This window comes from Buteo buteo, chromosome 6, assembly GCF_964188355.1.
Source record: "Buteo buteo chromosome 6, bButBut1.hap1.1, whole genome shotgun sequence".
Taxonomy (NCBI): Eukaryota; Metazoa; Chordata; class Aves; order Accipitriformes; family Accipitridae; genus Buteo; species Buteo buteo.
Genome location: NC_134176.1, coordinates 26,051,957 through 26,106,106, shown reverse-complemented (window position 1 = coordinate 26,106,106; position 54,150 = coordinate 26,051,957). Strand labels below are relative to the sequence as shown.

At 46.7% G+C, this 54,150-nt stretch overlaps 1 protein-coding gene across 1 annotated transcript; it reads left to right on the top strand.

Moving 5' to 3' along the window:
- Positions 1-1,765: 1,765 nt before the first annotated feature.
- On the top strand, positions 1,766-48,013 carry IFT43 (intraflagellar transport 43). The gene is given in 11 exon segments (XM_075030133.1): positions 1,766-2,273; positions 2,275-2,473; positions 3,033-3,122; positions 9,026-9,055; positions 18,494-18,561; positions 31,366-31,398; positions 31,915-31,961; positions 44,893-44,965; positions 46,369-46,444; positions 46,798-46,860; positions 47,669-48,013. Coding segments are annotated over 11 exon segments (978 nt in total). The 5' UTR covers positions 1,766-2,085; the 3' UTR covers positions 47,780-48,013.
- The last annotated feature ends 6,137 nt before the right edge of the window (positions 48,014-54,150 follow it).

Sequence of the window (54,150 nt, the reverse complement as noted above, 5' to 3'; positions counted from 1 at the left end):
ACATGAAATGACGGATGAAAACTCTTTCTCCCCTGTTGCCCTCCCCAAGCAGGCAAAAATGTGTCCAGGTGGGTGACCACCCCCATTCTGATGAGTGCAGGAGACCAGAGGGACTCAAGGCGGGACAGATTTTAGGTTTCATTCTTTCTGCACGTCTGCTCTTCTCTCTCATCAAGAACCTCTGAAGTCAGAAGTCAAAGTTCTGAGGCAAGGCTCAATTCCTCAAGTGCTTAAATGTTTTCTTTGCCGCACGTGGACTCCACCCTCGTTCAATCGGCCCGAGACTCCTGTCACTGGTGTGGGCAGCAAGAAGCACAACGTGTCTTGGGGGGGGGGGGGGAGCTGGGATGTGCTAGTGGGGTGGTGTCTGGGATGGGGACCCAGGGAAATGGTAAGGAGGGGTTTGGGGGGGGGGGGGGTCAGTTCCAGACGAGTGAACCCACGGGTCCTGCTGCTTCATGATCAGTCTGTCCAGGGTGGCTCCCCGTACTGTTCCTACCCTACCTCCGGTAGGAACACCCCACCAGCTACCTCTTTGGGGCCACAGCTGGCAATGCACTCCTAACCAAAGACTCCTGCCCCAGGGATGCCATCCTGCTTTAGCAGATGTTGCTCTGGATGCTATCACGCTCCCCTTAGGATGCTCTTTTCCTGATCAAGAAAGTCAGCTGCAAATGTACGCTTGTACTCGGACATCCTGCAGTAGCTACTGCAACCTGGGGGCTGCTGTCCCCTCCATCTCCTGGTATCTGCATAGCTGCACTGTTGTGGCAGCTGTTCTGAGGAATGGATGGGAGGTGGGCATGCAGGGCCATATTCCCGTGGCCCTGCTGGTGAAACGTGGGGCTAGGTGAAAACTGCCCTCTCTCCCTCATGAATACTTGAATCTGTAATTAAAAGAGAAGAACGAAGTATCTGGAAGATCATCATTTCATAGAGCCTAACCAGCCTGGCTTCAAAAAAGGAAAATCACATCTCACTTACTGAATTCCTTGAACATGTCAAGGTTTGTAAAGGGAGATAATATCTTTTATTAGACCAATTGATATAGCTGGAAAAAACAGACAAGCTTTCAGGCACAGACACACTTCTTGTATGTTTTTTTCCAGCTATATCAGTTGGCCTAATAAAAAGTTATTACCTCTGCCCACAAATCTTATTTCACTTAATCCTTAGATCATCACAGTCACAGCACAACTACTCGAAAATGTCAGCAAGGAATGGAAAAAAGGAAAATTATTTGACACAATTTATTTAGACTTCTTAAAGCTCTTCAACCAGGCCATGAGCTTCTACTAAAGCTAAGCAGGTATGCAGTGAGATCTGGTGCCTTTAGTAAAAGGTATTCCTGGAAGGCTTAAAACTTCAGGGTTACACAGTCAATTTTCATCAGGGCAAAGTGTTAACAGTGAAATTGGTTGTGTGGTACAGTTCTTAATTGTAGCAGCAGAATTAAGGTATGACAATTATTTAGGCTAATGAGGATGGGTGAAGATTGTGAGGAATGTCAGAGATACCAGAAAAATACCAGGAAACGGACAAAGCACTGGAGAACTGAATGTTTATTTAACATGTGGAGCTAAAACCAGATCTATTTACAATTAGTCTATACATCTGTCCAGCCAAGAAAGGGACCAGGGGTCGTTTTATGCAGGTCAGTGGAAATCTCTGCACAACTTACGCTTGAGAGGCATGCGTGTAACGATCATTGCGCTTTTATTCGATCCCCGGGACTGCCTCCACCGAGCGCTCTGGGGACCGGCTGCCCTGTCTGGAAAGCGGTGTTAGAGAGCTAGAGAGAATTGGGAAGAGCATCAGAAGCGATCAGGAGACTTGGCAAAACCCGCTATGAGGAGACAGATCTACAAGGCTGGGATTATCTGCCTCAGTGGGAACTTAAAAGAGTGTACAAAGTGCTGGAGAAGAGAGAGTGGCAGGCTGTTTTTAACCTGCCCCTGCTGCACGTGAAATTAAAAACTGATAAAAAGAGTACTTACATGACGTACCGCGCAGAGAAATTGCAGCACCGCTGTCACCGTTAGTCGGGCCAAGATTTTGAGATTGCTAACGGGGCCGGGTATTTATATGGCTACCAGGAGCACCCAGCGCCGTGATTCGGTGCCGGCTGTTTGCCAGCGACACCCAGCCGGTCTTTACGAAGCGTGCGGCCTGCCGGCGGCCGCCGCCGGCCCCAGGCCCAGGCCGCCGGGAGCGGGGCTGCCCCGCAGGGGCTGGGAGGGGAAGGGGCCGGGCGGGGGGGAGAGGTCGGGCGCCCCGGGGCGGCCGCAGCGACGAGAGGGACGGACTCGGCGCGGGGCAGGCCCGCGGGGCGGCGGGGGCCTCCGCGGGCGGGGGGCGGCGGCTGCCGGGGCGGCGGGGGCGGGCAGACAGCCGGAAGCAGCGGCGGCGGCGGCGGCGGATGGAGGCTGAGCCGGAGCGAGCGGAGGCGCCGCGGCGGGGGGGCGTCGCCGGGGTGAGCGGGCCCGGGCCGCGGCGCAGGCCGCTCTGCCGCCGGCGGCGCGAGCTGGCCGCTAACGGCGGCGGGGCGCGAGCGGCCGCCTCCGGGCCGGGCCCCAGTCCCTCCGCCGCCGGGGCTCCGGGGGCTTGAGCCCGCGGGCGAGCGGGACGAGCGCGGCCGCGGGGAGCCTCGGGGCTGGGCGCGGGGGCGGCAGCCCCCCACCGGACGGCGGCGGCGGGGAAACGGTGTCGTCCGTCCTCCGGAGAGGCCCGCCCGGGCTTTCCGCGGGTACCGCCGCGGGGTTAGGCTGCCGTGGGACACCGTGCAGCAGGAAGGGCTGAGCGGCCCGCCGGTGCGATCGAGGGAGCGTGACCCGCGCAGCGGCCGCGGGCTGGGAGGCGGCTGCAGGGTTAGCGCCTGCAGCTGGTAACGCTTTTGCGTTGTTAGGGGAGCGGGTCTCGCTGCAGGGCTTAGCGTGACTGCAGAGCCGTTGCTGGCGTTCCCCCCCCCCCGAAGCAGCTCCTGTCAGTAACCGCGCGCCCTCTGCTCCTTTGTGTTTCCCCCTGCGCTACAGGTACTAAAGATGGGCCGTCGCGCCCGCCAGGACTTCTTTCCAGATGAAAATCTCAGCAGGAAGAATTCCCCGTCTGCTTCTCTTGGAGAGGTGGGTGTCCTGCCAGGAGAACCTGTCTGTAATCCTGCTGGTGTCTCCAGTGGAGGATTCTTCGTTCCTTCTGAGATTCTTTCCCGCGTGGTGTGCTCTGTCCTTTGAAGTTTGCCCTTAGAGTTGGGACCCGTGTGACTGCCCTGTCCCTTTCCTGGTGTTGCTCTCTGCACGATGCGTAGTTTTCACACAGGGTCGTGTCTGGGGCAGCGGTTTCTCGCCTGTGAGGAACGGAGAATAGCATCAAACAGGCTTGGGTCCTCTCCCTCCTGTACATGCGTGTCTTCCGAGGGAATTAAAACATGAGCAGGCACATAATTTTGTGACCAGTTTCGCAACCACCTGTGGTAGTAAGACAGAATACAGGTAAGCAGATGCTTTGCTTTTGCTAGTGCCAGAGTACGGTATCTGAGATGGTCAGTATCAAGTTTGTATAGTGACACTCTTTTTCCTTTCCTCTATGCACAGGCTACAAAGGTCATGCTAGGAGCCAGCTTTGCAGCATCTGAGACTTTGTCTTGTGGGTAATAATATGCAGACTCAGTTCCCACCTGGCTTTGGAGGAAAAACTTTTGTTCAGAGCCTGTTCTGTCAGTACATCTTCAAAACGTAGAAGATGGTCTGGAACCCCTCTTTCACAGGAGACTGAGGCAACATCCTCTCATACCCGGAAAGATGAGATCTGAACCCTTTCAATTCACTTTCTTGCTTAGCGCTGCAGAATGCTCAATTTCTACCCGGTAGCTTGCTCTCTGATGTTAGCATGGCTTCTCCACAGGCATCTTCTGCTGGAAGGAGCACCTGTCATGAAATGACATACAGGTTTTGCTCCCTGACACCTTCAGATGGACAAAAGGGTCATCAGACTTCCACCTTGTTGACAGTGGTATTTATTTAAATTAGATGATACTTAGCTTTTTGCAATGCCAGTCATGGTCCCCAGCATAACATATGCTTGGCTTCTTTAAATTGCAAACCCACTTTGCCCTGCTGGCCACCCTGGCACCAACTGTGCTTCAAGCTACTGCGCTTAGAGCTCTGGGACCTTCTGTCTTGGGAGTGGCTACTCCTTGGTCATCTGTGCCATGACGAAACTTTCCTATTATACTGAGTAGATTGTGTCCCAGCTATCTGTGCCGAAATGGTTTTGTGGGGGGATATTTCCTTGGAGTCCCTGTGATGCTGTTGAAAATACACTGTTATGGCTTAGCTTACAATAACACCTCCTAGAATAGGCTTTTTTTCTGGAGAAAGTATTCTCTTTTCTCTTGGTAGGCATAACGGAGAATCATCTCCCACCTATGCATTCTTCCCTCCCTGGGTATGCTATAGGAGTTCAGTGAGGGAGTTTGCAGAAGGCGTAATTTAAGAAACCAAAATAATCATGGGCCTCATAGGTAAAGAAAGTCTTAAAGAAACCAGCTGGTGGTGTAAGTGGGTGTAATTGTTGGTTAGCCTCCAGATTAGGGTGGCTCACTGTCAGATTGTTCTCTTACTGGAACTGGCCATCCTAGTTCATGGACTGATTCCCTGGTTAGAAAGGGACCAGGGCATGAGGTAGGGGTACAGCTGACTGATTGCAACTTACTGCAGTTGTACTTGGTGTGTCTCACATTATAGCCATTACAATAGCTGGGAAGAGATCGTAAAGGCTCCAGTCCTTGGGCACCCCTGAAGAGGACTAAGAAATAGTTACAATCTTGTGTCTGAAAGCGGTGAGCTTTTCAGCAGCAGAAGGGTGAGGCCTTCCATGCCTTACAAGATTCAAATATGTTATTACTGGATCTTAACCACCAGGAAGAACCATTTGTGTCAATAGTCTCCCTTCAGACAGTTCTTTGTTGCTAAATGTTGCTGTTAACTGAAAACCTTGGAGCTACTGGAGAAGAGACAAAATCCACTGTAAATAATCCTTAGCCTTTTCCTTTGCTCCAGAATTGGAGGTTTCTCAAACATGATCATATTTGATACCAAAGTGAGCATTTAATAGAACTAATATTGTTATATTGTTTTTTCCTTCACCCAAGATTGGCAATCACCTTTTACTTTTCTGGAAGCTTGGCCTTGGCTTGCCTCCAAGTGCTGGGGTCAGCTGTTGCAATGGATGTCTCATTCAGCCATCTGGTCATCTTGAAACCTTTTCAAGGAACCTTCCCAAAAGAAAAGCAAAATAAAAAAAACCCAGTACTTTTTTCTGGAACTGGCAGTAGTGGAGGAGGCCCCATGTAATTAATTTCAGCATAGGAGGATTAATTCTTATTACTGATTTTGAAGACAAAGGGGTTTGCCTTAAACCTTTGCCATATTCACACCTTCCGATGCAGTTTCATATTCAGGATTGTGATTCTGCCCTCAGTAGTTCCTCAGAGTTTTAAAACTGTTTTAAGATTCACCTTGACTTTTTTTTTTTTTTTAATTCCATGTCGATCCACCCAGTTTCCACCCAGCTCAAATTTCTGGTATGAACATACCATTTGTGCTATTGTACTGGTCTTTTGATGACACTGAGAACCATCCAGGAGGTATTTTCCAGTCAGAGCAGCTTGCTTGAAGGAAGCGAAAAGTACCTGTCTATCCATGTTTCAATGTTTGGGCTTCTTAGAAGGAAATTCACTTTGAGGGGTGAACAACTCATTTAACATAATGGAAAAGGTCTTTGTTTTGAAGTCAATAGGCAAATCATCTGACTTGGAGCATAGATCTTATCAGATTACTGCTGATCTCTCCTTGACCTAGACCCTGTCTTCTGAAAGAGACTCCAAACAATGGTCCATCTCCTCAACTGTGTGTCTGCTCTCACAAATGTGTTGTTAAAACCTTGTTTCCTAGGGCACAACTGCAATCTCTTGTGCCTTATAGCCTAATACACTTCCCCCAAGCTCTATGAAAACAGTATGATATCTTAGTATCTTTTCAGTGCCTGTTGTGTGTATATATCTCCGTGGTGTATATGTAATTCCTCTGCCCAAATCTCTATTTGATAATTCCCATTCCTGCATGGAAGTATCTGCATTACCTTCCAATTTAGACCTCTGTCTTCTCAAAGGGCCCACTAAGGGTCACAAAGCTCACAGTCTGCCTTCTGACATGCAGAGCATTCCTGCCTTTTCAGAAGTACAAATACTAACAAACAACACTGCAGCTATGTATTATTTCATGAGGCAAGAAGGAACATGATTATTTGCTGTAACTGGTAGAGTCAGCATCCTCCTGCAACAATGGCTGTGCGTGTTCGTGGCCTTTAGAACTCCTTGGCAAATCAGCAGGCACTTCTTGGGCACCCAGGGGAATATGCCGTAAATGGGAATTCCTAGAGATAAATCTGCTTGCTGCATGCCAGAACTCTGCATTTCAAACATTCATTTTCAGAGGGGTAATGTATCCATTTTTCCGTTGGGAGGCCTTTCCCATCCCCTGGCTTGATGTGTTACTTTTTACTCATCTTGATGCTGTCAAGTTTCTGACAAAATGGGACATATTCAAGCTGGTCATGTTATTTGTATGATGGGAGGGGCAGATCATATAATGAGATCTGTTGAAGATCTTTGCTGTCCCATCCTACCAGGACTTCTGGACACTTTTATAGAATAAAAGTCAAACCTTTTTCCTGACTCTAACATCACTGCATCCAACAGCCTGAATGCTGGCTTGATGACATCCACCAAAAGAAGCTGTTTGGCCAGGTTTGGAGCTCTTCAGGAGATTGATTTGGAAAGCTGAGTGGAAAAGCTTTTTTTAAAATATATCAGCAAATTTTTCCTTTTCTGTGTCTCCTCTCAGCAAGAGTGAACTATTTGCTGTTCCATAAGAAATTGGTATGCAAAAATATTGTAATGTTATCCTGCTTCCATAGTCTGTTTTCTCTTCATCCTACAGTGACGGGGTTCCCTTAGGACCTTGTTCAAGACTTCCCTGGTTTCTATTTCTTACAGTCTCAATATGATGTTGTCAGTGTCTGTCTGGCAGCACTTTGTAGATCCTTTGAGTGGAGACTGCTTTAATAGGCAGTATGTCAGCTTAAAGGATGAGGGTTTTCCAGGCTACGTTGAGAATATCTCCACACAGGGAGGACAGGATCACTCTCGCTTTGTATCAGGGTTTGCCCCAAGATCATCTAAGTTCCATGCTGGTTCTCTTCTCCATGTTTCATCAAAGCCTGGGGAAAGGCTCTGTGCTTTCACTTCTGAAAGTATGTTCTCGTGTTGTCCTACCTGATATTTGTAAGCTTGCCTATGTAGTTGTGGTTCTTGGGTGACAGTTAAAAAGTGAGCATTTCTGTGCTGTGAAAAAAACCGTATTCAGGATAGATTAATGTAGACAGACAAAAGCTTGGGCCACCTCCACTGCATATTGGAAGGATGTTCCCACAGGTGGATTTTGCAAAGCAGCTATTTGGACCTCCCCCACCCAGCTTACAAACACTCCTGGCAGTGATTCTTCAGGCTGACATCCAGGCATCGTTTAAATAGGACTGCATTACCTAACCCAAGTGAATAAACAACTGCAAACCAATTGCTGAGAGTGAAATCCATGTGGAAGATTGCTCAAAGAAGTGGTTATTTAAATGCTTTTCTAACATGTGTTGTCCAGCTGGATTTTCTTCCATGCTACTGCAAGTCCTGTACCACTTGGGCTCCGTACATCTAGAGAAGCTTAGGTCATGGTCAGCCCCGCAGAAGCCTTTCTGCTCTCGGGTGTGGGAACAAGTGGGTCCCTGGCTGACAGATACACATTTCCAACAGATTTTACCAGTTGGGCAAATCTGCTTTTATTTATGCTGCTCACTGATACGGACACTTCTCTACCCCAGCTGCCCTAACCTGCATGTAGCCTCCCTCTGCTCGTGTCATGGTAAGACCATAAGACCAGATGACAGCACAGACACTAAGTGAACTCAGATACCAAACCACTTTAATCAGAGCTATATGCAATTTATGAATTGCATAGCTTCCCTGTTCCACAGGAGAGATGATGCAGTCCAGAAGAAAAATCAGGTGGGTTAGTGTAGTGTTTCCAGCCATCCTGTGCGTACTCCTGGTGCAGGGTCATGTGATACTCTAGATTCTCTCCCTGAGTGATTCTGAACCCTGTCATTTCTAGGATAGCGTAGAGATTACTGGGTTCCTAATTGCCTCCTTCTTGCATTTGGTTCCTAACAACTGGTTGTTGCCACTGCTGGTGCTGGAAGTCTGCTCATCAGAAAGGCTCTCAACCAGTGTGCAACTTTCACAGTGATTAACAACAGGCTGCTTTCCTTGAGTTACTCATCTACCCCATAATCAAGCTACTCCCTTATATGCTATATGGTTAGCTAAAGTTCATCTACTAAAGCTAGCACTGTTGTCAGCTATGCCTATCTTAATGCTAACTGCTACAGCTCCTGCTCCTAGCGAAGGATCTGAGGTTGACTTGAGAAACAGTAGCTCCTGAAAAAAGGGCTGCAACCTGCTACAGTATATAACTCCTAGTATGACCGGTCCAGCATAATTTCTGGTCTCTGGCATGGTTGCAGAACCTATCCATACGAATCTTTCTAGTGTCCTACACACCTGAATAATTTGTTTTTTCTCATGTTATAGGGAGAAGTAAGTATGTTCTCACTCTCATTTGTAGGTTTTTTTTTCTTTAGTATGCTTTTCAAGGTCTGATTGTTGGCATACTTTCCTGCCATTGCAGTCAAACAGACCTGCTTTATAGTATCACAGCTGATATATGCATAAATGGATGCGGATATAAAAATCTTACAATGGTGGGATCAGCTTTTTACTTTGTTCAAGTGAATAAGGTTGCAAATCATGTGCTGCAGGACAGCCATTCATGTCAATCTTCAAGCTATTTTGTGCAGGCTTCCATAGTTCTTTCTTTTAACTTCTTTCTCTCTTTTTCCTTCCTGATCCTTCTAGGATGAAGACCCTGAGGAAAAGGTTGACCATGTAAGACTAGAGGCTTTCTAGGTAGATGCTGGCTTCTCTGAAGGGGACTAGTAGGACTAACCTATTCATGTGTCTGGAGACTACCTTAAGAGGGGACTCTTGTATTGGAGAGTAGGACAAAGTTTGCCTCAGATGCAGTGCCTTTCCTGCATCCTCTGTTCCTATTCCTGAGAGGTTTTTTTATTGTCTTTGTAACAGCTGCTCTTATCAGCTGCTGCATCTTGTTCTGAGGTCACGGATGTATATGTGGCCATTGGAAAGATACTCTATTTTAATTTAAAAGTCAGGGCAGCAATTAGCTAATAGAGTACAAAACCTGACTGAGCGTAGATTTGCTGTCCAGTACGGTTAGCTTGCTCCCGTAACATGAAAACTTGTCTTCAGGAAGTCTTGCTGGTGCCCCAGAGGAGAAGGCCAGCCAGTAGTAACAAGGATGTCTGCCTTTGTATTTTCTATGAGTCTTTCCTTTTTATTGTACCAGCACTGGAATGCTAATATCTGTGGTTAATAGAATGGCATCGTGCTTCTTACCAGGCTCCTGTTATACAGAGAAAAGGAATACACATATCCTTTATCCTGCAGTATATCCTCATCCTGCAGCAAAGTTAAAATATGTCTCAGCATTCATTTGGCATTAGAAGCCAGCGTGGTGCTGTTCAGAACAACCTGAGAACTAGTACCTGTTTCTGTTAAAGTCTTTGGGCTAATTGCCTTGCAATCTTCCTAACCATGGAATTGGGGTTGCCCAATTTTCCCTGGCTAGAGTTGCTCACTGTATATGTCAGACAATTAAAGCATCCTCTCCCGTACTCTTAATTGCTTCTGCTAAAGCACCAGCCCAGTACCGGTAGCATAGTAGACTCATTTGTGAAATTTAAAGTGCAGAAGAGAAACCCGTGTCACCCATCTCATTAATTCTGGCCTCAGAAGGGTATGCTCATCACAAGGAGTTAAGACTATTCAGATTAGCTCAGTTTTCTCTTGGTAGTGCTAGAGATGATATTGTAGGAAAGATCCACTGGGTTTATTCATCAGTGATGGATGGTTCAGGACTATGCCCAGAGCACTTTTCCATTTATCAGGCAAAGAGACCTCCCACTCATGGGTATAGTTTTGGGGACTGGTTACCCAATAGAAATTTTTCCTGGTAATTGATCTAAACTTCCCCCGCCCCGCACTGGAACCAGCCCTTACAGTCATTTCACTGGAACTAATTCCACCTCCATACAGTGCCCTAAATCATTGATTCCCAAGGTCTGTCTGTGGTGGCTGGTCATGTGCCACAGGCGCCTTCTTGCTTCTGGCTGCTAAATTTCATTAAAATAACTAAACTGATGTGACTCTTCCACATGAGCAATTGTTGTTGCTTCAGGGATGTTATGCAATGGTGCCTGGCAAGGAGATTTTCCTTCATATGAAATGATCCCTGCTTTGAAACCCCTCTTGTTTGGATAATTCCTGCACCCTTTATTCAGGCTTATGCTCTTAAGCATCACAGTCACACTTTATAGTATTTTTCCATTTGTAAATGCCCGTGAAGGGTAACAAAATGGTTAACTCGGTGTTGAGAAGTCTAACTGATAGTAAGCTGCTTGTAACTTTATAATACTATATGCTTACAAACTTCTGTTAATTGTATCGTAAGTCTCTTCCAAACCAATTATTATTGGAACTTTATATTATAAAGTGCGATCCAAACCTTGTTGCAGTATATCCCTCCCTTAGTCATTGCCTGGCCAAGCTGAAATACTTGGCTTCTTGAATCATTTGTCCGAAGTTGGCTCCTTCGTCCCCCTGATGGCTCATGTAACCCTTCCCTGAACTCCCTTTGGGCTGTGCTGAGTGTTACAATCTGAACTCTTCCTGGATTTGGTCCCTTGCCTCTTGCAGCACTGAAGATACTTTGTGGCTGCCTGAATACTAGCAAACAGCCCCAGCTGGGCTGGCGATGTGAACCTACCTGCTGAAGCCCTGCCCTCCAGCCATCTGCCTGCTCTGAGACTTGTTTTGCATCCCCTGGCAAACCACTCATCTTGGATCTGAATTTTTGCCAGTTGAATCACTCATTTGGCTGCACCTTCCAAGGCTGCCTGGGACACTTAGCCAAAGGCTGTAAGGCTGATCAATGGTATTATAAAGGGTGTATCCTAATATCTCAGTTAATTTGCAGAGGCAGGATAGGCAGGAGGAGTATGAACATGGCTGTGAGCCAAGATTTTGCTGGGTTCTCCTCCTGGCTTTGCCATGGATTTGGTTTGAGGCCTTGGAGAAGTCCCTCCTCTAGTTTGCTTGAGTCCCTGTCTGAAAGGAGGGTTAGAGCTTTTTGCAGAAGAACTGTGGGGATTCCCTAAATACAGATCCACAGGGGGGTTTAGATGCCTTATCCTCATAGCAAAAGCCACAGCCTGTATTATGTGCCTGTGTTGGATGTAGACAATCTCAGGATGGGTCTGTGGATCTGTTAAGGTGGTAAAGAGTGTCTGGGGACTGCAGTGTGTCTGAAACCCTGTCCTTCCATGGAGTTCTGGCCCTATTCTGAGAGCTCTGAGAGCATGTGTCCCTGCACTAGCAATGAGTGATCCTCATCCCCATCCGTGTTTTGTAGTCTTCAGTAGTGGAGTACGGCTTTTCCTTGCCTTCGGGGACCTCCAGGGACGGAGGTGTTCATTTCAATGTTGAAGCTGCGTGCTTTATACATAAACGTAAAGATTAAACCCACCATCTCCTTTCCAACCTGGAAGATACTGATTTTATTGTCCTCTTCCTCCTCCTGAAAGATGTATCAAGTAATGTTTCCTACCTCCTTAGAGAATATTATATATGATGACAAAGCTATGAGCTGTTCTAGGTCTGAGAAGGCACTCAGTCCTTTCTCCTGAAGCTGCTCTGCTTTGCAAGTGGAACTGAAAGAATTTTTGGGCCGCAGGGAAGGACTTCTAAGTGACAGGCACAACATTTGAGCGGGAAGACATCTGTTCTAGTCCTAATGAGTCCAGCTGGGACCTTGTTCTCTAGTTGTGCTTTGGTAGACATGCCATTGGTAGTCTCAAGGTCCTTCATGGACTAAAACAGGGAGAGCATGTGATTTCTGACTCTTAGCTAGGTGGATGCTGACTTCTGTGGTTCTATGTCACTCAAAGTTTGACTGATGATGTGCTTTAAGGCAAGAATTGGAAAGAGGATTTGAGGATCTGACCTTTCCAGAGGCAGCAACCAAGTCCTTCTGTAGTTCTAGTTCCCAGTGCTTTTAAAACAATTTGGGTGGAAAAGGGGCCTATTGCTTTTTAGGATAAGACAACATGTCAGGAACAATTGTTTTCAATGAATTTTTGTTGGAAGAACAACTATAAAAAAAATTTAAGTACCTGAAATGTGAAGCCAGTTGTGGACTTAAGTTGCTACATTGCCCAGTTCAGTGGGGTGGTTTGAGTGTATTTGCATCCTAAAATATAGTTCAGAATGATGCAGAGATCCCCTGGTGAGAAGCAACCTGTAATCTACCTGGGGAGATACCAGCTTGGTTACCAGAAGTACCTAAAGCTAGACCGTTTCCAGACTTGAGCTGACTCACATGGATCTTGCCTGCAGGTGTGTCTGCACCTGTGGTGTAGACATGGCCTGGGGCTTGATATGATCAGGGCCTTTAATCAGAGCGGTATTTTCCTGACCCAGTTCTTACCCTCGCACAGTGGTTGGCACCCAGCTCCAAACTCTCATACCATTGTCTGGTCTGGTCTGGATCTGCATGGCAGCAACCCCCCCAAGTGCTCTTCCCCACATCTGCTGAAACTTTGAAATGTGCGACTGAGGAGCCCAGCACTGGCTGCGCTCAGCTTGGTCCTTACTGGGGGACCTTATATGTGTAAAAATAATCACAGTCGTTTAGGCACTGTCCAGCCACTCTAGTTCAGGGAGTTCTTGACCTAAGAATTTGTGTATAATTGTAATGCAGTCCCTTATAGCCCTTTTTGTATCTACAACTTGCACTGCAGTAAGATCTAGAGAATGTTGGTGTGTGACTGGGACAAAAAGTTCCTATCCCAAACACCTTACAGTCTGACTGCATTGTTTAGCATCCTGTTCTTGCCTGTGATCTTCAGCTTGTAGAAGAGCCCTCACCAGGGGCTAGCTGCATTTTATGTATGGCATGTTGCCAGGATTTTGCCTTCTTAGGCATGCAGTTGAGAGTGGGATGGACTGGCAGTAGATAGCTCTTGAAGTGACTGGCATCTCTGAGAACCTGGGAGGGTTCTCTGTGGTTGTTGCACACTGTGAGTGCCCTCTCCGTCTGCATGTTTGTACTGGGCTGAGCTGAATTTGTCCCTCCACGTCCCAGGGTTTCTATCATCTGTTTGGATTCTTGCATTCTGCTAATAAACACCCTTCACCAAAGGGAACCAGCATCCAAGGAAGCACTGGCTTTTTTACCTGCTTCCATTTTACAGGATTGCTTCTTTTTTTCCAGTGGTCTTCTGGTTGCTTGTAGAAATGCTGGACTCCCGGCCTGTTCCTGGGGACCGCTCAGCTGGAAGTTGGCCAGATTCTCCAGGAGGAATCTCAAAAATGCAGCTGAACTTTTGTTCCCTAATTAGGCCAACTTCCCCAGTGTGAGCCCCAGCACTGCATGGCCTGGAGCTCCCCAAGGCCTTGCGCTGCCTCTCTCCCGTGCACCCCGAGTGGCTGGCCAGCAAGGCAGTTACTTTCAGCTTTCTGAGCTTATTTACTAGCCTTTTGATGACAACTACTGAAATAGCATTTCTAGTCAGCCATGTTTCCCAGCCTTTCTAGTAGTACCCCCCCTGCTTGGCTACCTTGATGTGGATTAGGGACAATCCCATCAAAAACAGTTTTATTAAAAGCTTTTCCTTTTTCACACATTTGTTTCATGCTTTGAGTGCTCCTGGACCCACTTGAAGGCAACAAAAGAACTGTAGGAGTGGTAGAGATGGATGAGAACATGTCTGACAGTATGTAGCAGAAGGTAGTAGCAAACTGTTTGAGATGTTCATGGCTAGGAGGGCTGGAGGGGCACTTCACTATAACTGTGGGTTGTGAGAGGATTCTGCCTGGTAAACCCTTGCTCAAGGAATCAGACTGTTGTGTGCTGCTTCACTGTTTTCATGCAGGGGAGAGCAGTAACTCTTGAGACAGGTTAAGGTGCCAAATGCAATATGACAGCTTTCCTAGCAGGTGCACGTGTAAGCTGACTAGATAGCTGACCACTGTTTTAGGGAAGAAATTCTTGATAGCTGTTTAACAATATGAGCTGCTCCATTACCTGCTGTGATAGATGAGTGAGAACATTTGAAGCCCCCAAGAACTATTTCTGTCTCAATAGCACTTTCCCTAGTAAAGGAAGGTCAATGACCATGAAGAAGGACAGTTTGTGGATGAAATGGAAATCCAGTATTTTCTGCTAGGCATTTCAGATATGCAGAAGTCCTTGGAGGGGATTCATTAAAATCAGATGCACTACTTGAACCGTCTGTGGACATGATAAAGAGGGCTAGCAGAGATGGGTTGTTCTTTGCAAAAAGCCGAGGCTTGCATAGGTCTGGGAACTGACCCTTTCTGATATCACGTGTGCTCTGAGATTGGTATAGATTGTAAGTGTTATGTGGCTGCTTGGAAGCAGTGGGGCTATTTGACTTACAGCTCCTTAATTGGCAGCAGTCAAAACTAATTCATCAGGCCTGTTTGTGGAGATTTGCTTTTCCTCAGTCAGGGGAGCCTCAGGCAACTCGCTGGAGAAGAGGAAGCTTGAGACTGGCCATGCTTCTTTCTTTCTGCTCCATGGTCAGTAGTGGATAAAAGCAAGGCACCTACATACTGTATCAAATTTCACAGTGTTTGTATATTGGGCAGAACATAGATCCCACACATTTTAGGAGATGTATTAGATGACAGGAAGATTGTGTGTCCTCTGTTGCATGCTGTCAATGTCATTTGAGTCCCTGCTTCCCTGCACAGAGTGCTCGCTGTTTCAAAGGAGTTGTCATGTTGATGAAGGTAAATTAATCCATATTTCCAGACCTGCCTGAGAATCTGAGGGACCCAACATGTCCATAATATGCTTGTTTTGTGGTAGGTCCTAAAAGAAACTTTGCTGGACCCTGAGGATCCAGAGGCACACAGGGTAGTTGCTTCCATGAGAGAAGCAACATCCAACTAGCACCTTCAAAACAGCAGACATGATCTGACAAGTAGCCTGGAAATTTCTGCCTTAATGGGGAAGCCAAATTAGAATTCTACATCTGTCTGATAAGAAAGGGCCTGACTACTGATAAAGAAGAAGGTAGACTTTCTACTTCAATGCAGGAGAGATGGAATTCAGGCCAGTCATTTTTCAAAGGGAGAGATAAAATACTGATTATGGTGGTAGTATGAAAGTGTTGGTAAGAGATGTGGCCTGAGAAATACTGTAAAAGTACCATCACAAAAATGGTGAACTGAGTTTCTGAGAAACAATAAAATAAAAAGCTCAGACCATGGCAACGCTCCTTGAAAAAGTGGATTATCTGCAGAAACAAAGGTAGAGGAAATCTTCTGGAGATAAATAACTGACAAAACTTAAGTGGAAAAGCAAACCACAGCAAGCAAGTGATTAGTTAATGCAGTGAAAGAGCACCAAGAGCTGAGAGAGAACACAGTTGTCAGGAGCTGGTGGCATCTCAGTGTTTGAACACCAAACCATTTGGGTGTATATCTTAGCTTTGCATCTGGGAACATACCTAAAAATCTTGCCCAAGATATAACACATAGGTACCAACAAGTTCTGATCATTTAAAGCCCCCAGTCTTTTTCACCAAAGGTGTGTTCAGGAGCACATTTACTCCATTACAGAAGACCAATGTCCTCTGTTTCTGCTCTGCTCCCTCTGGGGTTGACGTTCTTCCCACTTTCTGTCTCAAGCTCTTGCTTGCAGCTGCAACGTCCCTACCTGTCACCATATTATGGCAATGCACGACATTGCATTCTCAATTGTAAATTATGCTGAGGTTTTAGAAATGTGAACGTATATGAAGGTAAGTTTATTTACTTGACAAAAGTGCATGTGGCATGTGACCTTGTTATGGCACTTTCCAGGCAACTAACAAAGAAAAGCTATTTATCCTTAGCTGACAGTTAACATTGACTTTCCTGTTGCTAGTGCTCCTGTAGGCAGTTCAAAAAGAATTACCTGATTTATTGCAAGAGGAATAAAAGACCTGTAGGTATATGTGAGGTGTTTGTCAGAGTCTGACACGTTCAGGGTTGCCTGGTGTGTATGATCAATGGGAAGATGTTACAACATTGGCAAGACATTGGAATCAAACCCCTAGATGCCATGGAGTTGTGCCCTGTGCAAAGACTGGGGCAGTCATTCTCATCACCCTCTGATCTGGAGTGCCACACTTGAGATATCTTTGATCTGAAGCCTAGTTTTGATGATGAGGGAATTAAATTGCAGGTCCATTGGAATGCCCTGGAGATTCATTGCCTGGAATGCCCTGGAATGCTGCATTTTCCCTCAGCCTTATGGCCCAGGTTCTTTGGTGACATTTGTGTAACTCCGTGCACCTTTGTGAGGAGCTGCGAGGCTGTGTTGGGAACACGGCCTGCTGGCTATCAGAGGGATGGTGGGAGGGGAGGAGGGTTGTTTGCATGGGAAGGATCTGTGTAGGAGGGAGTGTGTTTTTGAGGTAGGGGTGTGTGTAATGGGAATAGGGATGTTTATGTGGGCATGCACGCCCATATGTGGTGTGTTTTTCCCCTTTTTCCTGGGCTCTGGGTGTGTCCAGAACCGAATTCAAAATGCTCCTTTTTTGGCACTGTAGCCTCTTCTCTGGTTTGGCATCTTAAGAATCTGGGGGAATCATTTAAAGATCAGAAAACTCCATTCACTTGGGCCCCTGAAGGCTTCACATTCTGTGACATGGTCATTCCAGTCGACTGAGCTCTGTCCCCTGCGGATGAGCCCATATAAGGAGGCTGTTTCCTGCGTTTCACGCTCCCTGCCTGTCCCTCTGCCCTCCTGTGCTCCCTTTGCTGAAGAAAGCTGGTATTTTGGGACTGCAGCTCCTGCCTCATTCCTGCTCCCTGTTTATTTTTGGAGGATGACTATTTTTGCTCCTATCAGGGAGCTATGCAGGGTCGTGCCCCCTCCCTGCAGCAGGCAGTGGCTGCCCCTGGCAGGGTCTCTTCATTTCCCACACTCACAAACAATGTTTCTGCTTCAAGAAATAAACATGGGAGACCCCTACCATCAGGGGTTAGCTCAACCTCTTCCTCATCTGTGGCAAGAGGTAATTTGACTTTGGCTCAGGGTTGACCCTACCACACACGCAAGGTCCTCTCTGTCCAGTCAAAAATCCTCAGGAGTTGCCCAGCTTGTTCCCTTTCGTAATAAAAGCTGTGGGAGCCATCTGCCCCGCCCCCCCCCTCCGCCCCGCCATTGCTCCAGCTTAGGCTCCTTTGCAGTTACCGTTTTTCCGTGTTTTGGGACATCTTCTACCCAATCATCCTTTCTCATGATGGTCCCTTCACAGGTCCCTGTAACCCATCTTCCCTCACTGGGCAGCATCAACTGGGAACTATATAAACTGAAATTCATCCACTGGGTTCACCTTGCCCTTCTGCTTTCACCACTGCCTGTCATGCAAAACACTGAAGGCACTGTACGAGGTGCTTCAGGCAGGTGGAACCAAGCCCAAAACTGCAAAAGGCAATAGGCAATTGTCACACTGTGGGCACTCGTGACCCCATTCTTTGAAAATTCCCATCTTAAGCCCCAAGCTGAATTCATGTTCTCTCTTGCTGTGTGGCAGAGTGCCACACAAGACAATGCAAGAAAAGAGCAGGGAGAGTTTTTAAGCTCCAGATGATTTCCCCTTTAGCATTTCAGTGGTGGCAGTGGTGGGATTCATCTCAACTAGCTTTAGAGGTGTTTGGTATGGCTGGCTGTATCTGAACTTGGCATCTAACCTCTTGTTCTAGGCAGTGGACAAAAGCAGATGCTTTTTAGGAACAGTTCCTCATCTAAAACAAGATGTCTAAAATGTGCTGCCTTGTAGCCTAGGAAAGATGTAACATGATAATACCAAATGTGGGAAGCAGTAATGAATGAGTTCCCGGTGAGCCGTATTTTGCCAGGGGAAGGCATCCTTGGTGGATCAGTCTGCTACTGTTCTGTGTGTCCTGGACAAGTCAAAGGCACACAGACCTGAAACTTGTCAAGATACTGATTAGTGACACATCTTTTGCTTACAGAGACCCCTAAAAACCTGTCCTACAATATTTGTCTTCCTTTTATTTTATGAATAAACAGCATTTTAAAAATTATCTCTCCATCTCCATTTGGTAAAGTGTTACATTAGTATGTGTGGACCTGGTGTCTCAGTTGGCTTGACTCTGCTTGGACTGGAGCTGGCTGTAACATGTCTCTTCTCTTTATTAAAGGGTCCACCACCTAAACCCCCACGCCGGCAAGGAGGCTGGGCAGATGATCCTGTACTGGCACCTACCAGGTGAGTCCTCACCTCTTTCCTTATTAAGAGGGGCTTAGGCATGGATTAAGTGAACATTACTAGTTGGGCTTTGCTGTCACAGGCATTGGAACAGTTTTTCTGGATCTTGTAGATGGCCTGTGTCTCCAATGTCATTGTAATGCCTTCAAACCGCTTGAAGTATTGCTCTTGCTTGGTTCTACTGGCTAATGCTTTTTATAAATTGGCCTGGTGGGGCTCAGAACTGTGTACATGTCACTGTCTGCCAGAGGCAGTATATTTCTTACCTGGTACAGTAACTGGAAGGAGTCAAGAACATAGTAAGCATGTTAAATGCAGGAGCTGGGAGGAGGGGGATTTGACTGGTTGCGTCCTTTCCAGGACAGTGACACATGACAGTGCCCCACTGACAAGAATGCAATGAACAGTTCAGGATCTAGTGGTCTGCCTTGACAGTAAAGGTGAAATTTGTCGATATTTATGTGTGTATGGGGTTATGGTATAATGAAGATGGACGGAGATGGTCAGTGAGAAGAGATGGGAGGAAAAAACTACAAATTGTAGAGTGTAGGTTGAGAAGCCTGATGCTTATGAAGGACACCTAAGAGGAAGGAAGTACCTGGACATGGTAATAGAATGGGTATGAAAACTAAAGGACAGTTCAGACTGGGAGGAGATGACTTGATTTCAAGCTATCTGTTATTTTTCAAGCTGTAAAGTTATGCTGGTGTTACAGTTCCTAGTCACAGAGCTGAAGAGCTCAGCCATGGAGTGGTGTATATGGTATACATTAAAGCCTATAATAAGAGTGAATATGCCTGGACATATACTTTGGAGGCACTCTGATTTATGGAAAAGTTACGTATGTTCTTTCCTGGAATCCTGAGAATGGGAGAGGACATCCAGAAACCTGTTATATAGTCAGTATTTCTTGGGAGGTGAGAAGAGTGGTTTATATTCTGGGGTAGCCTTTCTGGAAAACAGTACTTTTCTGGGAAAATTATCACTTTGTTAGTCTCTGAAGAATAAATCAGCTGAAAATCTGGAGACTGGAGTAAGCAAAGGAATAAAGATCTCAGCCTGAAGTCCTTCTGTTCCTCTCCAGTTTAACTCTGATAATGGTATTATTTTTCACGGGCTGGCTGCAGCTAGAAGTTGCCATTGCAAAGATGCATCCACCTCAGGGTTGTAAAAAAATGCCACCCATGATCCTGGATCTTTGTAGGACCAAGCAGAAGCTTTACGGAAATGTGACAGCAGAGAACAAGGGTGAATTGCATTGTTTAGGAAAAATATATTATGTAATTGTTGGCTAGGTGAAGGAATGGATTGGAGGTAATACAGTTATTCAGGGCTGTGCCTAACGTGACCTGGAGGACAGTGTACAGGTTCCTAATGTAACCACTGTGCCATGTGCTAGTTTAAGATGTTTTCCATTGTTTGACATTAGCCTCATCTAATAGCTTTGGAGCAGTAGCTGTCAGTGGTGCTTCTTCAGCATCCCAATTGCATGGTTTACAGATAGAGTGGGTGTCTGGAGTAAATACTCCTATGAGGTTGGACACAATTTGGGAAGGCTGCAGACCTTTCTAACTGTGAGACTCTGCACAATGGGACATAAGTTGAAGATGTGCCCCTTGCTCAGTCATGCATATGATATCATGTTATATCTGACTATTCTTTTCATTTGTATTACAAGCTTTTATTGAATAAATTTTGTGAAGGGGAGGTTTGTTCTGACTTCCTTTAGTTACATGAGGTACAAGGATTTTGTACTAGTTCCCCCGTCTTTTCTTTCCTTCAGCTGTGTATTCTCCCCAAGCTGATCTCTCTTCTTTCCCTTAAAAAAGTCTGAGATTCTGGCCTGTAAGGCTGTCTTTGTGACATATCCCAGAGTAAAGCCTTCATGTGAAAAGTCTGAGTCATTGGCTGATGTCATACCAATGTTGCTGTAGCTTTGTTGTTTCTGTTTTCTCAGGCTCTATCTCCCCACAGCTTTTCAAACAATTTGACTCAGTTTGGAAGCCCATCAAGTTAACTTGCTCCAATTTCACTAGTGTAGATGTAGTTAGAATAACATGCTTCTATTGATATATCTGATGTAGGTATAAGCACTTTTATGCCAGTGTAACTGAGCTTACACTTGGGAGTTGTACTACTTTAAGTAATTTGTTTTTCAGAACTGACAGTATTAAAATCTGTGGTTTGTGTTTTTTTTTTTTTTCCTTAGAAAGGAAGGATGAGCAGAGTGGCTACAGTTAAATTTTCTGTGTTGTGTAAATATATTGTGGGTCAGATGGGATACTGCAGCCACTTGTGAAATGATCTTGTAGCTGTTTATGTTTTATTCTCTCCTCATTTGAGGTCTAAGCTTTTAGTTCTGTTTCTGAAAGATGCAGTCAGTTGCAACTGCACACTTGTTGCTTTTTCTGTAGGGATAATTAAACTCTTTTCTGCTGCATTTCTAGTTCAGAGTCTTAGCAGTGTGAAATGATCACTTGAAATTTTTCTTTTTGTTTCCATTTGGCACATGTTAGAATAGAATTTAATTTGCAACCTGGTTTTCTGTTTTTCTACCCTTGCTGCCCCCTCTTAGTCCCTTACCTACCCAGCTCTTGCCATACCTAGGTAAACTTGGAAATATTCTCACCATCTTGCTGATTCTTTCCATCAGACTACTGCTGTCTCAGACTGTTGCAAGATGGGAAGAGGAGGGGGGCCCTTAAGGTTTTCCAACCTGTAATTAGTTTTGAAATTAATTCACACAGATGGTGTGCAAGTACGATAAAGTATTTTCTGAGTTCCCATAGCATTTACCGGTGCCAGATATTTAAATTCCTGAGAACTATCAAAATACTGTCTTTTACTGATAAGTTTTCAAAAATCAAGCATGGAAAGATTACTTTGGACTCCCAGTACCTCTGTAGAGCAGCTGTCATTGCTAGGACTCCCATTTTGTATTTACAAAACACAAATGGATAATGGATAATGATGAGGACTGCAGGTAAGTGTCTGAGCAAACCCTCAGACTGGTCCTCTGCAATCAGCAAATAAATGGTGCAAAGTAGTGAGAGAAGAATCTTTTTTCCTTACCGATATGGGTCTCTGCACCTGAATCTGCTGTATTTATTTAAATTTGTAGTCAAGAGAGAAGAATCACTCTCTATGAGAAGAAGCAGTCCCATTGCTGCCCCAGCAACGTTCTAGCCCCAGTATTAGAGGAAAGGGGACCAGCCAAGAACTTAGGCAGCCACCTGGGGCCTAGTACCCTGCTGAGATTACATAAATAACAGTAATTACGGCTGGTTTTGCTACAGAAGCAGCTCTCTAACCACTGGATGGAGCCCAAGTGCCATTCTGAACGCTGTGCTGATGTCCTTAATGACATCAGTGTTGACACTTGTGACAAGCAAAGCAGAGGTTTATTGTCAGGTTATCTCATGCATCAGAAGGAAGAAACACAAAGCGCTTGCCAATGGGAAGAGGGAACTTACTTTTTCATACTGGTGAGGATTTGACAAAGGAGAGGTGCTTCCAGGATCCATTTAATTCCAGCTTCTGCTGATCTCATCTCTCTGACTTTCCTTACAGAACTTCATCCATTTTTTTTCCCTATTATTATCATCTTTATTTCCTTGCTTCTTGGGATACTTCCAGTTTACTTGGGTCCTTGATCCCTTTGGTCTTGCAGTCAGCCCTTTAAAATTCATACAGTTCTGGAGGCAGCAGCTAAGGTTGTTGTGGAATAAACACAGCTCATTTCAGGTGGCCCTGCAAGCAAACGCAAATGCTGTTTTCAGTAGGAAGTGCCTTCCAGTGCCTGCACATGTACCTCCTTTCTTCTACAGGCATCGTGGCAGTTTAGCAACAGGTGCTCCAGCTACAACTGAAATTTCTCCTTTCTGACTGATAGGTCATGCAGAGTTGGAATAATCAAGGCTTGTTTAGGAGAATGACCACGCTGAAGTATTTTGGAACAGAAGTGGTGGTACTGTGTCCAGGAATGCATTTAACAAGAAGGTGAATATTAAGGGCCTGTAGGAAGGAGGGGAATGCAGTTGGGGTGACCTTTAGAGCAGGGTAACCCATCCTCTGTGTAGATATCATTTAGTGCTCTGGAGGGTGGGCAATGGTGAGATTGCACCCTGGAGCTGGAGGAAAGTTATTTAAGAGATTAAGGGGTTTTATGATTCAAGGTCTCTAGAGGTAAGTAAAGTTAAAAACCTCCTGTTTCAAAAATATGGGCTTAAACTATCCTCCGTTGTATCTATACGAAATGACCCCAGAGAGTGCCTGGTTTATAGAACCTCTAGCCATCCCTGTCTTGCAAGTGGGAGTAGTAAAGTGCTCATGAGTTTCTCTATCTGACATGGTAGGGGGAAGTTGGCGTCATTGCTTCTGCCCTCTACTCCCAGTCCGGCAGTGTTGAGGTAAATCTCAGGCTGGGCTTCCCTGTGACACTGCCATGTTAGGAATGGAGCCAGGCTCCTGGCTGTGGGGAAGATGGCAGCCTCACTCTGCATCTTGCAGCCATCTGTGGATGTCCTCAATGATGTGAAGAGTATAGGCACAAAGGATCAAGGCTGCCAAGTCAGGGGGCACAACTTAGAAGGAGAAGAAAGAAAAGGAAGTCTGATTAAGTTTTGTCTTGAAGTGTCTGTTTTTGGGTTTGTCCCTGCATTGATCTGCAAGGGAATGAGGCAAGTAATGGCCCCTTGGGGACCTTCAGGACTTTCCTCTCAATGTCAGCCGTCATTTTCAATCACCCTCTCCCTCCCAGCCATTAATTTTGGCCCAGGATCATGGGGACTTGTCCATCTATCACTCCTAATTGACACTAAATGATCTGTCAGTTTATTGATGAACGGCAGGAGTGGAATTGTCACAATATATTTTACTTTCTAACAACTCCTCCTGACAATTTTACCTTGTCCATCTCACTCTCCTCACATAAATCTCCATTGGCCTCTCATTCCTTCTCTTGGGCTGATCTGGTGCCAGCCGCCTCCATGCCATCGGCACGCATCAAGGACATCAAGATGGCGGTAAGCTGCAATGTGCAGGCCCAGGGTGGGCTTTTTCCTCTCCCCCCCCCCCCTTTTTCTTTTTTCTTTCTTTTTTTTTTTTTCATAGGCTGGATGTTCCAGGAATGCTAACAGGCTCTTGTCCTCTTGTCCCTCCATGTCATTGCTGGGGTGAGCTCTCCTTGGTGTTTCTGTTTAGACTCAGTAAAAATAACTGGCAGAAAAAGGAAAGTCCCTAAGAGACAGAAGAGTCACCTGAGAATCTCTCAGTACCATGGCTGTGATGGGGGATTTTTTTCCTTTTAATCCTGCTTAGTGTGACTTGCAAGGGTTTTCTGCAAAGGGAAAATGCTAGACTTGTGCCCATTCCTGTGTCTTTGCAGTGCCCAGAGGAGCCTGGAAAAAGAGATGGCCTTTTTCCCCCCTTTTTTCTTTTTTTTTAATAATTTCCTTTTTTTTTTTTTTTTTAATTTCCCTTTTTCTTTTTTTCTTCTTTCTTTTTCCTTTTTTTTTCTAAGCTAGATTTCTGTTTATTTTTTCTGTTAGTGAAGTTTTCTTTGACTTCTTTTTCCTGAAAGATACTGGGCAATGGAAGAACTAGTAGGATTGTAGCATCTTGCTCCCCTAGAAAATGAAGCCTGCATGACAAAAATGGAACAAGAGTATGACATTTTTGGTAACAGTCCATGTAAGCTGCTGAGGTGGCAGAGTGTGCTCAGGGTGAAGTCTCTTTGATTTTTTTTGACTGAGGCCAAAGCATCTTCCTTCTTTAGTTCTCTGCATCTCCAAGGAATTTACCAGCAAATTCAGGGGATACTATTCTTGCTGTTCCAAATATTTCTAGTTTAAAAAAGCAAAACACTGTTGAAGAACACATGCAGTTTGCAACCCTCTGGTATCTATCAAACCCAAGGCTAAAAACTTGTCTGGCCTTTGTAGGTCACCTCTAAATTGGCTGTGAAGTCTAGCTTAATGCAGTTTACCTGTGGAAAGAGACCTACAACGACCTGATCCACGTGCTTGGCCCTATTTCCCCCTCCCCCAGTCCCCCTTCCCATATAACCCCTCTACTATTCTCAAGTTCTTAATCCAAGTTCTTAAAATATCTTCTTTCAGAAGCTGTTGCTCTCAGATGACAGCACAAGGTGCCGTTCAGTAATAAACACCTAGCTCTTCCTAGTATTTTTCATTTAAATGTTTTCGGTAAGGCAAATAACAAGAAAGAAGTCTTCAGCCTGGTACTTCAGAATCGCAAGTTTGTTCTCTGTTGTGGGATTTGAAAAAAACAAACAACCGTAGGTACTTTTTCTTTGCATTCTGGTTCTGACTCCTTTAGCAGTCAGTTATTCTGTGTAACCATGAGGATCAGAAGTGTGCTTTTCCCTTTAAATGGAAACTGAAATGCTCCTGTAACCTCAAGAGCCGTTTGGTGTGAGTTGGCCCTGGTGCTTGTTGGAGACCAAAAATGTGATCACTTGGATGGGAGTCCCTGTTCTCAGGGACTGAAGATGTGTGGTGAATACCTCTAGAAACTGCAGCGCTGTTTTCCCACACAGCAGGAATTCGTATTGAGTGTTGTTGTTTTTTCTGTTGCTCAGTGGCAGCTCTGAACGGCTCTGCTGGTCAGCTCTCTAGCAGTGAGCGAGTAGGGGAACCCTGGGAACATCTGTTACTGGACAATGCACTGAGTAGGCTGAGGTTCAATGACCCCCGTGAACTCTGTCAGCTTGTTCTTTCGTGCCAGTTCCTAAAGTCCCACTTGCCAGAGCTTTCCTCCTTTGTTGTTTCTGCTAAGCAAGCCCACCTATTAGGACACGAGGAGAAACAACACTTCTGCTAGAGATTGATTACTGCCTCACAAGCCTTATTTCAGCTGGAGCCAGCTAGCCGCAGTGTTGATCAGATCCCGTCCCACAGAGCATGCCTGCTCATCGCTGCATCCTTCTTCCTCCAGTGCTGTGCTCCAGGGCAGTGTGTTCAACATGTGGTCCGGGCAGCCCAGGGAGCCTGTGAGGGGCCAGAAAATGGATGGGGGACCATTACCATTTAAAACAATGTGTGTCTGCCCAAAACCCCGTTGTAGAGATATAGATAGCCATGTGCCCCAGGGCTTGGAAGTAGAGGGCTGTGAGGTGACATCCTATGATAGAAATAAAGGCTCATAGTAGTCCTCACTCTGCTGAAATCAATGGCAAAACTTGCCTTGATTTTAGGAGATGTGAAGATTGGACTCTGTGATTTAATCAAGGCAAATCTGGCTTTTCCAGGCTGCCACAGTCCAGGGAGAGGGGGTGGAAACTTAAACAACTGATCGGAGCCCCAAGGAAGGTGCAACGGGATAGCTGAGAAGACACCTTGTGGTAGTGCTTTCCAGCACGGGCTGCAGTTCTAGTTTACATACAGCTTCGATAAGTGATTTTCTCCCCGTGTGCCTCAGCAAAGAAGCAGCGACCAAGACCCACACTTGGAGAGCTGGGAGAACCGATCAGTTAGCACTTGTGCGTCAGATTGGATGTGTAACTTAGTTGTGCCTTAGGCTATTGAACAAGCTGCAACTCTTAGCTCTCCACCCACTCACTGTGGTGATGGGCATTAAAAAAATACTTGAGCAAGAGAGTACAACGTCCTTTTTAATCTTTTTTTTCCCCCTCCTCCCTCAGGCCTAGACCTGAACTACAGTCTGTGCCCTAGAGGCAAAAGGCTTCATGTCTCCCTGCGGGCTGAGCCAAGCCTTCGGCGTTGGGGTGGGTACGGTTTTGGATGGAAGCGCAGAGGCAGAACGCCGGCCAGTGACTAGCTTCCTGCGCACGCAACCCATCTCTCAGCTCTCGCTTTGATCGCCCTGCTCTCTCAAAACAAAATGTATCTCTGAACATCAGGACGTTCCCTTTTCTTCCCTTTCATTCTTGTAGCAAGAGGGCAGCTCGAAGCAGCTTTCTGGTTCCACGTGAGTCATAAAGAGAAGTGGCTGAGACGTGCCAGGAAATAACGCTAACCCGCGGGCAGATGAAATCCTCCCCCCGCTGCCGGGGCCCTGTAAAACGCCCCGAACACGCTTCGATCTCGACTTGTGGCCCCAGCGCTCCTGCGGGGCGCCCCGCCCTCCCGGGCACAGCCGCAGCCCCTGCAGATAGCCGGTGTGACCGCCCGCAGGCAGTCACGTCGAAGCCCCGCGGCTGGCCTCCCGCCTCGCTCGGCCGCGGCCCGGCGGCCCGGCCCGGGGACCTGCAGCCTCCGCGGGGAGCCCGGGCCGGGCGCCGCGCCGCCGGGGCCCGGCAGAGGGCGGCCGCGGCCCGGCAATGCCGCGGCGCCGGCGGGCGGGCCGGCCCCCGGGGAGCGCGGCCGCCTCGGGGCCCGCCCCGCCGCCCGGAGCCGCGCCGGCTCCCCGGCACCGGCTCCCCGGCACCGACCCCCTCGGCGGCGGGGCGGGCGCTGCGCCGGGGTGCCGGAGGGCCGGGGGGGGAGCAAAGCGGCCGGCAGCGAGAGGCTGCCCGCCCGGGCGGAGGGCAACCGGGCGGGCCGAGGGGGCTGCCCGCGCCCCAAGCCCTCGCTCGTCCTCGGCTGCCGCCCCCCGCCGCGCCGGACGGGGCATTCCTGTCCAGCCGCCTCGATGTTCGTTTTAACAAGCCGCCGTAATTGCTTCCCTTTGCCTCAGCTGGGTTGCCCGCCCTCGCACCTCCCTGGGAGCGCAGAAGAGGGCCTCGGATCTTGCACGCTGGCCTCCCGGCACCTGGCTGCGGCTCGGTGCAGGATGTAAGTGTGTCTGCAGCTCTCATGAGCTGTGGACGTTAAAGGATTTCAAGGACGTTTCCCCCCATTCATCCCAGTTATGTCCCCTGCTAAAATAGGTTAACGGTGTCTAATTAACCACTGCACATTGTCATGCTGCATAAAGATAGCATCCTGGCTGTTCTCTGAGCCCTGCTACTTTATCTCCATTTAGATCTCCGTGGTAGTCCATTAAATGAGAAAGAAACAGTTTAACAGAGATGATGTCTACATTAGAACTGCCTTTCACCCTTCAGCACAGAAGTTGCAGGCAGCTCCAAGGCAGCTCGGCTGTACATTAGGGGTGTGGGGGGGAAAGACTCAGTTTTGAGGTTTAACCCCCTCTCATTAGTGTGGAGGGAGGATTCCTGCTGGCCAGAACTGAACAAAGATAACACTCGAGCAAGATCAGATCTATATCCTCTGCCCCAGGATACAGCCAGGAGAGAAATAGGTATTCTGTACTGGGAGTTATATAACATGGGGGTTACATGGGGTCTGTCGGGGTCTTCTGGCCAGTTTCTCAGCTGTTCAACACCCTGAAATAGAGAGGGGGTCAGCAGCTGGCCAAAGCCAGAGGGAATATTCTGGGATTTTGGTTACGTTTGGGAGCACAGGCAGCCTTGCAGGGAAAGGGTGTTTAAAAGGAGCTGTCCAGGTGACAGGCTTGGACCATGTTCTTTGGCCCTCCAGATGCAATGGGCTTGTCAGAAGAAATGAAAGAGACAGAGGTATCGCTGTCTCACAAAAACTGGGGGTGGCTGGTGTATAATACAGCAGACTGAATGCATTTCTGAGCACTGCTGCCAGGAATGTATTGTCTTGTTTGCCCTTACACCCTGAATGGGTGTATCTATAGTTCATACACAGTTGCTCATTTTGTAGACACTTGTTGCTACCCTCCCTGGGCTGTGCCTCCTGCTGGAGCAGACAAACCAGAGCAGTGCACTTCTTGTTGCTGAGATCATAAGAAAAGAGTAGGAAATCTGTCTATGCTGGCTTAAGTCTGGTTTCTTCCATGTCTGCTTTCACTCTAGAGAGCTTTGCCCATGTGGTGAATGAAGAGGATGATGTGTACCCAGGCCTGATATTCCTGAAGGATGAAATATTGGTCTCAACGTGTGGCAATTGGCATTGATAAGCTGAGCCAGTTCTCAGAAAGGGGTACTCCACAATGCTTAAAGCAGTGTGAGAACTTTATGGAGAATGCCTGTGGGGCTTCCCATAGCACCTGGAGGGCAAAGAGGCAGGCAGGTGACTGGTTCTGCAGGAATAGTATCTCCATCTATAGCTTAGCCCTCGGCTAAGCTTATGGAATGGACAGGGTTGGAGGTAGGGCACCTTTTGAGGATCCATTAATGACTTAGCTTACTGCCTTGAAGGTTTCTAACCTTAGGGCACAAGGCAAAGCTTGTCTTTTCTCTCAGGGTCACTTTGTTAGGTACATTTAGGTAATGCGATTGGACGGAAAAAGCAAAAGATTAATCAGGAACAAACCAAAAATATTTTGTGAATTTTTTTTTCCAATCTGAAACAAGGAATGAAGAAGTAATTTGACATCAAACAAAATTAAAGGAAGCCTCATGAAAAAAGAAAGGAAATAGTAGGCTGGTTGGTATCTTCTTTACCTAATAGCTCAATCATTAAGGCCACAAAGAGTGTAAAACATGCAATTCCTTCCTGTGCCCCAGAAGTTTCATACTATATTTCTGCGTGTGAGCTTATCAGCTGGTTTGAAATGCCAGTTTCATCAAATAATGCTATTCCAAATCATATATTAATGGACATGTCTAGTACAGGTGACTGGAAGCAGATGCCTCACCTAAACAGAACAACAGTCATTTCTAGCTCCTGCTCTAGTGCCATTGGTATTTAAATGCTCCATATAAATCACAGTACTGTTGGCATGAGAGACTGGCATCACCAACTGCCACCTTTGGACCCTGTGGCATAGGGACAAGGGTGTTCTCCTGGGGGGGCTGACCGTGGGGCTTTAGCTTGCCTTAGAGAGAGGAGGGAACTGTCTTGTTTGACAGGAGAGTGTTCTAACACCTGGGCTCTGGGATTAAAGGGGTCAGTACTATTCTCTCCTCCCAGTTTATGAATTTGTTCCCCAAATTACTATTTTTTTCCAATCTAGTGCAGCTATCTCATAATGAAGTATTTGCTTATTGCCCTAAATAAGTCCTTTCCTAGCGTAACAAGGAAAAGTTGAAAAAGATTTAAGTCTTGGAATATGAGTGAAGCAGTCTCTTCCTCTAGGACTAAAATATGACTGCCTTCCCTGTGGGCCACCTGGATACCTGTCATGACAGGGAGCTCAGGAAAAAGAAACAGAAATTGCTTACAGGGATAGCAGGAGTGACCCTCTCCTGGGAAGTATAAACATGTGGAGTGTTTCACTCCTGCCTGGGGATAGGAGATGAGTAAAGATGTAAGGAGTGTGAGTACTGAGGAATAGAGTGTTATTTGGGGCTGGACAATTATCAAGAGTAATGGGATCATGCTAAGAAGAGGTTAGATTGAACCTCCAGGGAATAATCTCACTGTGCAAGGCTGTGCAATGCCATGCAATGCCATCATTTGGGATGTTTCAGCTCAGTGAGGGCAAGGCTCTGAAGACAGGGTGTGGGAAGCAGTTCTTTGAAGGCAGAAGGGAGAGATAAAATAGGATAAATCTTGCATCATCTTTCCATCTCTGTCTTGTCAGATTCTAAACTCTAGTGAGAGCTGGGGGTGAGCTCTCCGAAGCCATCCCTTTCTTTCTCCATAGTATCAGGGGGTTCACAAAAAGTGCTTTGCACTACCACTGCGGAGAAGGTCGGAGCTGGACAATTGCTCCTCACTGGAACAGCTCTTTCCTAAATTCCCCAGCTGCATTGCACTTCTGCCTCTTCTGATGAACAGAAGTGTGCAGATATAGCTGAAAGCCCAGATGCAGATGTCACCTACACAGCTGCAGTTCTGATTATAGCAGTGGATATTACTGGGCTCAGATGTGCCCTGCCTCTTAGAAGATTAGGTTATGCACAGGAGAGCTAGATGAGGACCATAACCTGCTAGAACAGAGAGCAGATGAGGAGAGGCCTGTCACATCTCATGGAAGTGCTTTGACAGGAGCAGTGCAAGGCAATGAAGCAACTTCTCTTACATCTTCCTGTGTCCTGGGATAGTGCATGTGGTAGGGGAGAGGCCCATGTATTCTTTGTCATGACACCCTGACTTCAAGGGAGGGGAGAATATTTATTCCCAACGCATAGAGATGAAACTTCACTCTGCAAAATGGCCAAAGCAATCAGCAAGTGATGGAGTATCTGCTAAAAAGAAACCTGGCATTTAATTAACTTTTCAAAGTGCTGGTTCAGCAACCTCCATGTTTTACATTTTGAATATTGAACAAGCGTCCCTAATCGGGACTGAATTACTTCTGGGCTTGCTGGGGTGGAGAGCAAGGGAGCTGCCATTTGCCAGTGCCTCCCCCCCACATTATTATTATGAACTCCTGTTAACTCAGCCAGATCAACCCTGATTTACTGCAGCAACAGCATGTCTCACCTGAACTTGGCCAGCTCAGATGGGGCTCCTAACCTACAAAGGCAACCAGATAATCTTTATGCATGACCAGGGGGAGGAAGGACCTGTTGATCTCTCAGGGATAGGTAGACAAAGTATAGCATCTTCTTCAGTCCTTAATGTGCTGACCTCTCTACTCAGGTAAGGCAAACTTTACCTGCAGCTGATAGCAGAGGGGATGAAAAAGTATCTGAGAAGCTAAAAAACCAGGGACTATGGCTCTTGCTGTATCTGGGCATGGCTGTCTTTTTGGACCCAAATAGTTCTGCTTCAATCTGATGCACTCAGGGACTTTTTGATACACTGGTTTAATGGTCACTCAGAACTTTTCAAAGGTGCAATGTGTTATATCGGATCTGGTGTAGGAACTGTTTTGCACAATAACAGTGATAAAGGGAACAGTGCAGTTTTTTAATTTTTTCTAGCCTTTTCTAAGCGTAAGCCTTTCCTTGTCTTGCAGGTCAGGAAGAAAGCATGCAGAAGAAGTAGAAGAGTAAGTTCCCGTTGTTGCTGAGACTTCTTCCATGACTTTTACATCTGATCTCATGGAGTAGGGACATGCTACTCAAAGCACCAGTACACCACGATCTGGAACTTGGGAAGGGTGCAGAGCCTAGGATGAATTCATGTCATGTGTCCTGGGATGGTGCAAGGCTGGTCACTCTGTAGTTCCCTAGATATGGAGTAGGTGATGGCTCTGTCCCATATGACAGAAAGAAGGAAAAGTAGAAAGCATCTGCTTTCCTCCCAGACCCACCCCAGGCCCTGCAGTCTGCAGCCTAGGGGTTTGTCTCAGGTACAAGGCATCTTGCTTAAGCACTCTAAGCTGAGATTTCTGCTGAGTCCAGCAATGAGGGGTATGGAAGGAGGTCAGTCTGCAGGCTAAGCATACCTGGGATGGGAACTCTGCCACTGACAGGCCATGAGGCTTGTGGGGAGGAAGGGGACACAGCAAGATGCTTTTCTGGGCTTGCAATTGAAATTCTTTCTTCCTTGTGTTTTGCTGCAGCCATCGTCTCAGACAGCAGAGCCTGGAGGCATCAGATGATGGAGGAGGTAAGGTATCACCTACTTGACTGCAAGAAGTGCCTTCATGCACATCTGGGGATTCTCCAGTAAAGTGAGGAGAGGCATCTTGTAAGAAATTGCAAGGAAATGAACCACCCTGGGGGTAGACAAATGCAGGAGCTGCTTAAATCTCCCCAGCTGCTGAAAGAGAGAGAGAGCGCAAAGGAGATGAAGAGGAGGATGAGGAAGTGAACCTGTAGTCTAACTCTGGCTCTTCATTAACACAGAACGATAAAGCACCTTTGGGAAGAAGGAACGTGTCGAGAACACACTTTTCTCTGTGATTACCTCCACATGGAGAATAGTGGACTGGGGCAAAAAGAGAGCTAAAAGAGCAATAAAAGGTTAAGAGCAGGGAAAGAAATCACTGCTGTCCCCTAGTTTAGGTGATAGTATGCTCTACTTAAAGTCCCTCTTACGTTTTATGATAACATCCCTGTCTTGTTCCCATCAGGACAAGTGCCTGCACTGCTCTCCTTGGGTCTCTGTCATGGGGCAATTTAAAAAATCCACTTGCCTAATCCAGGATCATAGATCATAAGCAAAACATAGGCACTGGTGGGTAATCCCATCCCAACCCTCTACAGGCTGCTGTGAAGTCTACTGGACTCCTGACTTAGCACTAGTTTTCTTGATAGTGTGTATCACCTGCACTTCTAGGACTGGATGAGCCAAGAGAAATCTCAGGAAAAATCCACACTATGGATTTTGAGACAAGCACTAGAGAACTATGGGGAGCATAGAAGTTCATTAGAGTCTCTAGGAGCTACCTCAGTTTTCAAGGGCTAAGAATTTTATACAGTGTATAAATTTTATACAGTGTATAAAAAGTTGCATCTGTAAAATATCACCAAGCATCAGAAGAATTACCAGGAGTCACAAAGGATCAGACATCAGTATGGTTAATGAGATTAAAAGAAGACTTATTTGGGTTTTCCAGACAGATTAAGCATTGCAACATATGACTGCCAGAAGTGGCACCTTTATAGCATTGGCATCTTCAGAACAGACTTAATTTTCCCCCTGGGAAGTTTCTTGGGCTTCTTAAATTTCAGCGTATGTCACTGAGGCTGGTAGACTGTTCTGAACAGCTCTTTGAGTGTTTGCATACGTGCTGTCCTTCTTGTTGAACCTTGGTCTTGTATTCAGAGTATAATAACTGTCTTTGCTAACCAGCCATAAAAATGCTTGCCACATGTTTGCAGCATGTGACTTTTAGTGCTCTAAGACCTTGGGTAATAAATACAGAATAGAATTGATGCAGAATGTGGTATGAAGACATGGCAAGTCCTAATACACTTCACTTATTTATCTGTGCCTAACCTATGGTTAACAGTTGAATTTGGATTGTTTGCAAACCAGAGTTCAGTTTTGGATTAAATCTGTGTGTTAGAAGAAAGATCCCACTAATCCGTTCCTACCCAGGCAGTTTCTGGTACAGTCAAATACACTGGGTTGTGGATCTAATTTCCATGTGGAAAATCTCTAAATGGATCAGTGCATTGCATGCTTGTGGTCCTATTTCTACAGGGACATTAAGCAAGTTATTCTGGGACAGGAGTTTTCCATGTGGGCTCAGCAACTGCAGTGGAGAAAAATGACATATAAACAAATGCCAGAACCTAAATAAAATTACTTTTTTGAATAAGCAGAGATACAAATAACTGCCCAGTGTAGAAGGCAGGGAGTAGCATGCTGTGGCTGTGTAGTAAGTTGAGCCGTATCAGCATCCCCTTTGCACAGAACTGCACTTGGGCTTGTGTCCTTAACTGTAACAGTAAAGCTCAGATTCTAAACGTACAAAAATCAAGACATTGGTGTATGGATCCCCAAGGATGGGTCACGGTTATTTTGTGCTGCATAATGTGTTAGCTTGTACACCTTAATATGAACAGGCACAGTTGCGTAATGATTGCTGCTGTCAACCAATACATTTGAATCGCCTTTCTTTAACCTATTAGAAAGCTGAGCTGTACCATTCCATTAACATTGTTTGTCCCCCATCCAACCTTTTCATTAAAAGAATGAAGGGAAAAACTATATGCCCTTAAAAAGGTATTCTTGTGTATTTGAAATGTACTCAGTTATGATAATTTATCCATCACTAACACGCAGAGGCTCAGAATTTGGAGTCTGTTGGAGAAAGTGTTGAAAAAGCATAGGGCCTGGAGAGACCCCAGTTTGGCATGTGGAGAATGGAGGGAATGTTGTACAGCCAAGTAGAGACTTTTGGGCTTGATATGCCTTGTAGTTTCAGAAATAAAAGTAGATTTCTCTCACTGCTCCTGGCCATTCACCCCATCCATGAAATAGCATCTGATTCCTCATATCAATGGGAGTTTGGGACAGAAGGACAGTCGCTTCTCAGGCTGTATGGAAAGACTGAAGTAATATGGGAGATTGTAAGGGGGTGGACCAGACAGGGACATGCATGGAACTATCTGCAATTTCATCCATTCCTTACAGTTGCACAGGGAAACCCAGATGGTGCAAGTCATCCATACTGTGCAATTCAAACTGTTGAAATACTAGCAGTGAAGCACCTTGGCTCAGGTTGTGCTCAGAATTCATTTTCTCTAATCCGTATTTCTTCTTCATGGAGGCTAGTCCAGGACAAGAGAGCCACTTTGAAGAGGAGCCAGTTTTGAGTTATAGGAAAGCAAAGACTTGTGTTTGACTAAAAGCACCATTTGTTCCTGTAAAACTCCAGGCTGGAAAGAAAGACTATTTTGAAAAAGTGCAGTGCCTCTTCAGAAATAGCTCTGGAGTGTCTAGCTGATGGATATTGGGGTTTCCTACAGCACCCGCTGTGAGTTTGGTGTGCATCCTCCTGAACACTCACTGGTACATGCTAGTACACAGGCATAGCAAATGGGTAATGCACCTTTGATAGGTGGATGTGTGTCCAGCTGAACCTTGTGGGGACACACACACACACACACAGGTTCTCTGCATGGTGGGAAACCTGCTTTAGCAGGATTTAATGCATCACAACTGGAGGAATAATAAACCTTCACAAGCAACACAAAAGTGTTTAATTCCTAAAGGACAGGCCTAGTTGAGTCACTTTTGGCCAGGGGCAATTGGGGGCTTAATGCTGTGTATGTAGCAATCTGGGCAATCTGAGAGAGAGGAGTTTAAGGGTAATTGCTCAATTTTCTGTCCATGTCAACAGGGGAAATGGGCAGCAGTGACCGAGCTCTGTATGGCAAGGAAACTGCATGAGATGGTAGATGTGAGACTATCAGTGGAATTTAAAAAGTGCTATCTGCAGAGCACTGCTTCCTTTTCTGTAGCAGCCAAGAGCTTCTCCCAAGTGCAGACTATTCTTTGTCATGAGGTGGAAGGGAAGACAGAACAACAAAGTTCACATTGAAGGGCTTTCCACTCCCTTTGCTCTTTTCTCCAGCAGGGCAGTAGAGTCTCTGCTTCAACTTTGCTTGGGTATTTCATTTGGCTTTACTCTGCTTGTGTGTCTCTTTCTGATGTGCAGCTACAAAGGGCTGTTTCCTGTTGGGGTGAGAAATGCTGTCATCCCTCCCCATCCTCATCAGCAAACTGCTTTGTCCTTTTGGCTAAAAGTTTCTTTGTTGTTCCTTTTTTGTCCACCAGTTCTGCACTGCTGAGTTGCACCTCCCCAGATGCCTGTCTCCTCACTATATTGCCCTTGGATTTTTCTCCTCGGTACTCTATTAGTTTTAGCTAAGGTTGTAATCTCTCCCCCAGCTATCCCTCCCCCATAGACTATTGCCCCATCTTCAGAAGTCCCTTCCCCCCTGCTCTCTGCTACCCTTGGGATGCATAGCTCCTAGAACAGGGCTTTTATTGGAGGATTGGGATGTGATGTGTGATTCTCTGTCTGCAGGAACAACGGCTTGTTATTTTAAAGCAGATAGTGTGTGTGAAAGAGACAGCTGATTGAAATGAAAGCCTGACTATGCTACACAGACAACCCAAACCTGACCTGCAGGTGAGGAAAGCTGCCAGGAGACAGTCACTAGATCTGTGCCTTCAAGGCAAAACCCCTTCCTGCCTGCTGGGAAGCCTCCTCAAGGAAGCAGAGCTGATGATTAGACCTCTCTATAAAATGTCAAAGCTCTAGAAGGACTTCTTGCCCTTCTGGTGTATGCCAGCAGCTCCTTTGCATTTGAACAGGGTGGGAGTCCAGGCTCAATGCACAACAGAAGAGGAACTGGGCATATGCCATGGTCCCCGCATCCTTCTGGGGAGTGATGTCTGTCTGTCAGGTGGGAGACAGCCCTCACAGGATATCCGGTACCTGGAAATCACAGCCATAAAATATCAAACACCTCTTGAGCTGCGTGCGAATACACACCAATGATGAAATTGTTCCAAACAGAGCTGAGAATAGAGTGCAGTGTCGGTTATTGTTGTTCTGTCATTCCTTATACAGTTTGCCAGTTACTTCCCTGGTGAGCTGCTGTTTTTGCAGAACACACCAAGTGCTGGTGGATTCCAGGGGCTGTGAGCTGCAAGGACAGCTGCATTGGCTGAGCATGAGGGTAAGACCGGGGGGGGAGAATTTGCAGGAACAGTCAGGGAGATGGCCAGCGGGTACTTCATAGGCTCAAGAGGCAGTGGTGGAGTGGTTTGGGGAGAGCTAAATGGACGAAAAGTTCTGAGCATCAGTGAAATGGAGATGGAGTGAAAAACATGGTGTTTTGGAAGTAGCGTGAGCGGGCTAAAGAGAGGGGCCTGGGGCAAAGAGTGACAGTGACTGCTGAGTTTCTGGGATTCTGCACTGTGACTCTGTGTGTGGCTCTGTCAGCACACCACAATCCTCCCCTTGGCTGCTCCCCTAATGCACTACCCCCAGTCTCTATGCAAGGTCAGTGAAGGGCAGACTCAGCCCAACCTGATGGTTTCCACTGAGCTGTTGGTCCAGGCCAGTTTGAACTCCTCCAGTGACTGCTGGCATTGTGATCTAGAGCCTCTGGTGTTCAAGGAAAGCTCCCTCCTGACAGCCACAGTGGGCAGGGGGAAGCAGAGAATATGTCCCAAGGGATATGTCTGAAGTCCTATTTGAAACAGCAGACCACTGGCCAAGGGGCAGTGGGCAGCTTAATTGCAAGGGAGCAGACACAGCTTGTTGGGGGCTAAAAATGATGGTCTGGGTAAGCATCCTCCATCACTAAATTCTGCGATACGGTAGATACACAGTCATATTGGGTCTGTGATTGCTGAGTCCATAAGTGTAGTTGACGGACTAGGTTTACCTAAAATACCCTTTAAGAAAAAGCTCTTGAAAGATGATTACAGAATTGAGACACCATCATTTAAAACTGCCTGAGGCAAACTCCTTTGAAAATTGCAGCAGTGGAGGGACAGAGAGAGAACCGCGTAGCCCTTGATTGTAGTGTTGTTCCCTCAGGACCCGTCCCCCCTCCCCCTCAGTTTCTCATCTGATATGAGAGGGAGCAGCAGTAAGATTCCTCATCTGTCTTATGAAAATCCGATTCTGAGTGGCTCTGATCAAACCCGGCTGGCTGTCAGCAGCGGTGGCCTTGTGTGGAGGGAGGGAGGCTTCTGAGGAGTTGCTGGATGTGGAAGTGTCATGGGTGCTGACGATCAAAGAGGCATTTTTTAATAAATATATATAAGAAAAAATAAAAAAACCTAAGGATTTAGCATAAAAGAAATGTAGTTTGTCTTGTTTTTCCAGCGTAACATGAAGAGGATGAAATAGAATCAGACACGCCTGCTCCCGAACATACTTCCACAGGAGCATCCTGAGAAGCTGCTTTCCCTGCCACAGTAATGCTCTAATGCAAAATCACTCATCTCCAGCATTGTTGAGGACGGTTTTGTGTTTCTGAGTTCACCAGACCCTCCCTGGGCAACTCATGCCTTCTCATCTGCTGCCCCACCACCTTCTCAGTATGTTTCAGCAGGGGAATACTGCAAAACAGCCTTTGAAAAGAGGAAAACAGATGTTACCAAAAAGGAGGGCAGGCATAGTGCTCTGTCACGGGGCTGTTGGTAAGCCTAGGAGGTGTGTCACCACTCTAACTGCTGCTAACTTCAGGAATTCGGTGGACTCCAGGTCCTGAGCCTGGCCTCCAGTCTCTCCCATCTCCTGCTGGTGAACAAACCTATGCATTAAGAGATTCCTCATCTTCAAAGCCATCAGTGTCTGCTCTTACTTCTTGCACAATACAAGCTATGGATTATTGCCTGATGAAGCCCTGCAGTGAGCCCAGCATCTCATCTGACAAGGCTGTTCTGTGCCCTGTCTCTTCACTCTTCCCAGGGGTTGAAACTGGACAGAGCCTTTGTGTCAGTAGCAGCCTTGTGAAATAGCAGATATGCCTGATGCCTGTCCCCAGCAAGCTCTCAGGTGAGGAAGAAGCCATGCCATGCCAAGCAGTCTGTGAAAGCACAACACTATTGAAGCAACTAGAGTGTCTCACGGACTACCCAACCTCCCAGCCAGTTGTACATCTAGCTGACAGTATCATCACAGCTTGGTGGCAGAAGAAAAAACTATTTTGTCTGATGCAAGGCAAATGCATAATCTTTTAAGGCAAGGCTGGAGGGTCAGTACTGAATCTGCTGCATGACCTCCCCTAGATCCTATGAATCCTCTGGCACCCGCTCACTGGGTGACTTTTCCAATCAGCTTGGCCAGGTTTTGCTGTTACTATTCTCTTTCTCAAAAGGGTGCTTTGGGACATGGGACACTCAGGTTATCTTCTTGTCTCAGCTTTTAAGTCAGTGCCCTAGCAGCTGTGGTACTGCCTGCTTTTCACTCTACTGTTTTCATCTCCCTGCTGGCTGATCAGGCAGGTACGCTGTTCCGTATTGGCCTACTACTAGGGCAATTCCAGTCAGGGAAAGGCATCCCTGTGAAATTCATGTCCAAGCATCCAAAGAAATGTTCTTTATCCTCTCCATTTGCCTGCTCGTCTCCTGAGAAAGCTTGCAAGAGGCTTCAAGCTTGTTTGTGTGTTCAGCAGAAGCTGTCTGTGTCCCTTGTTCCTTATGGTTTTTTGAAGATTTTTTTTTTTGCCTGTTGCTTTCCACTTTTTTCTTTTCTTTTTTTTTAATTCTCCATTTTTCCACTTAGAGAGAAAAATTATTTATTGCGTTGAGATGCGCTAATTAAAGCCATTTTCTGGTATTTGGTTACTGAAGTGTTTGATGTCTCTCTGACAAGACCATGAAATGCAAGGAGTGTCCACAGGGACAGAATTTGCTGAACACGGTGCTTTGTAAATGAGGGGACACAGTGTCGCAGCAGCTCATGAATATGAAACGCCCATGATGCTACCTCAGTGGACTTGGGAACACAGATGAATCCTGTCATGTGCTAAATGAGACCAATTTCTTTCACTTAACTTCATCTTCAATCAGACCTTCTTCCATTTGCCTGTTTAAAATTCCCCAAACGTGATGCAGAAGGTAACAGTATTCAGTAAAACAAAGTTTTGCCGCAGCAGAGATATTGTAATTATTTCAGTTTTACATTTTATGAGCAAGCAACTTAAACTAAAGTTAGTTTCATTCTTATGCCTGCTTAGTGGCAAGAGACTGCCAGCTCTAGAAGCCACTACCCTCTCTGTGTTCTCTGGATATGGTGGTGTGTGGACAGGGAGGGCAATGTCGTCCCCACCGCAAGAGTGTCCATTCTGAACTGGCCTTTGAAACACTCACCCAGTTGGGGGAAGTGAATCAAACTATGTGAGATGGAGTCATTTTTTTGGGTGTCAGGGTGTTGGCTCGGGACACTCTTAAAGCAGCTCAGGGAGAAAGTGGCAACCACACTGCTAACTGCAGGCCTAATCTGGGACATGGTTTCTAGATGCAGCTCTGCCACTGATTTATTGCCTGACCTTGAGCAGATTCTGTCTCTCCACACTTATGGGCTCTCTCATATCTAACAGAGAACTTTGTTCTTTGGAGCTAGGACCAGATCTTACTGTGAGCTTGCAGGATTTTAAGGGACCCAGCCTGCAGGTGTTGCTACTAAACCAAATTATGAGCTCTGCCTGGGAGGGGAAGTGCAAGTCACCAACCTGCAGGAGCAAATGGGTATTAAGGTTGTGCAGGTTCTTCCACCTCCTGTTTGTTGCTTTCTGTAGTCATCTTCCTCAGCTGTCAGTAAGTTATTTGCTAAGAGGTAAAAAAGGTGATGGTTACTGCATGTACTCTAATATGAACACATAAAGCCCTCCTTTGTTCATGACTTAAAAAGCCACTGTTTCTTGTTTATTGTTTGGTTATCTGCATGTAGCATGGGTCACCCTCAGTCTTTCCCCTCCATCTTTTCCTCCTACCATCTACACACTTCTGCCTTATGCTGTTGGTGTCTTGCCATAACTTAGCCATGAAGCTCTTTTTTTGTAAGACCTAGCTCAGTCTAGCTATTGTAATAAAAATACGATTCTTACTTATATGCTGGCATATAGATGTTCTGAGACAATCAGTTTGGTGCGGTATATTATAACTCTCCTGTAAGCCAAGATTTGGTACTGGTGTCTCCTACCCAACCATAACTTCTGCATGGATACACTTATTTTGGTTTTGTTCTTTGTTCACTCTCGTTCACCACCACCTGGGAGATAGAGGGGAGTTTGCACTGGTGATCTAGCATTTGGTGCTTATTCGGTTTTTCACACCTCTACCATAAGCAGTGTCTAAAGGCAATATCTTGTTTCTTTATGGGCTGAGAAATCTATGGGGAAAGGCTTTGTATTACTCTGTTCTCAGTCATTTTGAGCCATAAAAAGAAGCCTCATCCATTCCTCTTTAAGGTCACTGCATGCACTGAGTTTTTGTGTTCCTCCCTCCATCTTCTGTTGCATACATTCATTTCTTCTACTTCTAAAACACTACCTGACATGTGTTTCTACCTATTCTCCCCTCCCTTCAGCTAAAATGAAAGCAGGATACTCACTCTCAGGGGAAGAGTGAGTGTCATTTTTAGGAGCACTCACTCTGGGAATGTTACCTGCCATATGAAATGGAGATTCAGAGGAGTTCTGTCAGGGGGACACTGGTTGAGGGAGGTGGTATAGATTACAGTACCTTGTGGCATGTTGTTCAGAGGCCAGCTGGGACCAAGGCTGGTAAGATGGTTTGTACTCAGTTTGTTCCCCTGTTAAAATTTTTTTACCAGTAACTCAAATTTATTTTAATGTTTCTTACTATTAGTATCATATCAGTTTGTTCTGATTTCAAAGTCTGCAGAAAAGCAGAGAAGAACAGCTGAACTGTGGTATTTTCATGTTGCTTCTGAGATTTGCCTACAGTTTTGATTAAAATTGGTTGATATTAAGGACTATGGAAGCTGCTGTCTTCTCCAAAATGCAGCTTAGTAATGCAACCTTCCCGTCTCCTTAAAACCTAGAGCTAGACTGCATAGAATAATTTTTTGTTTTCAGGTTTTGAAGCTACCCCTTCTTCTCAGCTGCCAAATATTTTCTTTTTGTAATGCACAGGCTATTTGTTCACTTCATTGCAGTGACCTGGTATCTGTGAAGGTGTTTCCTTTTGCCCACAGGCAGCTTCTTAGCATGTAGGTATATTGTGCAGTCATTTCTAAGGTTTACATATGCAGGCACTGAATTCAGGCATGAAAACCTGGACGGTAAAATATGTGTCAAGATTCTGCACCAAAACCACAGACTTGTGGAAAATGATCTGAAGCCCCCACGCTGAGCAGGGTGGGGAAAATGTGGGTTACAGAGCAAAGCACACAGAGTGGGGGTTTGTAATGTAATCTTGTCATTCAAAAAAGCTGCAGTGTGAGACTGGGAGGACATGGTCCTGCGAACATTTCTGCATGTACTAATGTTATATGTAAGTAGCCTCACTGCAGCTAATGGGAATATAAAAAGTAGAGCATATGCCTACACTCTTGCAGGACAATAGCCCATGTGCTTCTTCCCCCTGCAGTTGACATAGTGCCATGACTTGGCTGTGTTACGAGAGCTTACTGGAAAAGAAGATGTGAGTCCTAAGAGCAACAAAAACAATGAGGGGGCTGGAGACTGAGTGAGGGGAAAGGCTGGGACCTTGGTGATAATGTGAGAACTGAGACACTTTGCAAACTGTACAGAGAGAGAAGGGAGAGGGATTGTGGAGAGGTGGCACCATGGGAATTGGCAGAGAGAAGAGGAAATTATGAGTAACAAGTGAAATAAAGACCCAAATATTTCAGGGCTGATTCGCCACTGATAGCAGTTAGCTTGGGGAGCTGATATTTTCTTATAATTTGCGACATTTTTGTTCTGTTTCCTGTCAGTCTCTGGCAGTCCTAAAGGGCATTGCTTCTGCCTAGAAATGGACAAATCATCCACACTTCGCAGTAAGAACAAGCATGCACTGGCCTTTGTTGGAGGGGCTGGCAGGAGCCCCCAGAGCATTTCCAGCTCTTCTGTCTGAAATATTTTCAAAGTGTCTATAAAATATCGGAGCCTTGAATTTCTTTTGGAAAGAATTTCTATGTGATTGCCTGGATTTTGCTAATATAGAGTAGTGGTAGTGCTCTGCAAGGGGTTTGGGAATCTCTCCATGGAATTCAATGGCAGTGAGATAAAATCAGCACTGGAGAATCCAGGAGTCTTCGGGAATCTGCAAAATGGAAGGGGCATCACTGATCTTGGCCTTAAATTTACAGTTTTTTCTAGTGCAAAAAGAGATCAACAAAAGCAAAAGTGTACTGGGAAGTGGAGACCCCAGAAATAGCTGCCAAAATGAGCACTGAGTGAAGAAATTCAGTTTGCAGCAAACACCTTCCACATTTCTGCTGTCAAAAAAGGATAAGGATCTGACCTTCTTCTGCTGGAGGGAATGCTGCTCCATGGGTGAGGGCAGCTCTGTTCCCAGGTAGTTCTTCATTTAGATGTGTTTGCTGAGCAATATTCATAGTCTCCTGCTGAAAAAGATAAATTAGCTCAGGAGAGATTACACTGTTTCTCATTCCCATGCTCCTTTGCCTGGACTAACAGGGCATCTCTGCACAGTGCTTCATTCCTTCCCTTGGACCAGTCTCACCAGTCTGTTCCCTCCTTGGTTGCTTATATACAGGGACTTTCTCCCATGTTATCACTGAGCAGGTTTTACCAGCTGCCTCCACAGGTCAGTCTGTCTGTCCGTGGAGATGCTTTTGTCCAGTAATTGCATTTTGCTACAAGTTTTACCAAGACCTGGGAGCCCCTGCAGGGAAGAGCCAGCGGGATAGCGGCTTCTACTGTGTATTGTCCCTACAAGCAGAGGGGGGAGAGATCTGCCCCAAGCTGCCCAGCGACGCACTGGTGAGGCATTTCTTGCACATGCCTCCTCATCTAAGGGACAGCCTGGGGGCCTGGGGCCTGTTGCTGCAGTTTCCCTTTAAATGTCTTTGGGAAGTTTGCTGTAGTTGGAGAGCCTCTCTGCAGGCACCTGCTCCTTGGGCGGCTGGGGAGCTAGAAGGCACAGCTCTGCTGAGGCCGGCCAAGCTGTCACCGCCTTTTGCTGTAGCCAGGCTCTCGCGGCAGCCCCTGTCCCGCTCAGCCTTCCGCCAGGCAGCCAATTAGCGAGAAATCCCACTGTGTGGCCAGCTCCGAACGGCCAGCGCGCCAAGGCCCGGGCTGACCCGTGCCCTGCTGCAGCTGGGCGAGGGCTGCCTCCCGCCCCGCCGGCCGGCGAGCCGGGGGGATACGCAGTGGACGTTCGGCAGCTGAGAGCCTGTGAAGCTCTGACAGGCGGCCGGACAAGGGGCTCTTCAGGAAGACCCTGCCCAGAGCCCCGAGTGCCATAGGTGGGAACGTCTCTCCAGCTCCTGAATATTCATCTCAGCTTGGGCTGCAAAACGGGGCAAAGCCAGGCCCAGCTGCCTGCTGCTGTCCGTCAGTGGCATGGCCGCGCTGCCGACAAAGCCGGGCGCAGCCTGCTCGCTCCAGTGCTGAAGGGGCCAGCTCTGCCCGCGTGCTGTGCAAGTGAAACCTCTTCCCAGGGCCGAAACACCAGCTTTTCCACGGTCTGAGGGCTCAGGGTCACTGGAGAGCCTTTGTGGCCTTGAGTTTTAAAGGAGCTCTGTGCTGCTGTACGCTGTCCTTGCTTTGCACCCCCGGTTACTTTCCCTTCTCTTCCTCTCTCCTTTTTTGCTCTCTCCATCTCTAACTGTTTACAGCACTTTGTCAAATCAAAAAGCATGCAGTGCTCTCAGAGCCTTGCTGCTTTAGCAGGATTCAGAGTACGCCCAGTTCTTCCTCCTCTCCTCCATTCTTTAGCATCCTTTTTAGGTGCAGTAGCTGTAGTCCTTGTGCTGGGAATACCCAGTGACCCAGATGTCAGCCATTCCAGGGCCACACTGGAAATCATGAAAAGGTTTATGACGTTACAACTATATGCATCTTCCCTAGTCTTTGTATCTGCTACACCACCAGCACTTCCTTCCTCAGCTATCAGGAAGGTCACAGGCCTCTGCACAGCCTGAGACCCTGCCAGCGGCAACTCAACATGTAGTTTTACATGGCTTCTCTCAGCTTTTACCCCACATTTCATTTCTAACAGAGTCCAGGTGACTGGCGGCTGAGCCGAGAAAATGATAACCCATCTCATAAGAAGCAAATTCTTGCCAGTCTTAGGATGATGGCAAGTAGGCAGCAGGGTTTAGCGCAGCTGGCTTCTTTCAGCTTCAAGGTTGTGTTCAAATGCATGGTCTATGGCCTACGGAGTCCTACTCAGCCCTAATCTGCTCCTCTTGCAAGATTTCTTTTGACCCCAAGCTTCAAAGCTTTATTGCCTTGTTTTAATATTAAACAATATATTTTTAATCATTGCTGAATAACTCCCTTGTATTTTCCTCTAATAAGAAACAGGCTGTTTAAGATCTGTGAAGCAAGGGAACCTTTGTCTCTAGTGAGAGGAGAGCACAACGCTCCCCACTTACTCCTGCTTTCTCTTGTTGCAGACATTCCCGTGATCCCTGACTTGGAGGAAGTCCAGGAGGAAGATCTGGCCATGCAAGTGGCAGCTCCCCCCAGGTAAGAGCACTGCCAGGTGCTCTTGAGGCTCTAATCAGCAGTGCGAAATGGCCGGTGAAATTAAACTCCGTCTTATCTCACGCTCTCTGGATGTCAGCAGCAGTGCCATTCAGCAGGATTTGGTGCTGTGTATTGTGGCAGCAGGGCTCCAAGCTGAACAGTGCAATTTCTTGTTTCCTATTACGCAGAGAGAGCGATTACTGCATATTCTCTCTCTCTGTCAAAAACCTACATTAGAGTAACATATTTGATGTTGCAAAATCGAACTCTCGAAAGTGAGGAATTGCTTGATTTAAGGTGGCCCGTATAACCTCAAATGCCTCCAGTACACATGCATTATCACACACACTTTGATTATGCGTGGTCGTAGGCTGCTTTGCCCTCTACAGGATATCCTTCTTACTCAAGTGCCTAGTTAATTTGCAAAGTACAATCCTGTTGTTTGAAGGTGTTATCAGAGTAGTCTTGGGCTTAGCTCAAGGGAGACCAGCAAGCTTTAAAAAATGAAAGTTTTGGGGGTTTTATCTTAAACATATCAGGGAAGTCGTCTCTCCTCTGTTGGGCCTATTGCCAAGATCACAGACTGGGATATCTGTTGACCCTTATTTGGAGGGGTAGGATATCTTACTCCTGACCACAGATGCCTCTCTCACAAGTATGGAGTAGTTATTGTAATTAAATAGCTGTTGACAAAAACAAATGACACTTTATAGTAGTAAATTTAAAATTACTTTGTCTCTCACCAGAGTTCATTTCTTTGTTTTCTCTCTTTTTTATAATCCCATCTGTTCCTTCTGTATCCATAGTCTCCCTGCAATAGAAAAGACAAGTGATTTTCATGGACAAACACGAACAGAAATTAAATTAATACATGCCTTTTCTATAGTATTGCATCACCTGTGAAGGGAATCGTGGCACAACAGTATATTACTCCCCTACACTGTGTTTCTCTTTGAAGGCTACATTTCATGATAGCTGTGACTCATCTCAGATGTGGAAATCACGAAGTCCCTACTATTCTGTAGCTTGTATGGTGGGGCTCTCAGAGCCTGCTTTGCTACGGCGCTGGGGCTCTTTGAATGTTCACTGTGTTCCTGTTTTCTTTCTGGCCATTGCAGCTGGTCTGTGGATCTTCTCTGAGCATGCTGGCTTCTCTGAGGGAGTCAGTGGTTGCTCCACATCCTATTTTTATGCACATGCACAACCTGGCACACAGATTTGTAAACGACTGTTCATTTGCTGGAAGAGATGTGCTTCTCTCTGGGGACATCCATCTCCAGAGTCTGCATGGGCAATGTGGACACTCGAGATAGGTGTCACCAGACTGCTGTCCATGCCACCCTTCTCCTCAGATGTACTTCCACACTTACCCAGGCTTGTACTTTGACCCTTTCTGGTTGCAGTGTGCAGGTGAACCGAGTGCTGACCTACCATGACCTGGACAAAGATCTAATGAAGTATGCTGCCTTTCAGACTCTGGTAAGTGGATGTTGCTATGGGGTGACTGATGTGGCTCCCTATCCTTCCAGGCTCCCATCATCCTCCACAGTGATAGTCGGCTGCATAAAATAGAGAGCCCTATCATCCAAATGACTTGCAGTCTGCCTGCAAGTCTGTTCCTCTCTGCAATGTGGCTTTCATACTCGTTTGTGTCTGTAAATAGTGTGGGTGTGGTATCTGCTACTCAGATGAGGCTCCTCCTGTTGTCCTGGACAAAGTATATGTCTCTTATGAGGCAAATGTGCCTGTCTCTAGTGAGACCTACCTGGTGAAATGATGGTGTCTGCTTTCTCACTGTCTGTAAGACTGTGACTCTGTGTGTGTGTTCATAGGATGGAGAGGTTGACCTGAAGCTTCTCACCAAAGTTTTGGCTCCAGAGCATGAACTACGAGAGGTAAATCTTTCTTTTGTGGGAACACCAACAAGGCAAAAACTTCTAATGTGTCTTGGACTGTACTTGGAAAGTAAACCTTTGTCAGTGAGGTGAAGGAGAGAGGTGAGGAGGAACTTGTCCAAGCTGATGGAGGTTTGATTTCCCCAGCAGTTTATTTTAAAGCTATATAGGGCTTTCTCTGTGTGAGATTATGGCATCACTATGATTGGCCTCCTTCAGTATGAAAGAGCTACTAAGGAAAATGTGAAGGGCCTAGCACTATCACAGATCCCTGCAGAAACAATGCTATGTTGTGTATTGTCTTCTGGTAGCTACCATGAGCTTCAGGTGGTTCTACAGGGTGGTACAGAGGGACAAAGGCAGAAAGCATTTGGGGTTTGGGCAGAGGGATTTTTTTAAATTGGGACAGAACCACCTCAATACGGGGTGGGCAGGAGCTCAGGACTTGCAACAAAGGATTTCTGCAGCTCAGAATTGCAGATGCTTCAGCAGAAGTGTGGAAGATTTTTATGGCTCCTCTTTAAGCCCTGCCTGGGAGTAGCTAAGATTAACAAGTATCAAAAAATCTGTCCTTTATGGAATTTTGCATTATGAATAATTCTGTCAACATCTTTAAATTGTAGCAGGGATTCACATTTCATTCTGGCTAGATTCCTGTCCTAGCCAACTGAATCTGCGACTTCCCTGGCCGGGGCAGTTACCATTTAGTTTCTCTCTTTGCTGTTCATCTTGAATGTTTGGCATCGTTCAGAGACCTTTGGGTGTCACCAGTAACATTTCAGCATGTTTGTCTTTTTTCCCTTGGTAGGATGATGTCAGCTGGGATTGGGACCATCTCTTCACAGAGGTGTCCTCAGAACTAGTGACTGAGTGGGACCTGGGACAATCTGAGAGAGAGGACCACCTCAGCCTGCCCTAGAGCACTGGCACACCAGACATCTCACACGTGCATGCCCTGTAAATAGTTTAGCACTTTACATTTCTATTTGCTTGTTTGTATTTGAGAATTTATTTCAGACATGAAAATAAATAGGGCCTTGCTTCATAGGAAAACTGGCTCAGGAGAAGTTTTGGGTATTTTGTAATAAGAATTTTTGTTCTCAAAAGAGATTAAGAATTCTAAACACAATAAAATACTTACTTATGAACAGTCGCTTACACCTCACTAACACCTTTACAGATAATTGCAATGGTCGATCTTTCCACTAAGGAAATGTAGCCTCTCTGGAGTGGACCATCTTACAATGGAGTGTGGTTTTCAGTGATGGCTATCAGAAAGCTTAGGCTGATATGATTTGTTTGCCTAGGACATCAAGATTACCATCTTCCTCACAACAGATGCCACAAGTTGTCAGGATATTGGTTTTACATTCCATCCAGCAGCCTCCAGCCATCCCCTGCTAGTTTAACCTCTCTCCTGGAACATTACCTCTGTATTGACTCAGAGGAAGCAGCATCACCTATTAAACTGCCAACACCACTTCCTACAGCACCTCTTTTTTCCCTTGAGGTTTCCCAGCTAAATTCTGACCAGGCCTAACCCCGCTTAGCTTTTGCAATCAGATGAGATCACAGCCTGAATGGAGATAGCTTCAGGCAATAGGTAGTTTGCAAAGAAAATACTGTTTATTCCACACGTATGAAAGAATGGAGCCTGCCACTCTGAAACAGGGTAACTCCCTTGTGGGTGTCTCCTTGGAACCAAGTAACCCACTTTTATTGTCATCTAAAGAAAAATCCATTTAGCTTTTAATGCCTTGTCCCCATAGAACTGTGGTCATTATTTGCAGGAAACAGTAACATTACTTCTAAGCCAATGTCCTTCAAAGCCTTGTCCCATTGGAGAATCTTGCTATATACTTCTGAGGGGTGGTGCAGGTGCTGGAAGGAAGGCTTGCTGTGCTGCTTTTCTTAGCTTGTTTGATCGGTCCAATAGAGCACTGCATTCTCACTCTTGTACTGACAGCAGGACAGGTCAAATAACTCACTGTGAATTCAGTACTCTGCAAAGTTTCAGATCAGAGTTGATATGCCAGACAATTCTACCAACAAGAGAGAAGCATTTGGGTCCCAGTCTGGGACCACCAAAATAAGGGGAGGCTCATCTGTCTCAAGGAGACACTAAGTTTTTTATAGCCAAGAAATCTGCCCTATAACTAGAAAACTAGGTGAGACAGAAGCCTGGGAGGCCAGCGTATGGAGGATAATCCCGAAGGCTTTCTCTGAGCAGAGAAACCTATCTTGGTATGAACAGAAACTTCCCAGCTCGGCTAGCATCTATCTTTCTGTGACACCTATGGTTCTTGTCCAAAGAGAATTTAGAATGCTTCCTACGTTCCAGGGGAAAAAAAAAAATTCAGCAAAATAAAATAGTTTAGTAAATTAGACAAACCCAGCAAGCCAGTCTGAGAGGAAAAGAGTGGTAAATGCCTCCATTTGGGGATGGGACATGGATTTTCTCGGTTCATCCCTCAAAGATCACAGAGAAAGCAGAGGCACTCACTCTCCTCTCAGTTGCGAACTGTAGGAGCATCTAGTGTGGGTTCTCTCCCTTCTACTTGATCTGAGGCTCTAATCCACACTGCTCCTGTAAGCTGCTTTGCGTGGTATCACCTTATTAAGTGGTATCTGCTTCCACTGAGACTCTAGCCTCTTTGAAGCATGAAGCGAACATAACTTTCTGTGCCCTGAGAATGAGAGGATAAATTTTGGTCATTGCAGCAGTGGCCCAAACCAGACTACCAGTACCCCCACTGAAACTTGGGTCTCTGCACCATGTCCCTACCAGCGAAATAACTGTCTTTCTACTATGATGCTGCACTTGCCTCCAGTTTGTTGAGGAGGAGGGCAGGAAAACAACATGAGCCGAGAGAGAAAGGGAGGCTGAGAGGTGAGCCCACCTTCCTCCCTTCAGTCACTGTCGCACAGCATAGGAGGCCTTGCACTTTTGGGTGGCCTCATAAAACCAAGCAGTCACCCAGTACAAATCAACCAGTTTTCAAAGACCACAAAAGCTGAAGATGCCCAGGCCTGAGGCACAAGAGTGGGGGAACTATGAATCCGGTGTCTCTGGCTGCCCAGCCTGAGGTATGGTGTGTGATATGGAACCTATTATATGTTGCCCTTTCTTTAGGGTCTTGGGGAGGTGGCATTGCTGGCCACATGGAGCATTAGGAGTGGATAACTAAGCAGTAGTTAAGACTGCAGCCATTGAGTGCTCCGTGCAGGAGTCATGCCAAGCCTATTGCTCCTCTAGCAGCTGTGCAGTGCACCAACAATCCTGGGTTGTCTCCAGGAAGGCTCGCGGAGCCATCTTCTGCTTCCAAGAGCTGCTCTGATCATCCTGGGTGGGCAGAGCACTCCTGTCTGGCTGCTCTCCCAGCAGGGAGGAATGAGAAGTGGAACTGCGCTGCGCAGTCGTGCCCAGTCCCTCAGAGGCCACAGGGGCCCTTCGGGAGTCAAGAGGAAGAGGAAAGCACCCCTTGAAACAAGAGCAGGAGGGACATCAGACCTCAGAGATCCTCCTGGAGATGGTGAGAGGTAGGAACGGGGGACGGCTTGGGGAGGGCCATTTGAGGCAGGGTGTGGGGAGGACAGGGCCAGGAGCAAGACTGGGATTTGTGGGAGAGGCAGAGTAGAAGCAAGAGGAGCAAGGAGGTCGAATGATTTGGGAACAGAGTATGCATAAAATTTGGAGGGGAGCGAGGCCAGAGCAGGTGCTGGTGGAGAGCCGGGAGAGAACAGAGCACAAGAAGACCATAGTGGGAGTTGAATGAGGCCTTTGCTGATGAGCTGTGGTTATGTTGTGCTGGAGGAGCTGCTCTAAAGCTGCATAAAATCTCCCAGAGGAGTGTGCTTGGGGCTGGGTGCTGTTGGCTACCCCCGTCTGGCTTGAGGCCCTGCACAAGGATGCTCCGGGGTGGGAGGCAAGTGTGTGGGGGCCAGGCCTGTGCCCACTCTGGGCCCTTGGGAGCCGAGCGAATACATGGGCAGAGTTTGAGAGCAGGGCTTGAAAAAATCATAGCCTCATCTATTTTAAGGATGGAAGAGGTGGCTTTGATCATTTAGTCTGCCCTGCTATAATACAGGCCATGGCAGAGTCCAGTGAGATGTGGCTGAGCTTTGCCTGTCTTTTAGAAAGGCAGGCAGTCTATTTGAAAATCTTCCCTGGTTAGTTTTTCTAATAGATAATTGCCCTTATGGTTCAAAATCTGCTTTATGTCTAGACTCAGTTTTTGAGTTTCATCTTCTGTTCCTGAGCCTGCTTATGCTTTCACGTTCCCAGTTAAGCCATGCTGTCAGATGTTTTCTCCTTGCTTCAGTATTTGTGTGCACTGTGATCAAATTGTCTCTTTAATTTCCTTCAATAAACTTAATAGACTGAGACTTGTTTCCATGACTTTTCAACTCCTTCCCCAGCTGGAGGAGGGGAGGTGAGTGTTTGGCTCCTGGCCTTCCTCCAGCAAGCTGTTCCCACCCGCCTTCCTTCCACCGTCATGTTTTGGTTGCAGTGCTGGGAAGGTGACTGAGACCTGTTGCTTCTCCTCTCTCAAGTCCTGGTCCCGTCAGAAGAGAACCTGCTCCTGTTACTCTCCTTGCTAAAAAGAAATGATGAGGTACTTTTGCATGCTTAGGCCAGCTCTTGGCTTGTGGTGATGCACCAGTGTGTATTGGCTGTGACAAAGCTGCCTCAGGAACCTGCATTTCTGAAAAGTCCAGTGGAAAGAGTGTGCAAAGGAAGAAATGGCAGGTGTAAATTTTTTCTTGTATCCTGCAAAGGTGTAGCTCTGGTTGATCCTCAGGTGAGTTGAGAAGTGAGAGCAGTTTTCAGAACAGTGCACCTGGCTCCTAGGAACTCAGATCAGCCCTTTGGGCTGTGCCTAGCCGAGGAACAGAGCAATAATCCCTCATTGGTCTCCACAGACCTGTGTCACAGAGGGGTAATGCAAGGTGCAGTGGTGTGCCTGGGGCCACACAGCAAATCTGTGGCAGAATCAGGGTTAGAAATGAGGAACTTCAGGTTCCCGATTCAACCATGGCTTTCATATAACTGGTGTTTCCCATCTTCAATTCAAAGATGGCAATTCAATGTAGAGTCTTGTGTCCTGCTTACTCTTTGTTCTGCTCTGTTCACACATTGCTGAAGGAGAGCTGTAAACCTGTCAAAGTGCATGTTGTCAACAGCATGTTTAGCTCAGTGCCCAGTGACTTGTTGGGATTCTGGATGGGTGTAAATATCTACCCACAGATAGCCTCTTGCAGGCCCAGAGCTCAATAGACTACCTGAGCAAATGGTGAGCCTCATCACAGATGAAGTAAAAGAAGTGCACAAAGGAAAAATTAATTCTAGGTCCTATCAGTTTTAGGAATCTCTGGTTCTGTTTATAATAATACAATATTTATAGGCTTTCTTGGTGGATTATAGACTTTCTCGGTGGAGATGTTTTACTAGAGTACAGTTTGTTGGGGGGGTCTATTGGGGTAGAGACAGCATACACAGGGCTGGGAAAAAATGTGGAAAATAAAAGCTGAAAAAAAGGCCAGACCCAGCAACTTTCCATTAAAGAGCCTGCCTGCCAGCCAGAAGCCTGTTAAAGGGACTCTGGCTGGCTGTTCTATTAAGTGTGACAAAGTGATGGGAGGTGAGGGGGAGCTCCTATGTTAATAAGTTGGAAAGGCACTGCCGTTCCTCTCACCGGAGCGTCTCAGGGAAAGTGGAATTAATTCATGGCATATGCTCCCAGCATCTGTCGCGGTGACCCGGAGTGGCGGGAGCGCGGTGCCAGGCAGCGCGAGCCAGAGCCCATATTCCCCGCTCCTCTCCTGGGCCTTGCTCGCCGCCTGCCCACAGCTAAGCGTGGGGGTGGCATGGCCGCTCCGTCGACTGGCCTGGGTGGGGTGTTGATGGCCGTGGCCAGAGTCTTTCTCCCTCTGAAGAAGGAGACGTGCTCTAGACTTGGGAGGTAGAAGGGGATGTTTGGATAGAAAAGAGACCAATTCGAATGGAAACTAATGAAGTTTGTCCCAAACAGCCTTAATTCCTCCTGTAGCGTTCCCTGACCAAGTCCTTCCTTCTCCAGCCATCTGACTTGTTCTGTGGCTTGCTGTGAGGCTCTGACTCCTCAGTCTCCCTCTTCTTTCCCACTGCATCTCTGCAGATGATTTGATCCTCTCCTCGACAGAGAGCACAGACGTTGTATTTGCTGTTAGGTAGGATTTCCTTCTCTGTTTAATGGCTCCCGGGAAATGATTTTCGACACCTTTTTTCCCCTTGACTGACCTGCAGCGTGGCCAGGAGCTGTATCCAGCCAGTACAGGTGGGTGCACTGTGTGGTTTCCAGGCTGTAGCAATCTTTGCCTGTTCTTCATGCTCTGCATGTGAGCTTTCCCTTGGGAAAGGGCACCCAGAGCCAACCCTCCACTGGCTGCTCTTTCTTCAGCTTCTTCCTTCCACCTTTCTGGACAACTGCCTGGGATATGGGACACTTTCCTGTCCTGGAGAGCTGACAGAGGCAGGAGAGACTGGAGCAGTGGGTGATTCCCAGACAGAGCAGAGATGCCCCACGCTGCTTCTGTGCTCTCCCAGCAACTGCCCCCACACCTCAGCAGCTTCTCCCGCTTGCACTACCTTTCAAAATGTGGCATCCCAGTCCTGGGCCGTGCTAGGACTGTGCAGTGCTACATGAGGGCCAAGGCAGGGTCTCAGCTCCGAGGCACCATGAGGGATCCACAATCGACTGCCCTGGTGAGACGAGTCCTCCCAGGGCCATACTTTATCTGGGGAGATGACCCGCACTCCTTGTGGCCACAGCCTGGGAAGCATCCTGATTGATTCTGTCATGAATGCTGCATGACATGGACAGCCAGAGCTCCTGAACCCATTAATCTCTCTGCCACAGTCCCTGGGGCAATGGACCCTTTCCTTCCAGTGCCTCGCTGCCCGAGTCCGCTCCAGCAGGCTGCTCTGCACAGACCTTGCTGGGGCCAGAGCAGCTCTGGGCCACGGGCCCTCTTATCGGGCTCCATCTCCTGTCACTTTCAGGACCACTTCATTATCCTTTTATTAGCCCTCTTCTCCTGCTTATCGTTATTAATAATCACGCTGGATCGGTTGGAGTGCTGACAGCTGCCCCTTGTCTATTCTTTCTGTCTATTTTAATCCTGCCTGCTTATCTGGAATAAACCTGATCCTTTTTCTTTTAATTAAAGAAATTTGGTCAGCCAGCCCCTCCTCCATGCAGAGATAGGACTGATCACACCAGTGATATGCAGAGAGCAGGAAAAGGGGCA